Source organism: Lolium perenne, chromosome 2 (genome assembly GCF_019359855.2).
Source record: "Lolium perenne isolate Kyuss_39 chromosome 2, Kyuss_2.0, whole genome shotgun sequence".
NCBI classification, from domain to species: domain Eukaryota; kingdom Viridiplantae; phylum Streptophyta; class Magnoliopsida; order Poales; family Poaceae; genus Lolium; species Lolium perenne.
In genome coordinates this window covers 197,782,396-197,853,125 of record NC_067245.2, presented here as the reverse complement: position 1 = coordinate 197,853,125, position 70,730 = coordinate 197,782,396, and the positions used below count along the sequence as shown (strand labels likewise).

The window sequence follows — 70,730 nt, the reverse complement described above, 5'->3', positions numbered from 1 at the left end:
TCATGCATGGAAAGAGGCCATGGATACGGAGTTTCAAGCCCTTGCAACAATCACACTTGGCGCCTTGTCGCGCCACCTGCTGATCATCACATAGTCGGTTGTAGATGGGTTTTTAAGCTAAAGCAGAAACCAAACGGATCCATTGATCGGTATAAGGCTTGATTAGTCGCCAAAGGCTTCACTCAACAAGGGATCGATTACACTGACACCTTCTCTCTCGTGGTTAAACCAACCATGGTCAGGCTTATTCTATCTATCGCCGTGTCCAGGAGATAGACACTCCGTAAAGTTGATGTTCAAAATGTGTTCCTCCACGGTGATATTCAAGAGGAGGTATACATGTATCAACCATCAGGCTATGTTGATCAGAATCACCCTCATCATGTGTGTCGGCTCCAGAAATCGTTGTATGGACTTAAACAAGCACTAAGGGTGTGTTACCCAAATCTCAGTACCACGTTGCAGTCACTAGGGTTTATCCCTTCAAAGGCAGACACTTCTATCTTCATCTTCGTTGATAGAAATGTCACTATCTACATGTTAATTTATGTGGATTACATTATCATTACTGGGTCGAGTCATCAAGCAGTTAACATTCTTTTGAGTCAGTTACAAGATGGGTTTGCACTCAAGGACCTTAGTCACCTGTCTTACTTTCATGGCATTGAAGTGTCAAAGCGAAGCGATGGTATTGCTCTTACTTAGTTGAAATATGCAGCATATCTGCTTCAATGACTAGACTGAACATTTTTCACATGTTCAAAACTATCTCCACATTGATGTCTGCATCTGATATGCTGAGCAGAACAGCAGGAACGCCACTGGCTGATGAAGAGCCCTTCACCTATAGAAGTACAGTTGGAGATCTGCAGTATTTGTGTCTCACACGCCCTGACATCTCATTCGCAGTAAACAAGACTTGTCAGTTTCTTGCAACACCAACTTGTGCACACTGGTCAGCGGTAAAATGTGGTTTGCGCTATTTCAAAGGCATGATCAATGTTGGGCTCAATATACGAATGTCTGCTTCAACAGAACTCAGCGTGTACACAGATGCAGATTGGGCTGGCTGCCCAGACGATCGGCGATCTACCGGGGGGATACATTGTGTTCTATAGTCCCAACCTGGTGTCTTGGAGCTCCAGGAAGCAACCAACCGTGAGCAGATCAAGCACAGAAGCGGAGTACAAGGCAATAGCAAATGGTACCGGTGAAGCAACGTGGTTGCAGTCTGTGCTTGGAGAATTGGGGATCTTTCAGGCTCAAGCCTCAGTTCTGTGGTGTGATAATCTAGGGGCAACTTTTTTCACAGCTAATCGGATATTTCACGCCAGTATGAAGCACATTGAAATCGACTTTCACTTTATGCAAGAGAAAGTTGCAAATGGGGCTCTGAAGGTGCGCTTCGTTTCTTCATAAGACCAGCTAGCAGATATATTTACAAAGGCACTTGGGCGAGAGGTCTTTGATCGTCTAAATTACAGTCTGAATTTGGTTAGCACACGTTCGGATCGATAGGAGTTGTTAAACGAAGTTAGTTGTGACAGGAGTGGTACACGATCCTCATCTCTCTAGCTAACCGTGAGTAGATAGATCTCTAGTTTTTTGATATCTTAACCGCCTGTAACAACTTGTAACAATTTGTAACAACTTGTAATCTGTAAACCCTAGCGCTTGGCGATGTATATAAATAGAGCTATCGCCTACCCTTTGAGGTACGGCACAATCTAGCCCTCTCTCTATGTTTTGTAGTGTGGCCAGCTGGCCGATGAGCAAGAGAGCCCTCGAGGAAGCTCATAGAGGTGTGGAGGCTGCTGGTAGATACATCGCAGGAATAGTTCCCTCGGATGTTCAATTTGAGGTCCCGGAGCCCTGTAGTCGATGCCATAGTGTCAGGCTGTCAGCCAGTAGATCAATGCCAGTTTGGTTTATTTTTCTCTAGACTTGAGAGAATTCCACCTTCGTCCCATGTTTCATGTTGGTACAAGTCAATATATTTTAGCACAATTGCAACTAATAATACCTATTTATAGCATTTCCATAGCATAAAAACTAAGAGTGTTAAATCTCAAGACGTTTAAACCTTTCTTTTGATTGACTTGCTGCTGCCATAACTAATTAACTCTTGCATTGCTTCAACGCACATTTATATTTCTTCCGGACATAATGTACTATAGATAGGAAACTTATAGATCCATGAACTAGTTTTTCCACTCAATTTTCACAACTACTGGTCATGCTTCGCTGAGTTGAGGGAGGCAGCACTCACTTCTGCATGTTAAGACAGACGGGGAACCACACAATCAACTCACTATAGTTCCATGAATCAAGGGTATGACTAATTTCACAAATCCAAAGTTTTGAGATGAAAATGTAAGGATAATGGAATGAGGTAACTTAAGTGGATGAAAGTGCTACGAGTAAAAACTGTGGGTTTTCATTTGCGCTTCGGATTGGAAGTGCAAAAAGATTGTAATGGTGTATCATAGAAAAAAGATTGTGCTGCTTATTACCAAAGAGGCAGGAAGAAACATTTGGACCGTCTAACATCACAGGGTTGAAAATCGGAAAAAAAAAATATGGCTGAACCTTCTCTTCCCGTATTAACTGTTTACATTCACAATTTCCTAAGAGCATCTTCAAAAATTGCCATTAAAACTTGTCCCTGCTAGCCTTAAAGTCATCATCCACTATAGCAGTAGCCCCTTTCCCCCTTTTTGTACTCAATGACATGTGTGACACACGCGGGCGCTAGCCGCGGGATGATGGGGGGTGCCGGCGGCGGTAACGCGTCGTTGAAGGGGCATCGACGACAACAGCAACTACGTCGGCAACAACGAGGCATTGGTGGCGATAAAACGGCGACGATGAGTTTCAGATACCCGCCACATCAGTCAAAAAATGGCAGTGACTCAGAAGAGCCCCTTGTACAGGACTCTGAGAGGCTTTTAGGGGCATCGCAATTTTAGGGGCATTAGTAGGGTGTGATGTTGGAGTTGATTTTTTGTGGATCGGTCCCGAAACCGGAATACAGAAAGTGTCCCGCAGGAGATGCTCTAACACTAACATAAGTAATGAAATTGAAATACTAATTTAGGTACTCTAACTTCTGAATATAAAATTACACAAAACAATAGTGTTGTGGCATAGGTTTTCGTCGGTTTTCATCCAAACACACACAAATCCACATCGCATTTTATGAACCGGATGAGTCGGTAATTTTATACTAAGTTAGCATAATTTTTCGTACAATTTTTTTTGACACTTTTTATAGATCGAAGGGAGTACTTAGTTTGACTCATGTAAACGAGGCTCTCATCCCCCCCCCCCCCCCCGCGACCGCTCTAGACCCGCCACAGTACCTGCTCCTCCTCTCCTCCTCGCCGGGCCTCTCCTTCCTCCTCTCCGCCGGAATAGCCGGTTGGAGATGGAGAGGAGAAGGCGCCGGACTGTATATTACTAGTATTAGCTTTAGATTTGGTCCCGTTGTGGCGTTTGGTGTTGATGCCGGGAGGGAGGTGGTGGATCTGAGCAGCCAGATCTAGCACTGCAACGTCTTCTTCCTCGACCTCATGGAGCTCCGGCGGTCGGAGCCGAAGGTGTGGCGGCGGAGGGAGATGAGGATCTCCATAAATAAGGCTGGCTTTGGCGGATCTGGTGGCTGCAGATGCAACAGCAAGCTGCTTCTTCTTCCTCGTCGACGTGACGAGAGAAAGGAGTTCTTGATTGCTGCCTCTGCCTGGCCGTCGGATCTGCAGCAGGGAAGCTCGTCGGCTTCTTCTCGGAGGTTCTCCACGACGCCGTTGTCGCCGTACTCTATGGCTGAAAGGCAGCCCCTCCACTGGAGGACTATCACGGCGCCTCTATCGCCGGATTTCATGGCCGAAGGGCGGCCCCTCCATCCTCGTGCGGCGACGACAGGCCGCCCTCGAGGCAGCAGCAACCTCTGCAAGGCACTTCTGCCAGCTCGGAGGCTCTCCAGTTTCGGCGGAGTTGGCTCCCACCTCTGCGTCCCAAGTGGTTTCATCCCCGGTGGCGCAGAGGTTGACTCCGGTGAGATTTGTCGCGGTGAAGAAGGAGCTGGACCTGATCGCGTTTGTGTTTTCTTTCGAGGTCCTCAGTGTAATTTGTACGGGCCAGTTTGTAATTTCCCAGTTCTTTCAGGCCTTATCTGTAAAATGTACCTCACCGCTGATAATATGAAGCCCTAGGTACTTCGGGACCTTTTCCTTGTTCAAAAAAAAAAAGTTTGACTCATGTGAGCGACAACCGGAAAAGGTTGCACAATGCACGCGAGCAAAGACTCGGTCAGATCGGCATGGCCGTTCCAATCCAGATAAACGGCGCGCATTAATCTGTGGATTATTAAACGCTTATCGCCGTCACGTATGTCGGACGGGATCGCGGAGGAGGACGACGCTCATCCTCATCGTCAGCTTCAGCTATCTCCTCTCATTCCCTAGCTGGACGGCTGAAAGGCCATGCTTTGCATTTGATTTGCTGGCTCCCAGAATAATTAGTCAATTATTATCTGTTTGGGTACGTGCGTGCATTCGGACAAGCATCAAAACTGTTCAACGTATGGAGGTAGACTGACAGAGCACAAAGATTCGCGGACCAAATTCGGACGGCGACACGATAGAGGGAAAATGATGGAGCTCCATGCGGGATTAAATCACTACAGCTAATTGTGTAGTAGTACTGATTGATCCGTCGACATGCCATGGAGTAATTAATCTAGTGCTTGTCTTGTTAAAAACGACAAGGACTAACCGACCAAGCACGTCCACTCAAATACTTACTTTGTTCGTCCACGAATAAGAGTAATTGTATCTTATTATAAGTTAAAAAATTAAATTTTATCTATTAAAAGAAGATAGTAACAGGTATGATGTTAAATTGGTGTGGTATTGACATCATGCATTTGTTGTGACCCCAAGAAAGCTTAGCTGGTTAAAACGCTCCGTCCCGCACACTTAGGGGGCAATTAGGGTTTCTTCGTCTCCCGGTGGTGCCGTCGACGACCTGCCTCCCTTCTGTGGCCTTCGGGCCATGGAGGCGGGTAGATCTCGACCCTCGTTTTGGCGGAGAGCTCAGTTCCCTTATTTTAGGGTTTCAGTTTGGTGGGTGTTGCTTAAGTGGTGGTGGCGGTGTCTTCTTAATTCAATAAAGTTTCCTTGGCTCTAGTCCCATCCTGACGGCGACGTCGAGAAGGTTGTGCGAATGGTGTGGTTCTTGAGGCCTTCTTCTGGCTGGGGAGGGATCTTCAGATCTTCATGGAGCTTCCTCGGCGGTTATTACTTCTTCTTCGTCTTCAGGACGGGTGTGGTCTTCTTGACTCGCTCGGCGACTTCATGTCCGCAACCAACAACGTCAGGCCGACTCAGTAAGGAACGGCAGCGGCGGCACGCCGTCGACAAGGTCTGGAGGTTGAAGACGAAGGGCATCTCAAGAATTTCGTTGCAATTTTTGTTTTTGTTGAGGTGCTTTATATTGTTCGATGTTTCTCTTAATGCCAGGATTCTGTTCGCAAAAAAAATACATACCATTATTAAACTATATTTCACAACGGATAGAATGATTCTAATTTAGTTTTACAAGTGTTGTTACTTTTTTCTTACAATATTGGTTTAAATTTACTACATCTAAATACAAAATATTATAGCAAAAGAAATTAACTTGTCAAAAATAAAAGTAATAAGGTTAACTTAAAACAAAAATTAGAAGTACGAACAACGGAATGTGTAGGCTGTAAGAGCAAGTCCAACAGCTCCCCAATATTTCTCCCCCTATATCTTCCTGTAGGGGCTTCCCCTATAAAGATTCTTCCCCTAAATTTTGCTCATCTCCAACAGCTCCCCCATACTCTCTTCCCTATACCACATTCACCTATATTTTAAGAATATTTTGTACCTAACTTCACAAAGAATAGATCATCAATGGCCTAAGTAGGCACTAAGTCTATTATTACTTGTATAGGGGAGGCTTCCACCACCCCAATGTATAGGGAAGAAGGAGGGGTGGGTTGGGGATGCAGATTTATTGGGGGCATGTGTAGGGGGCCTGTTGGAGGGTGTTTTCTCCTCTTTCTCCCCTACATTTAGGATTGGGGAAGCTATAGGGTGTCTCTTGGACTTGCTCTAACACCGATGATGCTAGCCGTGGTGCTCTCGGCCATGTAGCTTTATGATAAATCGGATTGAATGTTTGTCTCAAAAAGTAGTTAAATATATTTCTTTGCTATAAGTACCTATCCAGACATACGCATTGTACATGGCCTCAGTCTGACTAACCAGCACGTGCACGTGAGTGTCTCCAGTACTCAATATGCACATGTAACCACTACCACTCTACGCATGGGGAGTACATATAACATAGGCGTGCGGCTAATTAGGTGACACGCCGGAGAGACGTAACGTTCGTAGCTACTGGCACGTCTAGCGGATATGCAAAAATGTGAAACGAACAACGGATTGATATATAACATGCATAGTCGTGCGCCGTTGGTAGCTAGCTGTACAGGAAAACGTGACGGGTCCTGCACTCCTGCTATATATCAACGATGTCATATTTTTTTGGCAAGTTGCCAGTAGCTACCGAGCAGCACGAAAGAGCCTCATATAGCTCAGATATTCGCTTTCGAGGCCCGTTGTTTTACAGAAATGAAAACCTGATTTTGATGTTTCGAAAAAATAGAAAAAATGTACTCCCCATCCGAAAATAAGGGTCCGTAGAAGTTAACTATGTATACTACGAGCGTGTAAATTTTCAATACTTCATTCATCCATAAAAAGATGTCTCAACTTTATTAAAATATGCACTATCTAGACATGTTTTAGCACGTAGATACATATATTTTTTAATAAAATTGAGACATTCTTTTATGGACAGAGTGGGTATAAAATATCTTGTATTTTAGGCTTAGCAAAGGAAAATCTAGAAGCTTCTAATTTTGCACATAGCTAGAACCGCACATTTGTCATCTTTTCCCAAGCTAGACTACAATATACTCCCATGTTTCATGAAATTTTTCTTAGATTAGTCTAAATTTAAATGCATCGGAACACTATCTAGTGTGTGGATACATCTCTCTAGGACCGGATGGGGTACTTTGTATTAAAAATGTACATACTGATTAGAATACAACATTTGCTACTTCGAGGTATTTTCTTGGATTTTTTTTAAAATTCTAAATTTTAAATTTTAAAATATGGGCTACTTGTAGCACTTGCTGCAAAGCGAGTTGCAGAGCTGACGTTCCCTCCGTTGAAGAAATCAACTAGAGTTTGCTCAAAGTTCTTTTGGGTGAAAACCCATGATTTAGCCTCGGTGGTTGGATCTAACGGTATGGACAACTTCATGTGTTGCTCCCTCCCTGAAGGCCTCGTTGTTAGAGTATATTTTCAACTACCCTCGTGTCACCATTGTTGGTTATGTTGTTCTATGCTAGTTTTTTTTATGGTTAGTTGGATTTGCACATTCCTGACATCTTAACTAATTTTTTATATCATCTTAATGCAGAAATCAAGTGTTCCTGGTATTGTCTTTATATTACTTCCTCCATCTCGAAAGGAATGTGTCTAGCACATCTTTTTCGGGGCGATTGGAGGGAGTAATATATTCTCTTTTCGTGAAAGGTTGCACTTGTATTGAAAACACTGTCTTTGTGCCAAAATATATTTCATGGAAATGCATGGCCTTATCACCGCCAGTTTAACTATCAATTTGAACTAAATAATACTGATGTTAAATTTATCCCATGATAAGTCAGTTTGGTGTTCGTAGACGTTGGCAGTTTTTCTACTAGCCATTTTTGCTTTTGAATTCAGTTTTTCTAGCCTAATCAGTTCTCCAGAACGGGGTCGCCTTATTTTAAAACGAGCCACGTTGTTGTACCAGGGAGAGATAGCTCCAAGGAGACATCCGCACATGATCGCGAAGTGAGGGCACGTACGCTGAGTAGGTTTAGGTCGGCCCTTGAATGTGTGTGTACTTGCAACGCATCCACATCTCGAAGCTTCCGGCCTACTGTCGACGCACACACATGACACCACACACAGAAACTTGCGGTGAAGGAGCCACCCGTCCCCGCCCCGGTGTGCAAGTGCGATAGTCCAACCCGCCGATCCGGCCGTGGAACCCATCTCGCTTGCTCCCTGTCCTCCCTTTCAATCGACCTAAGACTTGCGGCCATTAATAGTCTTCACCTACAATATCTTCCTCCATTTATTTACACTAATTTTACTCCCTTTGTTGCGACAGTAGATTACACGCACGTTACCTCTCACTTTTGCGAAACTTGAGGTTTAGTATCTGCTGAACAAATGTTGATGCTTTCTTGCTTCTAAACGCTACTATTCCTTTGCCCGGTTTCCTGAAGGATTTGGATCGAAAGAAATGAAATCCTTATAATATATGCCAAGGACTTTGTGTGCTCTATTTTTAGAAAAAATAGCATACACTTTAAATGCTTTCTCTATTTTTATATATAAGTCCACCACACATTTCGAGGTAAAATTTAACTAATAATTTCACCAACATAATACAAATTATACATCACCAAAACTCCAAAAGTATAATGTTGGATTAATATCCGAATAATGTTTCCAATGGTATGTTTTTGGTGTTATACAACTTATTTTTTATCGAGCAAATTGTTAGTCAAAGTTTTGGTTAGGAATACTTTGTGACCATCTATATTCAAACGGAGGGAGTAATCATTTTACTGCACATGGGGCCTAGAACATATTATGTGCTCAAACACACTTTGACTTAAATCCCTATGTTTTAGCTCCACCGATCGACCCCTCCAATCGATCGCCGCAACTCTTTGGCTTGTCCTCTCGTGTAACTCTCAGACACCAAAACACTAGCCTTTCCCTATTGTGTCATGGCGTTCCTCCTCCATCATGCTCCTTCATTGTTAATACTCATGCGACTCCCACACGCTCCTCCTCCGGTGCTCCTCCCCGCATCCAGTGGGACAAAGAGCTCGTACCATGATCCCTTAGCTGGAGCTTATGAAAAGACCCATAATATGGGGATTTATTCAAGGTCGGACGATATGGTTGCAACAGGGCTCCCCAACAAGCTAGATTTGTGGCACGTGAGTTCGACTAGGTGGAGGCTCCTAACAACAGTTAGTTAGTGAGGGGATTTCGATGTTGCATATGTTCATTTGGTATGTTACAATTTGCTTTTTTTTTCTGCAAACAATCCAACAATATGTTGCCATTACTCTCAACGTCTAATACAAATGTTGCATTCATGCGACAAACATTTGCTTCTATGACTTGATCTATATGTGTGATGATTTCTCTAGACAACTTGTTGCAAGCTATTGGGATTTGTTCCAAACATAGAAATTTAGTTACAGTGTATCTTTAAATATTATGATGATGCGAACACTAAATAATGTTGCATGGTCGATGGTTATGTTGCAATGGTTGGATGGTCCAGATCTCACATTTTAGTGAGATTGGACGGCCCCAGAGACGAATGGTCGCCAAATAACACCCTATTATAATTTTGTAGGATTCAAAAGGACATGCTACAACAATCTTGTGCATTTTATATTCCTACGTTTTAAGAATCCTACTGTCAAAGCGGCCCTATGCGAAAAAGGCAAAAAGTCGAGCTTTCATGACCAATAGATGTGGTGTGTATTTTTTATTTATTTTAGCAACACATTAATTCTAAACTCTTACCGTGTCACTTCTACCACAAACAAATAGGCAAAGTAAAAAATTGTTTAACAAATTTTTATGTTGAGTAGATTCATCATAATCTACCATGTTGTCATAATACTAAAGGAGAAGCTACTTCAGCTAGTCTGCGAGGGAGAATCAATAACATTTTTTTAGCCAATCCATGAGGGAAACATGATAACACTAAAACTTATTCGTGTAGTCACTTTCACAACATTTGTTTCATATTTAGTTCATGATTACTCATTTCTTTACATGTACATGTCGCTTCCTTAAGTAATGCAAAAACTTTATGCTCTTGGTTTACATGACCTAAAGCGAAACCTGTGCATTTTCTGGAAACATTGATCACACGAATGCACTCAACACTAACACCGATTTGAGTATTAGAGCTTCAATATTTAGAATGTCATCGCAGACATCTTGCTATCGACGAAAATGTAGTTTCCTACTAATGAAACGTGAATTGTGTCAAGCTAAGGTTTAATCTTTGTTGGGTTGAGAAAACCATCACCGTCCTAATCATCCAACAAATAATAAAAATGTTTGCTTAAGTATATGCCTAAGAGCTTGTGAGAGTATCCCATTGTTCTTCTTGTACGGTATACCTAGCCAAACTATTTTACGAAGTTGGCATACACACTTAAACTAACATTGTGTGGTGTCAACTAAAGTGGCTATACAGCCAGTACAAAATATACCAATTTGGCATATGACTCTTCTTCTCCGTCCAGAAATCATTGAGAACACCCTATTTCTTTGCCATGAGACCATTGAGGTGAGGAAAACCCAAAAATTTCAATGCAGGCCAGCAAAAGAGGTTGGAATAAGTTAACCCGATGCTGCGCACCAACAAGTCTAGATTAGCACAAATTAATGGCCTACACTGCCAAAAATACATTCTCTCTCCTCCCTTTTTAATAGCCGATCTCCCTCTCGTTCACAAACCCCCTGTATAACCCCCCCACAGCCACAGGTGGAGACAACCAGGAGCGCCCAAGAAGAGCGGCAGAAGGAATCCCGGCCTCTGTAGCAAAGAATCCATTCCACCTGTCTCTCCTCATCGAGATCTCGCAGCGGCAGGGAGCAGTGAGGTGAGCTCGAGCGGCCATGGCGTTCAGGGCGTGCCTCCCGTCCCACAAGGCCTCGCCGTCGCCCTCCGTCGCGCAGAGGAGGGCCAACAATGGGCCGCCGCCGGTCGTGGCCATGGCCTCCACAATCAACGAGTAAGCAGATCCTCCTTCGCATGCGTACAACCCGTGCTCCTTGATTCGAGTATAGTGGAAATGGTTCCGTCTGCTGTGTGATCTGGGTTGGTGGGAGGGTTTCTTGGGTTTTCTTCTGATATCTGGGTTGGTGAGTTTTGTGATCTCGAATTTTGGGTACTTGGGACGAAAGGGTAACACCTTAAATCTGATGGATCGGATCAAATCACAAGAAGAAGAAAAATGCAACCTTTTTGCGTTTGATTTCTGTGTTCTCCTTCTTTTCTTGTTGAGATCCAGGGGCTTTCCTCGGGATGCTTTGTTATCTGTGCTGGCGTTTCCGTTTAGATTCGTTCGCTGATCCAATTGATGCTTTATCCCGGCTTACGATCTGAAACGCTAGTTTGAGACCCGTACCTGATTTGGCGATCTAGTCCGTTTGCTGACGTGCACGTGCAACCAAAATCTGGTTTTTCCTCTGTGTATATTTGTTTTTTTAATGACGATAGGTTCATCTTAAATTGATTGTGCATGAATTTCTGTATTGTCAATTCGACCTACAAATTTGTTATAACCAAAATCATATCATATGTTATTAATTTGAAGAAATTACTTCTTAAAGCTTAATCAGGAACTAATATACATAAGCAGGATCGTCAATTCCAGCAGGTTGTCGAAATCCATATATAGGATCATCTAATGCAGGAAACCGTAAGCATGTTAGCTGTTGGGATCTGAACTTGTTCAAACAGTTTGATGGGGATAGACTGATAGCGAACTTCTTTTTGTGGAGGACTGATAGTGAACATTAGAAGGCCTGATCTGCAACCACCCTCTGCAGTCCTACTAATGCTACCTCACTGCCTGTGCAATTTAGTTTAAAGGGGGGAGCACAGGAACTCTACTCATGTTCTTGTGGTATCAATTTAATTTGAAAAATTACTCTCTCCACTCCTAATCATAATACCACACTGAAGATTTCATGACAGTGAAGGACAGGGGGCATCACAATATTTAGCGCCTGTGAATATAGGAAGTGTACATGGATACGAAATAAAAGTATATTTTGATACCCATTTTTGTTTGTTATCCGGATTAATGTAAGATAACATGTGCGGATATTGTGTCTTGTTCATCTAGTCAGATTAGGAGAGTGATGCTGCTCAGTCAAATTACCCACCTGGTTATCCTGGATCATAAATTGTAAAATCCTAGAAGAATTGTTGATTGATTGTTGTTTATGTGTGTATATGCAACTGTGGTTACACACTTATCCTTAATTATCGCTTCATCAGAAGATTGCCTATTTTTATATATGGGAAATTGTGCATATATGCTGTTAAACTGTCTATGCAAACATCAGAATTCCATTGTGTTTACGTGGCCACTGTAATTTGATACCAGCAATTGTTGAAATTTCCAGTATAGAGATCATGTAGCAGACCATTTAATTTGAGTTGCGTTGCATCGTTTTGTTTGCCTCCATTGAGTCAATCACCATGTCAGTTACATCCATCTGTGATGCTCCTTTTTGATTTTACTAAATACTAAATAATCATGTTGCCTTTCCTAGGGTCAAAACTGCCAAAAAGCCTTATGCTCCTCCGCGTGAGGTGCATCTCCAAGTCATGCATTCGCTACCAGCACAAAAGCAGGAGATTTTCGATTCACTTCAATCTTGGGCCAGGGACAACCTATTGAATCTCCTGAAGCCAGTTGAGAAGTCTTGGCAGCCACAGGACTTCCTACCAGACCCTTCTTCCGATGGATTTTATGATGAAGTAAAAGAACTAAGGGAGCGGGCAAAGGAAATCCCTGATGACTACTTTGTTTGCCTAGTTGGGGACATGGTTACTGAGGAAGCCCTTCCTACCTACCAAACAATGCTCAACACCCTTGATGGTGTCCGTGATGAAACGGGAGCAAGCCCAACTGCCTGGGCTGTTTGGACAAGAGCATGGACCGCTGAAGAAAACAGACATGGGGATCTCTTGAACAAGTATATGTACCTTTGTGGGCGCGTTGATATGAGGCAAATTGAGAAGACCATACAATACCTTATCGGTTCTGGAATGGTAAGAACTGTCTTTCAAGGATAATGACATTTTTTTTTCCTTTCATTGAATCATTATGTTGTTAACAAGGATAATCTTACTACCAGTGGAGAGTACTGATTTCTGTCTTTCGATGTATCATTGTGTCAGCAGTTCTCTCAAACAAAGTAACCAATAATGGCAAAACAAGCGTGTAATAGATGTGTTATTCAATTGACAAACCACCATTTACTTTTTTTATATAGATACTGCCTTAACTGTAACTAGGCTGTGAACTCAACTTATACTGTTTTAGCCATCTCGAACAGTACAATGATGCACCTAGATATCGTATTCGCTTTTGAAAGAAACACTGTTTGTCAAGTGATCCCCCTTTGGCATGTGTATGGTATTAACTATTTGTAACTATGATGTGCAATTGCTTCTGGATACTTTAGTGAGCATTGCCATGAAAATAATTTGCACTGTTATTTGTTCTTTCATCAGGACCCAGGAACTGAGAATAATCCATACATGGGTTTCCTTTACACATCATTCCAAGAGAGAGCAACATTCATATCCCATGGCAATACCGCTAGGCATGCCAAGCAGTTTGGGGACCTTAAATTGGCCCAGATATGTGGTACGATAGCAGCTGATGAGAAGCGCCATGAGACAGCTTACACCAAGATAGTCGAGAAGCTCTTTGAAATCGATCCTGACTACACGGTGCTTGCGTTTGCTGACATGATGAGGAAGAAGATCTCGATGCCTGCTCATCTCATGTACGACGGTGAGGACGACAACCTATTCGAGCACTTCAGCTCAGTTGCGCAGCGGCTTGGCGTGTACACAGCAAAAGACTATGCAGACATTCTTGAGTTCTTGGTCCAGCGGTGGAAAGTTGCAGATCTCACCGGACTATCGGGTGAAGGGAGACGGGCGCAGGACTATGTGTGCACCTTGGCAACAAGGTTCAGGCGGCTGGACGAGAGAGCGCAAGCAAGGGCTAAACAGGGGCCTGTGATTCCGTTCAGCTGGGTCCACAACCGCAAAGTGCAGCTGTAATCAGGAGAAACTCAAGGTTAACAGGACTATATATCCTATATTGTTTCGGGTCACAGGCTTTCTACAAGAGAACAATGTAGGCTTCCTAGCAGGGTAGAAGAATGTTTTATGTGCTGTCCTGTAGGTTGGATGACAGTTGGTGAGGCTGGTGAAACTGCTGTGAGATGCTCGCCATAATAGCCATGAAGGGCTCCGTTGCACTTTTGTTGTATTGAATATTTTATGTGAGTGTCGAGGTTTACAGGGCTTGTATAAGTTTCAAAGTAATAAATGGATAATTTGTATACATAGAGACGTGCTTTGGTGGTACATTATGCCTCATCCAGAAATCTAAGCATTTTTTGTGTGCTTAATGCAATAACATTAATGCTAATATTTTGCTGTTCTATGTGTTCTTGGCTGAACTGCCTTGATTTTCAATAAACGCAAGCATATGTAAATTCAACTGAACCGGTTGCCATTTGCACACAGGAAGTTCAGCTTGAAGCTAACTGTATTTTTTTTTTTGCTGGTAAAACCAGACCTTTATTAGGCAAAAAGGGTAACAACAGGTTCAGCCAACAGTTCCTGAAGACCATTAGGTCCTAACCCTAACCGAAACATCGTTCTACTCTCTGTCCTTGCCGAGTTGGCCAGGCAGCGGCTAGACCTCACTTGCCCTCGATCTACTTTTACAATATTGCACTCACAATTACTAAAACAGAGTAACTTGATCTCAGAAAAAAATGCATATATGCCGACTGGTCTTCAACCTTGTCACAGGCCACCGCCACCAGTTGAGAGCAGATCTGATTCAACAATGACTAATGACTGGAAGCTGGCTATGTTGGAGTTCCAAGCCCTCCAAGCAACATAATTCCGCTTGAAGAGCACCTTCACACGACTCCAATGACCGGCAGAAGACTATACTCCCTCGCTCGCGAACCCACATTTTCAGAACCTGGGTGCATGTGAACCCACTTTTTTAGAAGTGCGTTTGTGATGTAAAAACATGTTTTAAAAATCGGAACACAAAATGAATGCAGAGGTGATCTCAAACATGTGCCCTGGACATGAGTTTCGTGACGAAAAAACCTTTTATTTTGCCTCGGCAAAAAAGTGAAATTTTGCAGGGCTATATAGCAGTATATATGTGACGTATTTTATCTTTTTTAGATTTTGAAATAAAAAAGTGGTTTCTCCGCGAAAACTTTCTACGCACACATGAAACATGCATACGTACCCCGTTATTTTTATTTCAGAATTTTTTAACATTTGGAAAATGCATTTTGAACCTGGGGTCACGTGCACCCAGGTTCAACTAGGACTTTTCCCTCGCGCATCTCTTAAAATCATCCCAGTTCCAGCAGAACCATCTTCTGCATTCATTTTGTGTTTCGATTTTTAAAACATGTTTTCACATCACAAACGCACTTTTGAAAAATTGGGTTCACATGCACCCAGGTTCTGAAAATGTGGGTTCACATTTGGAAAATGCATTTTGAACCTGGGGTCACGTGCACCCAGGTTCAACTAGGACTTTTCCCTCGCGCATCTCTTAAAATCATCCCAGTTCCAGCAGAACCATCTTCTGCTTTATAGGATCCATCGACTAACTGTATTTGTATTTTCACAACGTCTGTCAATCGAAATAGTATACTGCATAGTACTATTCAATGGTCAGGTAGAAAGAAGCACAGACAGTTTGGCCATTACACAATCGCCTGATGCTTTCAACAATAATTCAAGCTTGTGCACGTCCTTATCACTACAATGAAGGACATCCTAGCAGTAATTCGTATGACGCACAAAGGTTGGATGGCACCAGATCTGTACAATGTAGAAGGGACTTGTGTGCCCTCAACCTGACAGGAAGCCAATCCCAGAACTCGATCCTAACCAGAAACCCTGCTGGAATTTAGATCTGACTGCATCTCTCGAAGAAGAATCTCCTCCACAGCGTCTACAAATCTTACCAGATTCCGACGAGTCTGAAGCTCTAAGCCATTGGCAAGTTCCTGCAACCAAAGACCAAGAACGCAGATTAGGTTGCTACTCAACAGTTGGTACCCAACAACCCACGCCTCTCAGAGGACTTCTAAATCTCAATCATGCTAAGTTAGGTTAACTGTGCATCATGCAGAGAAAAGTGGGTATTCTAGAAAGACTTTCAATTGGTTCAGATGGTTTTATCCAAAGGTTGCATTATTCATGTGCAGTGTGGCAATATAGATACTGGATACAAACATAGGTTTCAGGCATGTGGTAGCAATTTTTACCTTAGTCTTGCAGAGCAAATCTGAAGTTATATTCGTTGGCTGAGTCCCGGAGTTGCGGATTGAGATTAACTTCAGACCATAGGACGACAATGGCCAAGCTGCAGATATCTTGAAGAATGCATCAATTCCACCAGCCAAATGAGCTACTATTGTTTCATCTTTGTCTAAGTACTCAAAAGAATGCCTGCAAGAAAACAAACATGTTTGCTTTCAATGTTCAATAGAAAGGGACAAAACTATATATGCATATAATATTAATGCTGGTGACCTAAAATTGCTTTTGTTGCCTATGTGCATCATACGAGTCTTGGCTTCAACTGTCGATCAGTGTACATCATTACTCAGAAGTGATTGACAAATCTAAATATTCCAAATATTAATGATTAAATGTTTTTTCTGCCAGTTTGATGCTAAATTGTAGTCCCCTCACTGTATTTTTCTCAAAAAACCCAGCCAATTGTGTCGTTTTCAAATAGAAACAAAAGTAATTATTATAGAAATACAATGAAATGACACGCAAGAAGTGCAAATCATTAGTGTTTTTTTTTTCGAAATGGGGGAGCATCCCCAGCCTCTACACCAATAGATGCATAAACTCATTGAACAAGCTTAGAGACCATAGATTCCTTGCAACAACTATTTACAAAAGAGAATAGCAGCTAGAAATTTAGAAAATTATCATCACAATACTAGCAGGTGGAAAATACTGTCACCTGGAACTATTAGCATCATTCACCAACGATCGTCTTAGAATGTTGATTATAATCTGCTGTTGACATTGCCGAATGAGCCACCCCAAGGACGGGACAGAAATGGCCTCTCTACAATTGCAGATAGCACTTTTTGTAAGCAGTTGAGCACACATAGATGAAGAAAACCGATTGAAAGTAGTACACAGTACAATTCAGACAACTGTGATTGTGGAAATAACACAAAAATAAATGGCATCACCATGTGAAGCTTCTTGGTGTTCCATGTTGTTTAATACTGGTTTGTTTCATCTTTCAACAAGCGGTTTGCAAACAAAAACAAAAAAATAGAGAGGCCTTTTTACAAAGAACAATAAGACAGCTTCATATGAGAGGACAGAAGGTAAAGTATCTAATACATACCTGGAGGACTTGAGCTTCTCAATCAGTATATCTACACAAACATCAGCAGGGAAGATCTGAAAAAAAAAAGATCAGTAAAACATGATACACCATAGCTATCTTAAAATGGACTTCAAAAGGTAAAAAAATGGCAAATTGTTATTAAGAACCATTACTTGGCGCTACTAACCATCCAAATGCTGGAACCATGAATTAGTGTAAGTGCAAATTTATTGCCAATGATACATTTGAAGAGATGATGTGAAATGATAGCATAATGCAAATGTGTATCTTAATACACTAACAGCTTATGTCTCTAATAAAGGACAGTAATCACTAATGTTGTGTCCCTCTTCCTATGCATATCGTAACTATGCAAGCATATACACAAATAAGTTCCTGCTAGAAACACTTGAAGCCTAGAAAATTTGAAAAATGATATAGCTTGTCCAAGCCTTAATGTATCGTTCAGTACTTGTATTCAGCATTTTAGCTGATGACTTTCTTTGAAGTTGAAGACTGTATAGGATAAAACAAGGTGGACAGCAGCTAACATCGCACAAGCTACTGTAGCAAACACTAGCAGACCATGATGATTTTGAGTGCCTATGCAGTTTTATGACCTTACACGAGAGTACTTTATCCTTATCTCCAATGTGTCTTATATACTTTTGTCATTATTCATTCCTTGCCCCATGAGATTTTCAATCGTGAAATGCAGAAACGTCACAAAATACATCAGGCATTGCACCAAACATCTACCATAGGTAAAAATTGAAATGGTGATCAATTAGCTCACTAGAGAAAAAATCTACAAAAATGAGAAAAATATAGTCATAAGAGCACCTGCACTTTCTTCAGTTCCATGCTTCCTTCATCAAATTCTATCAGTAACTCATGGTCTGAGACAAATGAATCAACAACACAATCCAATTTTTGTCCAAAATTTACACATTCTGAGGTCAGTATAGGTGCCTTCAGAAACACTCTGAGAGAATTTCCTTTACACTCTAAGACCTTTGGTACTGATAACACAGATCGAATTTGACACATTTCTTCATCCCTGGATATGGAGAAATCGTGATGTCAGAACGAAACAGAAGTTTTTTACGCAGAACAAGCTTAAAACTAAACATCGTACAACTGCAATTAAATGCCCAGAGCAACACATTTTTGAGAAGCTGGGATGATGAAACAAGCCAACAGGTAAGCACAACTCAAGCAGTAAAAGGTCAACAAAGAAAGAAACTGAATAAATGGTAAGAAATGTATGCCTGTGGTTATTATCTTTAAACATATGAACTTAAGCAAGTAGAAAACTAGTCACAAATTGATAACTGACCGAGAATTCACAAATATTTTCAAGGTCTGGAGATAAAAAAAACTGAGCACAACAATCAGGAGATTGGTCAAGAGCTCATGTCAGAAAAGGTGAAGATGTTTACTGCAGCATGTTCACAAGCTCAGACTAAGGCATGCGTATGTAATCTACAAAGATAAAATAATCCTGTGTTGGAATAAGAATTTTTTGCAAAAGACTACATATGCTGAAACTGTGAAGGTATAGAGACTAAAAATGTAGTGGACAATACTGTGGTAGTGTGCTGTGTGCATTACATGAGCTAGCCTAAATGCATTAACAGATGATAGTAAGCCAAGCATATGACAATTCTATCCTTAATGAACACAAACAGGGAGTAAAAACTAGTTACAGCGGAACTGTTAGGAAATTCTAAAACAGATAAAATGGTGAAATTTCTTGTTTGCAAAACATTTATTTGAAATGTTTACTCCAACTGGGCATTATATAAAGACCACGCAGAATATAAATAACCTCACTCATCTCATAAATTATATTATTGTTGTTATGAAAACAACCAGGGATATTTTCTGAGTTCAGAATGACCACATCCCTCTAATCATGGTAAAGTAGTATTGACATTGATGATATTAACTATTAAGATGCTTTAAACAGATTTAAATCAATACAAAGATTTGAAGTGTAGAAGTTGGATACCATTGCATTGAAGTACTTAGTATTTGCAACAGCTGAAGGTCCATTTCACTTTTCTCTATTTCATAATCAAGTTCCAACGCCTGGGAAATTATCAAAGGTGTACATTCAACACGAATAAGAATTATAAGCGAAAGAAAACAAAGAAAAGAAAACTCAACTGAAAAATCTGTTTGGATGTGTATTAGTTTCATATGCGGTCGTGAATCGTGATTGTAGTTGTTACTACTTTCTGTGTGAGAGGTTTTGTTTCTGGAAGATATATCCTATAATATAACTATGCATAAAAGGTTAACAGTGTTACCAGCAGCATAAAGTGAAGTGATACATTTAAGAAATCTTAGATTTGTCTCCATTTGGACCACTGAAATTGTTAAGCAAATAGCAAAGGTAGCAGAATGTTTGGAATATTTAAATTCATAGAACATATTACCACACCTCATATATGTAGTCCTTCTCAACATTTGTTTGGTTGAGGCCAGAATCGGGACTTGCTTCCGAATGCTTCAAACCCTACATCAAAGAAGGTGCAATATTATAAACGTTATGAGAAATGAAAGCTGAAGAGAGTGTAAGAGGTTATTTAGTGTAGATGACGGCAAGTATATTACATAAGCATGATAACACACGTTTAAGATAGGCAAAAGAAAAGGAAAAGACTTAAAATTTTGACTTCTAGGGATTTTTATTTTGCAAACAAACTTGTTTGGAGGAGGAATTTGAATTTCATGAAGAGTCCGGCATTTAAGAACAACCTCTGAATCAATTTTATCCAGCGAAGACTCCAGTGATTCAATGTCAGCATCCAGCAGAATCGTGTCTAAAATAACAGAAGTCACATTTTGTTATTTGAAGGAACGAAGAGACAATGACCCGACTAGCAAAGTGTTGGCAATCAGCAGGAACATAAACAGGAGAAACTCAAGTGAAACAACCTTTGAACACTGTGTCTCCAATGTCACTGATCTCGGCAGATAACTTGAGGTTCTCCTCCTCTGCCAAGCTCACCTCCTTCCTCAGCCATTCCATGTACGCGGCTAGGGACACCAACCACAGCGTCATGTTAAGAACAAAGAACAACTCGGAAGCACGTCCTGAGAACTCTAAAGGTCAAAATGGAACCAGAACCATACCCAAACCGTCACTCCCCAGCGCAGCAGCGCTCGAGTCCCACGCATCGACCGCCTGCATATCCACCTACATACACAGCACCGGAAACGAAATATCAAAATGTCTCCCAGGCCGAAGTAAGAAGAAATCTAGCAGAGCACGGAAAGGGTAACCAAACCCCTCATTTGCTGTTCGCACACGCCAAGCCGAGACAACACCCACCTCGCACTCGGAGAGCAGCCCTAGTAGGGCGTCCTCCTCCGCCGCCGCGTCCACCGGATCCTCCTCCTCCCCTTCCCACAGCGCCGAGAGCTGCTCGAACCGGCTGAACGAACGAAGGTCAGGTACTCGGGTGGTGAATCGATCCAGCGGGACGGTTCATCGGAGGAGAAGGGCGGAGGGGGGCGGCGCGTACCTTCGGATGGCCGCCGCGTCGAGGGGCGCCTCGGGGTCCTCCACCTGGACCAGCGCTAGGGTTTCCGCCATGGCCATCTCCGCCTTTCTCTCTCTCTCCCGCCTAGAAGAAATTCGATTTCGAAATGGGGAAGAAATCAAACCAAGCCGAGGAGAGCCGCAACGGGTCGGCGATTTTCATTGCCATTTCCCAAACTCCCCCTCCAAACTCAGTTGAATCGCGGTTGGGTCCCAGCCCGCCAAGAAAATGACAAAAAAGACCACATATTGGGCAGAATTGGCGCGGAACTACTATCTTTGGGCTTTTCCCCACATAAATGGCACTTTTTCTGGCACGATCGCGACGCGGAGCACTGATTGCTCTTCGTTAGACGTTTAGTCAAGATTCTGATGAGTCTGGCCCACCCTATCAGGCACACTTGGCAAGGACGGACGTCGGGCGACTCACGGTTATTAGGGCTCGGTCGGGGCGTGTAGCTACCCCTTCCACCGTCACTCTTCTCTTTGTCAGTTTTTCTCCCGCGATATCAATGGCGACTAGAGGTGGCAGCACCCCGCCTGGCGAGGACTATGAAGGTCGCCGTTTCTTCCAGCAATTGTTGTTTGGCGCGGGGTTCAACATGTGGGCATGGATTTGGACTCGGATGAAGACAGCGAGTCGCTTGATCTTCCCTTCGAAGACGGAGTAGGAGGCGGCATCGCCAGAAGGTTCTTCTCAGCCAGGACCTGCTCAGCCACTACGTCTTCGATGGTGAGTAACTCTCTTGGTTCTGAAATTGGGGAAATGTAATGCTTGAATTATGTCGAATTTGTGCATGGTAGAGTCAGAATGTTTGTTGAATCTTTGCTTTACTTTGAGTTTCGGCAATATTCAGAGATGTGGGTCCTTTATATTCAACTTTATGGAGCAAAATTTGTTCAAACTTCTATGCCTCAGTGAGATATCAGGTTCCTAAATTTGTGATGGAGAAGGAAGGTTATGGGCGCTGTGATTCAATGTATTATGTAAAAGTTGAAGGGGAGGGGCTGCATGGGCTTGTATTAGTTGACAACTACTATAAGGTGGAGGAGATGATCCGGAGGCATGAGAGGTCCAAAAAAATTAGTGTTAACTGTGATGAGGGACAAAGTAAATAAGGAATTGTTGTATCTCCGGTGAAGAGCAAGAGGGCATATACATTATTTGCCAAATCCTACCCAAGCCACATATCAGTTGATGAAGAGGATGAGCATCAATGTTATAACCAGTTTCAGACTCAGAGCAGTGTGTACAGACATACATAGGAGAATGCAAGGAGAAGATGAAGATGAGGGAAATTGTTATGATGGAAGTGATAGCTTGATGTATCCATGTAGGTATGACCTAGTCTATGCAGAGGAGAAGAGAGCAAAATAAATAGATGAAATGAAGAAAATAATTTCACATAAGAAGAAAAGGATGCTTGATGATCCATTGCTACACTGTGAGGATGAGACAGGTGCGGAGGATATTTTTGATATTCCTTGTGATGACTGTGAAGATATGCCATTGAAGAGACATGGCCCAAATTTGAGATCACATTCTCAAGTAGAACTTCCTTCAATGTCAGAATGGTCTCCTTCTGATGAAGAAGAGCAGCTAGGTTTATTGCAGAGGATGATGGTGGTGGATTTGAGCCACTGCCATTAGTTCAGCCAGAAGGGATAAACATCAAACGAAAGAAGCAACTGCAGAGGGTTTGGTATGATGAAAATAGGGGAAATCCAGAGCAACAGTTCAAGCTCAAGCTCTATTTCAAGTATGTATATCAGTTTAGGCAGACACTTTGTAGACTACACATGGTCCAAATGAGAAATTTCCATTATCACATGAATTTCCCAGATAGGATCATAGTTTGGTGTCAGCTAGTGAAGAAGGAGAAGTACAAATGTCGGTTCTACATATCAGCTTCCAAGATAAAGCATGAGAAAACCTTCTGCATTAAGAAAATACATTTGGAGCACTCATTTCCAAGAGAAACTTCAATGAACATAATTAAAATAAACTGGCTTAGAAATGTCTATGTGGACAAGTTGAGGTCAGATCCTAACACACGCATCACATCTATAGTTTACAAGGCTAATTAAAAAGGACTTTGGTGTTGATATGCATAAGAGGATTGCTGACAGGGCAAACACTAGAGCCAGGGAATTGGTCTTGGGTGATCACAAGAAACAATATCACAGCTGCAAACTATCATAGATAAAAAAACCAGGGTCTAGGTGCATTGTCATCACTGTCACTGTTCCCACAAAAGAAGAGCGGTAATCAATGCAAAGAGGGCAGCAAGTATTCATTAGTGATAGAGCAAGATTTCATGGACTATTCTTTTGTGTTAATGCTTTTGGAAGGCAGAGTTTTCTTGAAATTCTTGCAGCAACTAGCAAAGATGGCAACAATAATATTTATCCAATTGCCTAGTCTATTGTTGCTAAACATGATACATCAAATTGGCAGTGGTTTCTGGAACAGTTAAAGGAAGCTCTAGGTGGAGAACAAGGGCATTTTGGGTACTACACCATAATGTCTCACAAGCAGAAGGGGCTGATAAAAGCTGTTAGCATAGTGTTTCCTAATTTTCCTCTGAGATTTTGCCTCAAGCACATTTATGCCAATTTCCAAGCTGCAGGTTTTAGAGGAGAGGATTTGAAGAAATGCATGGACAATGTAGCCTATTCTTAAACCAAGCATCAATATGACATGCCAATGGAAGAAATGAAGAAGCAATGCAAGCTAGCTTGGCAATGGCTGCACAAAATTCATGTGCACACATGTGCAAGGTGGGCCATGGACACCAATTGCAAAACTGATTTGGTGAACAAAAATTTGAGTGAAGTGCACAACACATTCTAGATGTGAGAAACAAACCGGTAGCCACAGTGCTTATGGGGATTCAGATTTGATGATAAAAGGGAAGGATGAGAAATTTCACATTGGGAAATCACATCCTTTTATGCAAAGAAGCTTGGAATGATCAAAAAATTGCAAGGCCTTGTGAACCTAAAAGAGAAGATGCTAGTCTCTCGCAAGTGGCAAGTGATGATAACACTTATGAGGTTAGCTTGGATAATAGAACTTGTTCTTACAAAAAATGGGATTCATATGGACTGCCTTGCAACCATATGATGTTAGTGCAATCTACAAAGCACAGAAGCATCGAGAGGATTTTGTATCTGACTTCTTCAAGAAAACCCATGTATTTGAACAGCTACAGACCAGTTTTCTATCTTATGCATCAGCAACATGGCCGGACCAAAACTGGCATTGAAGACATAATGCCACAAGGTTTCAAAGATCACTGGAAGGGAAGAAGGAAGGAAAAGAGGAGAAAAGGAAAATATGAAGTACCAAAACTGAAGGAATATTCTAGGGTGGACACTATAACATGCGACAACTGCAAGTCGCAAGGGCACAAGTACACTAGCTTCTCACAACCTCTGAGACTAGACCTTGCACTTGGGAAAATAACCACAAGGTAATATTAGTGAAAAGATGATATGTGAATTTCATTTGAAGGTTATTTGTCGATTTCTCTAGACAATTAGGTCCATTCCTCATGAAGCAGGTCCAAGTGTTGCATCTTCTTCTTCTAGACCAGATGCTCCAACCACATCACATTCTTCTTATAGAACAGATGCTCCAAGCACATCACCTTCTTCTTCTAGAGGAAATGCCCCAATCACAACACCTTCTTCTTCTAGACCAGATGCTCCAACCACAACACCTTCTTCCTCAGATGTTGCGGCAAGAGGTATCATGGGCTACTTTACTGCTCGGGCAAATGCATCTGCAGGCAGAGATGCAAACCAAGGTCCTCTGGATGGGAGATATAGATGAACCTGGTCATGTGATGTCGAAGATGGTCCTTTTATTTGTCTGTTGTTGAGTCTGGTTATGTGATGTTGAACCTAGTACTTTTGTATGATGTTGAACCTAGTCCTTTTGTGTGTTGTTGAACCTTTAAATTTGGAACCTGTAATGTTGAATAAGTTGTATGATGTTGAACAAGCTATGCGATGTTGAACAAAACTTGGTCCTGTTTGTTTATTTGTCAGTTTTTATATCTCTTGAATGTCTCAAAGGCCTTAAATGTCTAAGCCTAAACCCTAAGATCTCGACATCGTCTCGTCGCGATGTTGAGACCTTAAATGTGTAAACCTAAACTTAAAGGTCTCGACATTGTCTCGTCTCAATGTCGAGGCTTTAAATGTCTAAACCTAAACCTTAAAGGTCTCGACATCATCTTGTCTGGATGTAGAGACCTTAAATGTCTAAACCTAATCTAGGCATTCACTATATTATAAAAAATAGTTCAATACATCAGTTCATCACATCATTCAACATATTATAGTAAATAGTTCAACACATCAATTCAACCCAAATTATTGAGGTCTCAACAATACTAGGATATATCCAACACTACATCTTACAGATAATATTGCATGCATCCCATCAGGGCTCAACTATTCTTGAGAAAGCTATCTGATCTTCCTCATCTTTCCCCTTGTCTATTCCTTCATCTTGAGTAGATTAGCAATTATGAACTCTAGCTTTCTCTTTTCTTCCTTGAACTTGTTTGTGTCCTTCTCTACCTTAATTCTCATCACTTTGTGCATATTTGAATGGCAAGCTGCTCCAGTTCAACTCTTGCATCAAGTAGAGCTTGTTCTGCTTTTGCCTTAAGACCCAGTGTCACCTGATTCTCGTCAGGGCCGAGCCGGCAAAATCCGGGACCCTGTGCGAAATTTAAAAATGGGGCCCTATTTTACAAAAAAAATTAAAATGTTCAACAAATATGATGTACTCCGTATATGTTTTAATATCTTACACAACAATTGGAAATATTGAGAACCATACCTATTTCACTTCTGGTTGCATAATTTTTATTTGAACAACATCATTCTTTTAGTGTTCTTCGAAATAAAATCTTCGATGATATCCTCATAATTAATCTTCTCCAACATTTCACTCTCGAGTGATATTGTCGCTAAATCATTGAGTTTTTGTTGTGTCATCATAGTACCCATATACGACTTCAATAGCTTCAATTTAGAAAAGCTTCGTTCCGCTGACCACCTCTAGCATTATTGTAAGGAATAATATCTAGTGCAAGCGTGGTAGGCCGACTAATTGTCAGAAGACACTTTTGTTTTTTTATAATAAACTTGTCCATAGCCCCCTTTTGAGATTGAACTAGTTAGTGTGTACGTGCAATGCACGTATTCACAATACAACAAAACTTTTTGAATCATATACTACCCCTGTCCATGAAATGATGTCGCAGTTTATCGAAATTTATATGTATTTTTATAGATATATCCAAATTTTAATAAATATCTGACATCTTTTTATAGACATATTTTGCTTCACAAGTTCCCTTTTCTAATTGTGCTTGTTTCTATCTTTTTAAAGTGAAAATGATAACTTTGAGTATAAAGATCCCCATGTTTTCATAAATCAATTTCATCTCATGTCATCTTATTCAATGTCTATCCGAAATCATGGTGCTTTCGTTGGGAGAGAAGTACCAATACCACTGATCCTACTATAATTGCATGACCATCTATCTAATACATAAGTACTCTCCGTTTAGAATTAGTTTGCGTTTTGGGTTTAGTCAAAGTTAAACTTTATAATATTTGACTAAATATTTAGGAAAAAATATTAGCATGCATAATGTAAAAGTTATAGTATTGGAATCTTCATAAAACATATTTTTATATTATATGCATTTGGTATTATAGATGCTGATAGTCTTTTCCTATATTTTTAGTCAAATTGGATAAAATCTAATTTTTAAAAAGCCTAAACGCGAACTAAATTGAGCCAATTAATCAATAACTCGATCCGGAAATTGAACCGTGAATCCAATTGGTAGAAGTCAGGAGCAGAATTGTAGTGCTCAATCGAAGCAAGACACTTCTTCTTTTTTCCGGGTAATAAAGCAAGACACTTCAACAATACCAGGACGTCTGCATCTATAGCCATCTCAATCCAAATCCTTCAACTCACCGGCACGGACCCAGCCTTATCTGAAGCAATGCAGCGCGGCCTCTTCACACAATCTGCCATAGCCGCATAAAAAATCTCTCCCACATTGCCATTGCATGCCGCCGATGCAATCTCCGGCCGGGACAGTTCGGCTGCAGGGAAGGCGACGTTGGAGCCATGCATGTGTGGGGCTCGAGGAGGAAGGGAGCTGCTCACCGAGAGGTATCCGGCGGCTGACGGCGGTGTGGTGAGCGAGTTCGAGGCGGAGCAGAAACAATCATGCGAAGAGTGAGGAGACGATCCGAGATTAGTGGAAGATGAAAACTGGGAAAAAGTCATGAGTTATTGGTAGTAGTAAATACGGAAGGAAGTGCAATGTCATTGGAGCAAAATCGTCCGTCAGATCTGATAACATGGATGGCTGGGATCAAATGTTCCTGCCAAGTTCTTGCCTTTATAAGTAGTTGTAGATTAGAGTCCGTTTTTTTTTTCTCTTTCGCTTTTTAGCACCGGAATCATGCCCCATTGATTCTAAAACACTACATACACAAAATAAAATAACAAAGCCAAAAAAGATTAGATGCATGACCCAACATTGATGATCAGGGATCAGCCAAGAAAGCAAAATTTGAGGAAAAATCGAATTACCTCCTCTAATGGTTAGACGGAGCGGGAGTCAAAGACATGCCTGGTAAAATCGAATAGAGGTTTCTCGTCGATGACTCCGTGGCTCGGCTCGCTGTGGCTGTCTTTTCCACGATAGATCGGAACAGGGGATATCGTATGAGGCGATAGGGGAGAAGGACCGAGGAAAACTGGAGAAGAGGCGAAGCGAGGATGGTTTGCTAATCGCTAATCGTTAGCTGGCGGCTGCCTCGTGGCTTGCATCTAGCGATGTCCCTTCGTGTTGCGAGCGCAGAGTGAGTTACCAATACAAGACGTGCGGGTGCAGCGTTCAAGGCCCAAGTAAGCTTCCTTTCTATTCCCTTTTCTATTTTTTTCCTATACATAATATATGGGTTTATATAGAAATTTGGGGCCCCCAAATTTCTGGGGCCCTGTGCTAGGTGCACGCTCGGCACATCTGGCCGCCCGGGCCTGTTCTCGTCCACAACTCTCTTAAGTTCATCTTGAGCATTCCTAAAATCCAAGTGTAGCTTATCTTCCTCATATGGCAATTGAAAGTTCTTCTCCATGTTCTCAAGACTTGTCCATACATATCCCAAAATTCTACAGTTGCATTCTGCATTGTTGGTGGCCATTCTAGATCTACCCATTTCACAATCACAACGTTCTGCTTCCTATAGATGTCATAAATACATTGACATGCTACTTCCTACATATTACATATTCACACCTATATATTGAACAATCCAAAAGAATAACATAACTCAAATAAATGCACACAACTTCACCGCACATCCTAGAAACCTCCTTTCTATGCACCATCCTCCAAAAGCTACATATTTTTCGGCTACAGATCGATGCTTACAAAAATTAGTCATATATGACATTGAGCTCCGCACCGTGTGGGGCAGACTCGTCAGAATCTTGCTGAAACACCTAGCAAAGAGCTCCGCACCGTGATCCTGCCAAAAAGTGGCATTTATGTGTCAAAAAAATCCAAATATGATAGTTTCGCGTCAAATGAGAACTGAGGTCCAGCTCAGTGGCAAGGCAAGGCGAGTGCGCAGCCAGCCCACCCGGGTTCGAATCCCATCCGTAGCGAGAAATCGCTGGAGGGCGAACTAAACGGGTTATCATCCGTAGCGAGAAATCGCTGGAGAGTCTCATCCTATCTAACAACGTATAGCCAAGGGAGGGATCATTCTCCCGTTGGTCAACGGGTTTTTTATAGTTTCGCGTCAAATTAATCGCAAATGTGATGGGGTTTCTTGGTTATTTTCTCCGCCTCGGGGACCCGCCCGTGCTTATCGTAGGCTGTGAACTCTGGTGGTGGTGGCTGCTCCGCGCCGCAAGTCCGCGCGCTTCTCTCCAGAGCCAAGCTTTGCCTTTTATCCGGCCGCGCCGCGCTATCCCCCAATCTCCATCTCCATCTCGGCGTACCTCCCATCCCACGCGCGCGCCTCGCTCTGGCTGCTCAGGTTCGCTTCCCTCTCGATTCTGCCGCATTCCCTGATTACGCAATCCCTTCCGCTCTGGGTTCCTGTGTGATTGCTGGCATACTGAAATTTTTTACTCTGAAGAAATGCAGATTGCGGCGCAGATGATGCTACGGCAGTGCGTGAGCCGCGCCTTCCCGACCGAGGGCTCTCCCGGCATCAATCTCCACGCCGCCAGCTCTAGAGGCACGGCCACCAGCGGCAGCCGCAGCTTCCACCGGTGCTGCGTGAGGGCTAGCCTATGGAGGACCGATCACCTCCTCCAAATGAAAAGCTCTCAGTCCGAGGTGAGTCCTCATTTCGCCCATTTCTTGGTAACAATCTCGCTTCACTTCTTGTTAGTTCTACTACTACTGCTAAGACAGACAGTCATGATTTTTTTTCCAGATTAAGGTACACGCGGTACCGGACGTTTTCAGTAGCATCAAGAGCTGGAGCAAACTGCAGCTGGTCACGGTGTCAGGGCTCGCGGCGTGCGTGGTTCTCCTAGTCCCTTCTGCTGGCGCCACCGATGCGCTCAAGACATGCACTTGCTTGCTCAAAGAATGCAGGTCACTCTTTATTCTGTTCAAGTTAAACCCAAGTCCTTGTTTGCATATTGGGCATTGACAATACGGTTTATTCTTGTTTCATAATAATACAAAGCACATTCGGCTGTATGCGTGTAGTACAATTAGTAGGCTATATGCAGATTTTGTTATGTTTCATGTGTTACTTGCCTTAATCAAATGGTACTAATTTCAGGATAGAGCTGGCCAAATGTATAGCCAACCCAGCATGTGCAGCAAACGTGGCATGCTTAAACACATGCAACAATCGACCTGACGAGACCGAATGTCAGGTAATTCACTTGTCCAGAAACACTGACTCAGCTCTATGTCTCCGGACAAATAAAATAACACTGCCTTCTGCCTTGTCACCACCATAGATCAAATGCGCGGATCTGTTCGGGAACAGCGTGGTCGATGAGTTCAACGAGTGCGCTGTTTCGCGCAAAAAGTGCGTCCCGCAAAAGTCTGATGTTGGCGAGTTCCCGGTCCCTGATCCGTCTGCCCTCGTCAAGAGCTTCAACATCGCAGATTTTACTGGCAAGTGGTACATTTCAAGTGGCCTGAATCCAACGTTCGATGCATTCGATTGCCAGCTTCATGAGTTTCATGTCGAGGGAGACAGACTTGTTGCAAATTTGGCATGGAGGATTCAGACCCCCGACACCGGCTTCTTCACCAGGGGAGCCGTGCAGCGCTTCGTGCAGGATCCCGCACAACCAGCAATACTCTATAACCATGACAACGAGTACCTGCACTACCAAGATGACTGGTATGTCCCTCTCTACAAACTGAAATTCTGACCATTGTTATAGTACTTCAGTTTATCAGCTTAACATTTGTTTTTCAAACTGAAATCAGCTGAACATTTTCTGAACTGTAGGTACATCCTCTCATCGAAAATAGAGAACAAGGAAGATGACTACATATTTGTATACTACCGTGGAAGAAACGACGCATGGGATGGATATGGTGGTGCGGTTATATACACAAGAAGCAAAGTGGTGCCTGAGACAATTGTGCCTGAGCTAGAAAGGGCCGCGAAAAGCGTAGGGCGTGACTTCTCCACGTTCATCAGGACAGACAACACGTGTGGTCCTGAGCCTGCTCTCGCGGATAGGATCGAGAAGACTGTCGAGAAAGGGGAGAAAATCATCGTTGACGAGGTAAAGGAGCTCGAGGGGGAGCTCGAGGGCGAGGTCCTGGAACTGGAGAAGGAGGAGGAGACACTGGTTAAGAGGCTAGCAGATGGCATCATGGAGGTCAAACAGGACGTAATGAACTTCTTTCAGGGTTTGAGCAAGGAGGAGATGGAAATTTTGGACAAGCTGAACTTGGAGGCAACCGAGGTTGAGGAGCTCTTCAGCCGTTCCCTGCCGATAAGGAAGCTAAGATAGCTAGTCCTAGCAGCCACTTCAGCCTATGCAAGGGGGATTTGCAGAACAGGGTGCATGCCATCCAGCGATGATCAATGTAGATTCTAATTGCATATACGATACCTACAGTAACAGGTTGTTCAACAGACACCAAAATTTTGAATCTCATAATGTTTTACACATAGGTACATGCTCCCAGACTAGCTTATGTGTAAAGCATCCGTAAGTATGTAATCTGTGTGTCCAATGAAGGTACAGAATTTTATACAACTGTTCCTAATATACCATGAGTACCTGCTTTCTGGGGATAGTTCAATTCTGTTATTCTCCTTTTCTTTTTTCATGGCAATTTGAGTTCTTAATTAATGTAAAATGAAAACCAGACTAGATTCATCAACAATCTCATAAAACTTTTCGCAAAAAGAGTCTCTTTAGGGAAGTTGATGGTAAATTTAGCAACTTAAAAATTACTCTGCACTAGCTCGATTGAAAACAGTAGTAAAAGGTCAAACTTTTTTTTTTGCCTTCTATGCTCTTTCAAACAAAGCCGAAATGAATTTTTCACCCAGTGTTGTATACATCTGGCGAGGGAACAAAAACACATGAAATTAGATTGGGCACTTAAATACAATCTGCAAAAAAAAAGCACCCGATTTTAGTGTAACCACAAGAATATACTCGGCTCCCAGGAAAAGTGCTGCTCCATACTTCTCAATTCACAATTCCACATATCTCAGTTGCATCACATATATGTTTCACATAAGAAAAGAACATAAATCATAGAACAATGCAATTATAGGTACATACTCACACCAACAGAATAACTAAGAAGCATTGGGAAGAAAACATGAGAGAGTTTCATGACAAATTCTTCACAAGAATGACAATTTGTTCCACAAGTAACCCAGGAAGTTCTTCAGAAATCTCTGTGATCATATCCCCATTTTATCAAAGTATACAGCAAGGGCATGTCTGGAGAAAAAGAGAGAAATGTCAGTTAACGATTAAAATGTCTTTCGAATATCACATGAAATAGAAACAGATAATGGTAGTTGCTCTGAGCATATGTTCAGTATAAAGATATAGACACCAATATTTGCATTTATGCAAAAAGAAGTGATTTAATAATGAAATCACTAACAGCATTGTATCCAAACTGCAAAGTTTGAGATCTACCCATAAGGCCATAACCAATACAAATAAAGCAGATTACACATGGTATTGCTGTTTTTTACTACTGTAACAAATATGCATATTGAATATGATTAAATGGTTAAGAATTTGGTTGTACCTTATGTACTGAAGTTATCAACCACACTATATTCATTACACTAACTTTTCACAAGGGTGCATTAAAAGACCACTATGAATCATCATTGCAATACTTACTTTTATTAGTACTTACAATTAAAATGGTAGGATGGTTAGAATTGAAATTAAGATTAAACACTTCAAATTAAGTCAGTATAGAACCACGTCTATTTGAAATTATAAATTACTCATTATTTACAGTCAGAGTAAGCAGTGGCTGAACTACACATAGCTACACCACTGAGAGTCAGGTTCATATCACATGACTGGACAGTTTTGCGGTACGTTGTCAATTTATTCAGGTTTTTATTTGCACATTTGTAATCAGTTTAATTCCACTGGCTGTGCTGCAGTAAATAACTAGTCTAACACGTATTACATGAACCACAAAACTGATTGGTTGCTATCTTGCTGACGGACACAGGACTCGATTACCAGATTGCTTACTTTTATTTGGTTTTTCATGGCTATAATAGATGACAGTAAAGCTACCAATTCCCTTATGAAAATGCATGGTATTTCCAAGTTGCAGGGTGGTATGCAGTCCAAATTTTGAAGTCAGACAAAGGTAAGTAAATCAATGCTAGTAGAAGCCATAAACAGTTTACTTAGGAGTTGCTTTTACTACCTGTTCAACCTTATTGTCCTGTCTGCGGTTACCAGATGACTGCTGCCTGGAAGACGAGTCAGGCGACAATTTATCATCCCTCACCCTGTTGAAGATACCCGTATACTTTTCACCTGATGTCGCATCACCCGCATCCCATTCACCAAATGGTGGAACAGCCACTTCCTCTTCAGCCTGGATTCAGAAATGCAAAAGCAATAGCTCATTACTCCACAAGCACATGTACACACATACATTTTGAAGACCAATAAGAAACCAAGGATTAGAATGTACTACGTTGTAGCCTTGGTTACTCGGCCTCATTCTGCTCCTTCCAGGAGTATGCTGGCCATGAGCATCTGACGAAGCCCTCCTTTCTGGAGTCTGCATTCCAGTTGCCCTGGGCTTCGGCCTTGATGGACTGTTTGAATGCATTGGTGAAGCAGATCCAGCAGCATTTCTGTATGGGCTTCTTGGTGCGCTACCGTCACCCAATTGCTCCCGCTGAGGATTTGTTTGTCTTACTGGAACAGCCTCGCGGTGATGGGGATCGTTTGCAGGCCTTCTTCCATGTTGTGGAGTCCTTGGACCCTGTTCTCGAGGATCAGGTGTATATGCTGATGGATTCAAAGGTGACTTGTGAGGAGGTTCGGGTTGACGTCCTGGCTCATTTGGATTGGCATAAACGCCTGTTTTCTTGCTCTTCCGCGCACCCTCAAACTTCTGTGTGTACGGGACTTCTTCAGTACTGTTCTCCCAGTCTCCAAATGCAGGAATGCGTGGTTTCTGTTTAACGACATAAAAAATTACACCTTGGAAATATCAGTACAACTATGTTCTAGGGTTCATAAAGAAATATAATCCATCGGTAATCAGGAATTATCATTTTCATAATAAATAGGAAACTATGCTGATGATTTCCCCTAGACGAAACTATGATGACAACTTAGTATGTATAGTCAGGACTCAGGAGATTCTTAATTCTAGAGTAACTGAAACTGAAAAATCCTACAAATGTAATTGCTGGAGTATTTCAGCTATGATGTCTAGCTGATAGATATTAATACAAAAGAAGAACTATATCTTACATGATGCGTGCTAATATTAAGTTTGCACTGTAAGCTAGTTGGTGACTCACATTTTTATATGTCAAATTAATCTGGATCAAGGCAATAAATACAATTCTAATATTTGTGTTAACTAGTTCAAGAGGATTTGTATCCTATTTGGAACAGTATGTGCTGTCCTCAATCTTAGAAACATTATCTTCTAGAACATAAAGTACGCCTAGCATACATAACATGAACAAATTACAACAAAAAGACAATCAGGCAGGTTACCCAGTTAAATACACTGCTCATTCATCAATGTATATATATCTACAGTTTCTGGACAGAAATGCCTCAGATTAAACTTGCACAAACATTTTCTAGACATGAAAAAATTGCTCCGACCTGAAAAGAGTATCTTTCTAACTAACAGTGCCCGAGCTAGGAAGGGCCACGAAATGAGAAGTTTCTCTACCTGATTAATTAGCTAACGTAAGAGAGAGAAATGATACATATATCCTCCATCAACTGAAAATGCATCATGCTTCACCAAGACAACAAAAACTAAAGATTTTTCTCGCACTAGGAACGTGACTTAGCATAAGAGAAAGTACAGATAAATCACTCACCGCCGCCATTTGCCTCTTAGAAAAGGCTAGGATGCCTCCTTTCTTCAAATTTCTTCAGAAAACAGACCAGAATCCTCCAGGAGGAATTACAGGAAGTGCCAACTTTTCTTTCACTAAACCTTCCTCAGAAAGACAATTCAGCACGAGCCTCACTGCTCCTTTCTCCTAACCACCTAACGAAATCTAGATCAAGTTCACAACAAAGGTTGACCGAAAGATATCCCCTTCCGGTTCAAAGAGACCGAGTCCCAGGAATGATTCAAACTCTAAATTTATGGTATCTTTTGCAAAGAAGCTATCCAATCCAGCAAAAAAGAAGGGATGGACTGAAGGCAGCTCCCTGGCAAAATTTCCCCAATCAAACAAAAAAATCGATTCTTCCCCAGAAGTCAAGAACCAGAGGGGGAGAAATTTTGCCGCACGGTTCTTCAGAGAAACACCCAAATTCTGTCCACACAAGGTGCCGCCAACCACCGTTCCAACTACTAGAACTGAGCAAACATCAACGAATCTAACCACCAACCCTCCCAAGAAGCAACCAGATTTCTTCAAGAATTTTGGTCAGTCAAAGGTGGATCCTTTCACGGTAACCCTGAGAGGGGACGCCACCAGCTCCTCAAGGTGGACTCCTTGGCACAAATCTCTCCAAGAACACAAACTCTACTAGTTAATCCTCTCGTGCCGCTCAAAATCCCCTCAAGAAAGATCACCTAGAGAGAGGAAATGAAGGTGGCTCTTTTGACCTCACAGCCTGAAGCGTGTTTGTGTGTGATATATACGCATACGCAGGAAGGAGGGAGGAATTCAGAGTGGGGAGACGAGGTTGGGGAGAAGCGAATGGAGGGAAGAAGACAAAGCCGTTGACGACGAAGCGCCACTGTGTGCTTCCGATTTAAATATTTTCTTGGCTAAAATATGGTACGGAGATATTAATGTGTCGCATCCATCAGTTTGGCCTTATCCTTTTTTAGGTTAAAAATTAGATATTATACCCCTTAAAGGTTACAGTTTGGAGTGATTATTTGGGGCCCTAGCAATCTGTCGGCTGATCTAGGGGAGAATCATCCGTCACCTTGGTCGTCCTATCCAACTAAATTGTGAATCTGCACGTGAAAAAAAAGTGATGAATCTGGAGTGCCCGGTCATTGCAACATAATTCTGACGAAAGCAATGATATTATGTGTAGCTTGCAAAAAAAATCGTCATCTCTAAAAGTTGTGAAAAATATTCCAACATTTCAAGCACATCTTTGTAGCAAAATAAAATAATATATGTAACAATCCTCATTTGGTTAGGTAAAACATTGGGAATGTGTACAACCGTTTGCAACAAGAAAACCCAACACATCCTATGTATATGCCCAATGCACACAACATCAGAGAAACACATTCACAACATTGGAGAAATCTCGTCCAAGCACACACCCAAAATTCACTCAAACATGTCAGCATTAGAATGCAACAAATGACATGTGTGTTTCAAGCATATCGAAACTTTGTACGCAATGTCAAAATCCCGATTCCACTAACCTCTATCAGCAATGGAGGCTTGAAAACTTCTCGGTAGCCATGAATCCGGCATGCCAAAGGATTATTGTATCCAAATCTAGCGCCTCGTGGATCAATCCATTCACAGATGTTATGTTCTCCGGTCGGCTCTGTGTGGGGAGCTTCAGAGTTCGTGCTCTATCAAGCTCGAACATGGCGAGCTCACCGTCATTTACTCCGAGGTGGCTAGCTTGTCGGCACGGAGGAATGGCATCTGATGGAGGAGAAGCGACTATGTCAAACTACCGGAACAACAACAACAAACACGTTTAGCAGGACGCGAGGTGGGGGGCATCGATCGTCATAGGTGCAACGGAAGTGCAAAGGAGCGGGGTCGGAAGGTACGAGCACGGGTCGGCGGTGGGGCATTGTACTGCCTAGAGTGAAGCCAAGCAGAGACCTGTGTGTTGTTACTTGCATTGGACTTGCCTAGAATGAAGTCGGCTACTGCATCAGCCAACATATTGTAAGCATTTTCCATTTTCTAAAGTCTATAAACCGTGTATTAACATGTCTCGACCTTACATGAACACATTTTATAGCCCGGGAATGTTGCTTGCTGCTTCATGTCGCCCTCAACGATGGCTCGCTCAGGTTTCTCCGGGAAATGCTCGCGGCACGAGGACACCAAGGGCAACTGTCCCGGCAATGGTGGTGGTGGCCTCCTCCTCCACCGGAGGTGGTCGATCGGGTGGTCTCACCGACGAGTTTAGGTGACGTGCCAACTGGTGAAAACCGCGCCTAGACTACGATCTGGGCGGACAATGGCGGCATAATTTGGCGTCATTAACTTGCCGAAGGCTTTGTCTTTGCTTGTCTCGTTATTTCACTTGGGAGCGGCGGATCCAACAGGTTCCCAGTGGGATGCGTGGGGGCTACTGGCTCGGTTTCAATAAAGGAGGCAGACCTAGGGTCCCTCTCAAGCCAAGACGAAGATCTGATTGACGCATGTCTTCATTGATCTGGACGAAGTGTCGTGTTCTGGAAGGCTCCGTCGGCGAACTCCATTAGGCGACTCATGCCTGGAGATTGTGAAAGATCGAGATGTCGCCTAGAGGGGGGGGGTGAATAGGCAATTACAAACTCTTGCGGATTTGTCTTGTAAGAATGCGGAATTAAACTATCGTTTAGTTTACAAGCACAAACCCTAAATATGCTAAGCTCAACTAAGTGTAACAATAGCAACTAGAGCTAAGCAAGATAGGCACAAGATATATGTAGCACAAGTGATAGCAAGATATATGTACTTCAAGCACGATGGCTATCACAAGGAAAGAGAGCTCGGGTATAGAAATAACCGAGGCACGCGGAGACGAGGATGTATTCCCGTGTTCCCTTGCTTTGCAACAAGGTACGTCACGTTTGGAGGAGTGGAGGTCCCACGAAGGATTCCCCGCGCCACGAAGGCTCACCCTATTCTCCGAACCACACCCACGAAGGATAATGGCCCTTTCCTTATGGTTAGCTTTTCCTCCGCTCCGGAGATGGCAAGCTCCACAACCACTTCACAAGCTCCACGAAGGAGAAGCCCGGGCCCCTTCACAATCTTCCACGAAGAGATCACCGGGACACCAACCAAGCCAACTAGGAGGTCACCCTCCAAGAGTAACAAGCTCACGGTCTCTCACTCGAACAAATCGTCGTGGAGAGCTCAACACTATGCAATGATGCAAAGCAAGAACACCGGAGGTGTTCAAGTCCTTCACACTCAAATCCCACCAAAGCAACGAATGCTAGGATGAGATTGGAGAGGAAGAACAAGGGGAAAAGTCAACCAAAGACTCCAAGATCTAGATCCCAAGAGATTCCCTCACTTAGAGAAGAAATGGTTTGGTGGAAGTGTAGATCTAGATCTCCTCTCTCAAATCCTCAAATATGAGCAAGAATCATGGGGGGGAACAAGAGAGAGAGCAACTTCTTCAAATGCAACAATGGAGGTGAGAGAAAGGGAAGAAGTCTCTTGCTCAAGGTGGAAGAAGAGCTATTTATAGCATGGGAGCAAAGAAAACTGTTGGGGGAAAAAGACAGAAAAAACGGGCAGAAAAACGGCCCAGCCGGCCACCAGGCCGGCCGACCGGAGCAGCAGCCGGCCAGGCCGGTCAGCAGCCCGGTCGGACCGGTTCCCAGGCCGGATGGGGCGGGTGGGCCGCGTGGAGGGGAAAAGCCCAGCCGGGCCAGCTGGCTGCTCCCAACGCGCGTGGGCCGCGCGTGCTTGTGCGGCAGATAGGTGTGGGCCGCGCGGGGAGCAGGGGGCGCCGGCCATGGTGTGGGCCGCGGGGAAGGCAGCCCAGGCGGAGCGGCGCCCGGTGGGCCGCGCGGCGAAGTGAAGCCCGGCCGGCGGGAGGCCGGTCCGGCCGGGGCAGCGGCAGGGCGGGCCGGTCACGGACCGGGCCAGCCACCGGACGTGGGCCAAAGACCCCTGGAGGCGGCCCGGATGGCACCAGCGCCGGACCCGGTCGCGGACCGGGTGGGCCGGTTGCTGGGCCGGTCGGCCGGCCGGCACCCTCCCCTTTTTCTCTTTTTCTTTTTATACTTTTCTCCTCTTTCCTTTTTCTTTAATAACTATTGCTCCCGAACTCCGATTCGCATGAAACCAATTTTGTTGGAAAGATAACGATGAATAGAACCCCAACAAAAACTGGAAATATGGAGACTCCTCTCAGAACATTTTAGATGATTTTAGAGAGGGAGTATCCCACCGTCAAGAACCGGTGAAGACGTCCAAACTCGAAAACGCAATAGAAGATGCATGCGGATTCCGTTTTCGATGAACTTGGACTTGTTGTAAAGCTAGCAACAAGCTCAAGAACCTCACATAGACAAACACCAAGAAGCAATAAGGATATGCAAAGTATGCAAAGGATTGAGCTCCCTAAGATGATGTGATCAAGTTACCCAACCGAAAGCCCCTCTTAATAGTGCGGCTATGTATCCTATAATCCGGTCTCCCATCAACCACCTTGAGACCGGTAAAAGAAAAAACCTAGCAAAGTCATACCTTTGCCTTGCGCATCCCGCTTGATCTTGATGATAGCTCTTCAAGCTCCATACAAGCCGGTATGCCTCAACTTGATCATCGTTGCTTCGTGAAGACTCACAAATGCTCCCCCATACACCATGATGGGAAAGCTCCATAGATGTACATCTTCACATGTCCATTATCACCAACGGACGGCAAGCTTCAAGCATGTGATCCACTTGAGATGCTCATCTTGAACTTGCCCAAATCAACTTTGTATCTTCTCATACTCACTTAAGATAGAGCATGGCTAATATTGAGTTCCACATAAGAACTCCATCTTCATTTCTTCTTCTTGATCATGTCACATATGTATCTTTAAAACAATGATCTTGATGCCAATACACAAGGTGTATCTTTATCTTCATGGCATCCATACTTGAATCCAACACATGGAATACAAGTAGTACCTATGGAATATTCCTTCATATAAACTCAATGAAAACATTAGTCCATAGGGGTTGTCATTAATTACCAAAACCACACATAGGGGCAATGTACCCTTACAGATTGTCGTATCGGATGGGATTTGGTCGCCCACAACCATGTTTTCCTGACCGTTTGGTTTCATAGGGAGCAATGCAATGCTCTGTAGTCTGTTGTCATCGTAGAACATGTCTTTAGTTCCATGGTGATGTCAGTAGTTGAAAGGGCGAGATGTCGCCTAGAGGGGGGGGGTGATTAGGCGTTTTCGAAACTATTGTGGATTTAGCTTGTAAGAATGCGGAATTAAACTAACGTGTATTTTACAAGCACAAAACCTAAACATGCTAGGCTCAACTATGTGCAACAACAACAACTCAAGCTAAGCAAGATAGGCACAAGATATATGTAACACAAGTGATAGCAAGATATAAGTACATCAAGCACGATGGCTATCACAAGGAAAGTAAACTCGGGTATAGAGATAACCGAGGCACGCGGAGAGGAAGATGTATTCCCGTGTTCCCCCACACAAGGTGAGGTACGTCACGTTGGAGAGATGAGGGCTACCACGAAGGTCTCCCGAACGCCATGAGGGATCACCTTCTTCTCCAAGCCAATACCACGAAGGACAAAGGCCTTTCCCTTATGGATAGATTTTCCTCCACTCTGGAGATGGCAAGCTGCACAACCGCTTCACAAGCTCCACGAAGGAGAAGCTCGGGCCTCTTCACAATCTTCCACGAAGAGGTCAGCAGAGCACCAACCGCCAAGTCAACTAGAAGGTCACCCCTCCAAGAGTAACAAGCTCACGGTCTCTCACTCGAACTAATCGTATTGGAGAGCTCAACACTATGCAAGGATGCAGAGCAAGAACACCAAGAAAAGTGCTCAAATCCTTCTCTCTCAAATCCCACCAAAGCAAAAAATACTATGGAGGAACTAGAGAGGAAGAACAATTGTGGAGGTCAACCAATGACTCCAAGATCTAGATCCAGTGAGTTCCCCTCACTTAGAGGTGGAATGGATTGGTGGAGGTTGTAGATCTAGATCTCCTCTTTCAAAGCTCTCAAAAAAGATCCAAGAATCATAGAAGGGATGGGAGAGGAAGCAAGCTCAAGAAGGTCAACAATGGTAGGAGAAAGTAAGTTCATGAACCTAGAAAACCTTTGGGGAAGAAACCCCTTTTATAGCCCCTCAAAATATGACCGTTTGGGGCAAAAAAAACCAGCAACTAGTCTGTCTGCCAAAAAAGTTCGGCAGCACCGGTTTCTACGCCGGAAGCAAAAAAGTGAAACCAGCAAGGAAACTGGCACACCAGTTCCCATGCCGGAATGGCCTGTCGGTTCCCACGTCAGAATCATTGCGGCTTGCTGGAATCATTCTGGTTTTGCCGGAATGATGTACTGGTACGCCATTCGGCATATACCGGAACTAATCCGACACGCTGGAATGATTTTGGCGGGGCCGGTTTCTATGCCGGAATTCTATACATAATAGAAAATGATGATAACTTTTGCATCCGGACTCCAATTTAGCAAACATGGGCTTTTTGATAAGCTAAGAACAAGCTCTATATAATAGAGGATATAAGAACCCAGAAAGATCTAGAGGTAAAATATCAAATAAGGAGAGGTATAAAACCTCCCTAAAAGAAGAACCGGTGCAACCTCCAAACTCGAAAACGCAAAGGAAGATGCATACGGATTCTATTTCCGATGAACTTGGGCTTGTTGAAAATCTAGCAACAAGCTCAAGAACCTCACACAGAGAAACACCAAGAAGCAACAAGAATATGGATACAAAGGATTGGACTTCCTAAGACGATGTGATCAAGTTACCCAACCGAAAGCCCCTCTTGATAGTGCGGCTATCCTAACCCGGTCTCTCAACAACCACCTTGAGACCGGTAAAAGGAAAACGTAGCAAGGACATACCTTTGCCTTGCACATCTCGCTTGATCTTGATGATGACGCTTCAAGCTCTACTCAAGACGAAATGTCTCGCTTGATCGTTGTTGCTTCGTGAAGACTCAAAATTGCTCCACCATACACCATTATGGGGTAGCTCCATTGAGGCACATCTTCACATATCCATTATCACCAAATGGACAACAAGCTTCAAGTATGATATCTTCGATATGCTCATCTTGAACTTGCCCTTCTCAACCTTGATGATATCCAAGCTTGATGCCATAATCCCATGGGCTATATGAGATCATACTCTTGATGCATGCCCATGGCAAGATATCTAATCCACATAGACAACACAAATGCACATATATAGTGGGTTAGCTCATGAAGCATAATTGACAAGGCTTACCGCCCACAAGATCACATGATCCAAAGTGGTACAATCTTTATGTTTCATGTGTTGACCAACTTAAATTCAATTCTTCACTATTAGTCTTGGTCAACCTTGTATCTCTTCATGATCTTCATTTCTTATTCTTGATCATATCATATTCTTCTCTTCAAATCGTTGATCTTGATGCCAATACCAAAGGTATATCATTATATTCATGGCATCCACACTTGAATCCAACACATGGAATACAATCAATACCTATGGAACATTCCTTCATATAAACACAATGAAAACATTAGTCCATAGATGATTGTTATTAATTACCAAAAAACACACTTTAGGTGCAATGTACCCTTACAGTAGTGGAGGATGACATGGAAGCCGAGATCTGTGAGTAAGGGTGGTTCAAGTCCTAGTACAGACGAGGGATTGGCTTGGTGAATTTTGACTTGGATCAGCGACATCGGCAAGTGGGGGAGAAAGCACAGAAGAAGCTGAGAGTCTAAGTTTAACGGTAAAAGCTCAAGGTCTGGACTTAATTGGTTGTGTCTGGCAATGATCTTATTGAAGGCGTTGTTTTTGAGAGAGCGGACCTTCTCCAGGGTGAAAACCAATGATCTATGATTAGGGCGACAACTACGCTTGTGCATTGTTTCCTTCTTGGAGGCATCGCTTTTGGAGAAGATAAATTTATGGTGTTGTCTTGGTGGTGTTTGGTCAGCTGTAACAAGGAATATATTATTGTAGCGGGAATTTTTTTGTAATTCTTCTTTCTATTTTGGTTGTGTGCATATGTGCTGCCATTAGGGCACGGTTGTTGCAGAGGTTGGATGTAACCTTTATCGAAGAAAAAAAAAACCAAAACTCCCGAAGATTTCCATGGTCTCCCCTGTCTCCCAAGTATTTTGGAGACATGATAAATTTGTTGAATTTTTAGATAAAAGGCTCAAAAAGCCCGACTTTAAATTAACAAAACCCAACACTATTCAATTGTGTTGAATAGTTCTATTTTAAAAAAAAAAACTTATGTACTTGATATTTGTTTGAACCCTGGGCAGAAAATCATTCTCGTGCGACAAAGAAATTTGGAGACTAACTTTATTTGAAGGGAAAGTTGCATTAATATGAAGAAGTATGGCATATATAAATAAATCAACAAACAAATTATTATTTTTTCTTTTGACTGGAAAATTTCAGCATATGCCATTTTCTTTTCTTAGCAAGCCCAACACTATTTAATTGTGTTGAATAGTTCTATTTTTTTTTGTAAAACTTATGTACTTGATATTTTCTTGAACGCTGGGCAGAAAATCATTCTCGGGCGACCGAGAAATTTGGAGATTAACTTTACATGAAGAAAGCTGCGGTAATATAAACAAGTATGGCCTATATAAATAAATCAACAAACAAATGATTAATTTTACACTTTTACTATAAAATTTCAGCATATGCAATTTTCATTTCTTGCAGGGAGGCATACGTAGTAATGCAACGTCTATGCTTAATGCATGCACTAGTTATTACTAGGTTAATAATCATCTCTAGTGACTTGTGACATAAGGCTGACAGCATCGCATGACGAAGTTTCGCTTACCTGTCTCACAAAGCGGTTTTCTCCGGGTTGATTTGCTCAAATAAAAAATAGATTTCCATGACCGATTTTTGTGTAAAATATGGTGGTGCTGAGCGGAAGTCTCCATGGACAACCCTCCAAAATCTGTTCCGCACCTTGACAAGCATGGGAAAACTTCAACATCTCATGAGCTGGTGGGAAAATTATTAATTTCCTGACAAAGCAGCTGCCCTCAGTTTTGTAACTTTGTAGGAAGTCAACCACGCACGTAGAAGAAATTGGGATCCAGAGCCAACATTTTTTTTAAAAGAGGGACAATAATAGTATTAACAGTGATGATGAACTGTTTAAATCTCTTAAAATAGTGACCATAACAGTGCTGCAGAAAAGTGTCACCGTTTCGTCCTGGGCTCCCGCGAGTCCCAGGGCGAAACCCTAGTCCGTCGCCGCCGCCAGCCCCGTCCTCCTCTCCCCCGCCTCGCCGCTGCCAGGAGGCGCCACCGGGCGAAGCTCGATCGGCGTCGGCGGCGGCGGGGCAATTTCTCTCCTCCTCGCGGTGATGGCGGCGCGGGCGGCATCGGTGCGGGAAGGAGCGGCGCTGGGCAGGGGGCGTGGCGGCCCGACCGTTCGACGGCGGCGCGGCGGCTCTGCGGGATGTGCGTGCTCGGGGCGGCGGCGGCTTCCGCGGAAGCATCTGCCACGGCGGGCGGCGCGAGGTCGGCCCGATGTGGTCCGATGGAGGCGGGCGGCGCGACGCGAGGGTGGGCGTCCACGGCGCATGGCGGTCGGGCGGCGGCGCAACGTCCTGTGAGTGGAGCCGGACGGGCAGCGCGGCCAGGGCGGCCGCCTCACGCGCGGGCCGGGGCAGGGGCCCGGCCGAGCCCACCAAATCCCCAGATCTGATACCACATGCAGCCATGGGGCTGCAGGTGCTGCTCTGGCCACTTCCAGGTCCGTGGTGGTGCTGCTAGCCGACGAGCGCTCATGGAGGCGGATCCCTTGCTATGTGGTCCTCCGGGCTCCCTCGGATCTGCGGAGGGCGGTGTTTGGACGCCGGGGCGGCGGCCCTGGACGGTGTGTGGCGACGTCGACCGGAAGGCGGGTGGCGTTCGCTGGTGCTGGCCGTGTGGACGGTGAGGAGTCGGCGGATGGCTGGGTGCGGCGTAGTCGTGCTCCGGCGCGTTCTTCGTCTATCCGTTGGCGTCTCCACTTTCCGGTCCCTCTGCGCCAGATACGGCATGGGTCCTCGGACTGCCCGTTCTGCGTCCGTGCGAGTTCGGTGGGGAGCTGCCGGGGGAAACTCTTGGCTGGCCCGGTGCCAGCCACATCGGCAGCGACGATTCTATCGCCGTTCTCCTTCTTGAAGGGCTGATGAGGTAACCCTCCCCCTATTCCTCTTCTTCCCGGGTAAAAACTCAGGCTACGGCCGGGCGACGATGGCGCAATGCGTCGTTCTCCTCCTTGGAGGCGCCGCTTTGGGTCGAGGGGACAGAGGGCTATCGGTGTGGTGACAATGACGGTGGTGCGGTTTGGGTGTGTCTTTGGTGAGGCCTATGGCGGCAGTCAGCAAGTTCAAGGCTTTTTTGCGCGCTCAACCACCTCTATGTTCTGTGTTGGCCGATGAGATGGGAAGGGTCCCTCCTTCGGCGGCAGCAAGGCGAGGCGGTCTTCGAGCCGGATCTTCATATCTTTGACGTTGGTGCTTCCCCTCTTCGCTTGGCATGTCTCTTTCCGTCCGCGGCAGTTCTCCGTAGCTTGTTCTTGTGGGCTCTTTGGTGGCCCTGCCGAGTGGAATTCTCTGTAGTTCCTCTAGGGCTTTGCCTCTTTCTTTTACCTTGTTCAAGTTTGTGTAATCAACACCATTGTATCCTAGCCGGTTGATGACTTTATTAATTTAAAGCTGGGCTCTTGAGTCTTATGTTTAAAAACCATAACAGTGCTGATGAATTTGGGGGCAGACTGTTTAAATCTCTTCAAGCTATGTGCCGCGAGGATAAGGAGAAATATAAGTCCATTGTGATGGCTAAGCTACAACAACCTTGGCAGAAACTTCACATCCTTAGCACCTCAGACGAATTAAAACACCAAGCAGGCAGATCAATCAAGGAGAAGAAGATCGAGGACAGATGGAGGTGGCCAAAGTTCTATAGCTACTCAAGTAATGTACCACGTCAAGTGTAGTTTTAGTCTATAATTATTTGGAGTAGCCTATGACTATGACTACTACAAAATGGAGTTGGTGGAAAGTGTGGAAGAAGACGATGAAGAAGATGAACACTACACTGTCCGCTACTGCAAAAATATCTAGTTAAGAATGATGTTGCAATCATGCAGGCACAATATCTTTTGTGCCACGCCGTAGTGTTCCGGAGCTAGCAGCCGCCATGGTAGGTATGGCTTAAACAAAGTGGCAGTGCAGATCTCGAATAATAATTCAAGGAATAAGAAATGTCAAACGAGATATTGTTGTATGGCCAGCTCTCGTGCCGCTCTATGCTCACAACCAACCACTTAAATTCGGGAGCACGACGGTTTGTGCTATTCTATTTTTCAGATGCATGCATGTTGCACGGATCATGACATGCAAATAAATGCATAGTACATGATACGCAGAGATGTGGTTACATATCATTTTCTCTTACATTGTAGTCGACTGCGAGCGCTGTAATTCAGCCTGGAAGTAGTGTGATTCTTCTTCCCGTGTATCGGTGTATCCACGGCCTCGTCCGAGCAGAGGTAGTGAGACCTTCTCGGGGAGAGTACCTATTGCAAGGCGGGAATGAGGTCCTTAATGGCTTTTTTCGGCGGCGCTTATACATGGTTGAGGAGTAGAAATGTAAGTGGAGAAGGGGGCATCACTTTCCTCGTGTGACTTTACTAGATCTTAGGCGTAGGATGAATGGATATAAGTAGATCACAAATATTTTTGTCATTATTCTTGGCCACTTTTTAATACTAAGTATGAGATATCTTGGCAGTGCTAGCATATTAAATTGCAAGCATCAATCAATTCACCCCAAAAGTTTAAACTGGTGTGGAAAGGCATTTCAAGTTGCGCGACAATCAAGTTTCAAGTCGTTGATCACAAGGGCCGGGAAGCTCTGTGGTGGACTCTCATTGCTATAACATTGGAGAAGAATATGGCAAGAGGTGAGAAAAGATGTGGAATTTTGGGTCAAAAAGGTTTGCTTGCTAATAAGTTGGCCAATGTTAGCAACAAAAATGATTTAGAGTGGACAAACACGAAAAAATAGCTATCAGCAGATGTTAGGCCAAAAGTTTGGCCATGTGCAAAGAATCGGTATAGTACATTTTAGACACGATCCAAATATATCCATTTGTCAGAAAGTTGTGACAAGAGGAAAGAGGCGTCGTAGAATATAAAGTACTACTTGAACTTAGATTGCTATGGATCTGACAAAGAAGAGCTGAGAAAGTATCGAAATGAGTAAAGCACGCTCGGTGTCCTCCAACCTGCGTGTGCCCACACCACATACTAGGCACATAAAGGCCTGGTCAAAGTCAACTCGCCAGCAGGGCATCCACAGTTCCACACATGCTACCTGGCCTAACCGTGACCGTTCAATCAAACTTAGTGCAAGTGTGCAACGGGGATTAATCTTCTTCAAGTTAGCAGACATCTGTCTTCCCGTACTGGTAGTATTGATTATTATTCATATACTGTGCAGGTTTGGAAGATTCCATAGTGTGTATGCGTGCATTTCTCTCGGTCTCACAGGACTAAATGGCCATGGAGAAAGGGACCGGCAGAGATGGGTTACAAGTCGAGCCCAACGACGTACCCTTCTTTCCTTTTCACAAGGGTTTTCCAATCTTCTCGAGTCTGGACTCGGACCAGATTGGTGTATGTTGAGTCGCTGACCATATATAGAAGCTTCAGGCGACCACGCATGTCAGTATCTAAACACTCACCCAAGTCAGCTGCGCCCCGTTTTGATCTTGATTTATATATCCCGCCAACCAAGTAGGTCTACAGGTATAAACAAATTAGCAAGATCAGTCGACAGACAGCACTGAGAAACCCGTCGCAATATTAGTAGAGATGAACGTGTACTATTTCTTTTGAGAGGGCGAACCCCCCTACTCACCCTTGTAACTCTACTGTCTACAGATGGTAACAGAGCTTTACTTCTCCAAAATTTGGCAAGACAATACAAGTTAAATGCACTCTATACCTTCTCAATAGGAAGGGTTCTATTTTGTCAACAGCAACTCTTTTCTGAGTGCCGAGTACAAACAGATGGTGCTTCGCAACAGAAGTCTACACTACTGCAGCCTCTGCAAATTCTTTATGTCTGATTCTACATCCACCGGGTATTTCAGCATAGCCTTCAGTTTAGCTGCGGCCTCGTCAAGGTGATCGATTTCCAGGTATCTTTCACTTGGGGACGCAAACAAAACTTCATTCACGTCTTCTTCGAGTTGCAGTGAGTACAGGTGCTCAAAGACCTAGAGGGGAAAATTGTTAGATCTAATACTTGCACTTGGACCTATGCAGTTACAAACATAAGCTTGTCCCAGGCCTGTCTTACCACTTTCAATCGCGAAATGACCATTTCCCTAACTGCTGATGATCGCGCAACTAAATTGATGATGAGGAGTCCCCCAGCTGAAAGGAACTTCTTTGCTGACATGAGGAAAGCATCTTCGACAAAGCTGACATGAGGGCAAGACAGCCCAGAACTGTAACCAGGGACTTCAAATCAAATTCTATAGACATGAAAAGGCTTGGCAAAAGAACACCAACAACAACAACAAAATGGTCGAACGACGTGGAAAAGTTGAGACTGCACCTTAGATCAGATGAATCTACATCAATAATAAGAATCCTAACTGCATTGCTGTCTCTTCTGTTTGGTACAGAATGGGCTGAAGTACCATGGTCTGCAACTGCTTTCTCTTCGATGAATTTGATTCCATCCCCCAAATGCACCTATTGCAAGGAAAGGGGGCAATGTAATGAAGCTCAATGCTATAAATAGCAAACTGTTTTAATATACATAAAAAAACAAGTCATCAGAAACCAACACTGAACACAACATTAAGAAAGATGGGGCAAGGCTTAGTAACTGAATGAGAGATCTGAATTCTGAACTAACCTCAGTATTGCTGATTACTGCAGGCTTAGTAGGTACTTCCTCTATTCCTAAATATAAGACGTATTGGCAGTTTAATTTGAGCTGCCAAAACATCTTATATTTAGGAACGGAGGGAGTACTACTTAGTATACTAGTAAAGCTCCTAAGCATGGATTCCTAAGAAGTACTCCTTAGTCTAAGAAGCTCCTAAGCCCCAACAACATCAAAACCTTTTTCCCAAGCAAGTTCGGGTATGCTAGATATGAAACCCAACGGAAACAAAAGGAAACCAAAACAAGGAGAGAGCAAAAAAGAACACGTAAACTAAGATTCCGGTACATGGATCGCCATGCGGTCCAAAAAGTAACATCTAGTTATTTTTGCATACTATATAAGTTACCTTCAATTGCTCATCCATTGAAAAGCCAAAATATTTCTTTGCATACTATATAAGTTACCTTCAATTGCTCATCCATTGAAAAGCCAAAATATTTCTTTGCATACTATATAAGTTACCTTCAATTGCTCATCCATTGAAAAGCCAAAATATTTCTTTGCTACCTCCTCCATCATAGGGTCCAACTCAACAACCTGTAAATTTTGAGAAACATGATCACCCAATTTAATCGGGCAAACAAGAACAGGATATGTTCGTTTACCTCAATATCTAGAAAAGGGAGACATCCACGAAGAAACATTGGCAAACTCCCTGCTCCAAGACCTACAATAGTGGTGCTAACCTACAAAACAAAATGCAGGATATTAGTATCAGAATTGAAATTTGTGTTGTAACGAAAAAATAATAACTGAGGCTAGTACGGAGGTCCAGACATTCAACAGATTAGTTCTAAATACAAAACCAACTCTAGAACTTCAGGTTTTTACTCTTTAAAATATGCATAATAACATCTTATTACTTACTTTTTCTCCAGATGACGCAGCAGCAGTAAGAGCAGATGCAGCTAAAGAAAGCCCACAGATGATACTACTGTGATAAGAGCTACCAAGATAGCTATGGTCGATCCTCAGACTGTTCTTGGATCCTACATATTATAAAAAAGCCAACCAATGGGTTTACAAGTTACAGAAGATATATACAAAGTAAAGGCATAACTAACATTGATTGTGCTATTGCAACAGAGAGGCTAGACCAAGCACATTAATAGGCGTACAAATATGAAAATTCAGGTAACAACAGTTACCGATCCAGGGTTTCAAAACAAGGCAGAATATCATAGATGGTATGAAATACGGGCAGTTGCAGCAGAAACCAGTTTTGCCTATGCAGATTGATTTCTATAAACTAAATGTAAGGTTTGAATATAGATGGGTTCCCACCCAAAGTTACTATTCACTCTTTTAAATAAAAAATCAAACACTTAAATGTTTCCAAGTCAACATTTGTCCTCCAGGTAACCTCTGGAAAAAGTGGATAATTGCTGCAATTCCTGTTACTATGAGGACCATGAAACCTTATCCAACAGCAAAAATAGAGCACAGGAGAACTGGTCATATTCAACTAACATTCCAAAGGAGGGAAAGGACAGGTACATCACCTAATGATTACATGTAAGTTAAGAATAGCGTGTAGAATCAACAAGCATTACAAGAGGAAATGAGCAAAGTTATACAGAATCTGCATCTTTTTGAAAGGTTTAGAATGACCTGGTATAATGTCTTAGCTATCAGGAAGTCTAGATGCAGGGAAGATCAACAGACAGAATTAGTATCAGAATTAGAACTTCAAATTTAAAGAGTGATTGCATGTCAAAAGGTACACGCAAGTAACTGGATAAATATTCCCAGATTAAACATACACTCATACAGTACAAAAATAATTCCAGCAATTAGTAAGAATTCAGACTGCAATTCATATCCCAGATTAGGCATGGAATGTTCAATGTTCCCCATGAAACCTAAACGCAAAAACAAGGTTATCAACAAATAGAAAAGGCTCAAACCAAGCCAATGAAAGGCATGGATTATTCGTACCAACAAGGAAAGCAAACAACCACACCATAACAGAAATATTGCAATTTAAATAAGAATATACCACTGAGACCCTTTTTCTGGTTCTTCTTTTTTGATGCTGTAGATGAATTTTTGCTCTTATTGTCTGTCTCCTCGCTGGTGGACTCACTGATTAACAATGCTTCAGATTGCACTAAGCCAGAACTTCGTTTGAAAATAAGTCGCCGGAACATTTTTTCAGACGAACAGCTTTGGTCTCCATCAACATTTTCGTACACAACATCTTCAACAACCATTGGACCTGTTATTTCTGACGTTACCTTCAAAATGCAACACAAGGAGGTCAGCTGAGGAGGTATTTAATTTGTGCAACTCAACAGTGATCAGACATCAGAACAAATCAGTGAACCATGTGGTTTTGACAAATTCAAATAAAAACATATACATGTATTAGTCCACAAGTAGTACCATCATGTTCAGACCTGTGCTGCTAGGGGTTGGTTGAAGTGACCTCAGTTGGCCAGTTATAGTTGCACCCCTATTTCTATCCAGAAAGTCAAACACATGCCAAACTCTCTCCTAAGCCAGTAAGCTACACCACTAGGGGCCAGGAACGGACATTCACACCAAATCCAAAACTGAATCAAGCCATCTACCAATTGATAAAGTTCAAACATCAAGCTTTGTGATTCATTGCACAAGGAAGGGTCAAGATATATTCTATAGGAAAAATCATTAGGTAGATCCTCCTGAGCAACTACACAAGTTCTCAAATAGCTGACAGTTAATTTAATCAACCCAAGGTGATAATAATCTCATCCTCAGGTACTTTTCCCGAGCCAGTGCCCTAGAAGGATCAGTTAGATTAACATCACCCGAAAGGTTGAACAATTAAGCACTATTAAAAGTTCTTAGGGCGATTAAGATACCCTTTACAGAAGGGAGCATGCAAATTTTTAACTTTTTTGGGGACATAGGCAAAAGAGTAATCATAAACCTTGGTTTTGGGATTAGTTATCTTGCAATTAGCTTGAAGGGAATGTAACAGAGTAGGGGAGAGGGAAACCAGGCTGACTAAATCATCCTTTTTGGTTGCATATGACACTTTTACTGTACTCATCCTCATACGGAGGGTGGGATAATAGAAACCAGCCATACAATACAGGTAATTTTCCCATCAATTCATCCTATTGAATCCTTGGTATAAGTACGAAAAATATTTGTCTCCATGCATCTCAGTTCCTTCGAGCCCTGTCATACACAGCTTCTCTCCAAGCAGTATTTACAAGAATGTGAGCTAAAATGACTAGCGATAGCCCAGCATAGGAGATACACTAATCATCATCAGTAAACTGCAAACCGAAGTGATCTAGAGAGAACATGGCAAGCAGATGACTCGAGAAGAAACTAAGGAATTCATCAAGCTATAACTGAACGAGATGTAATTAACTAGAAGTCCAACACTAACGCTAGGACTAACAAGCTTTGGAATGACAGGAAGCTAATATGGTCCTGGAAGAGACCACTGAGTTCGATGACAGCGCCATTGCCGCCTTCATTGACAAGTTTAAGACCCCTTTGTCGCCTCACTCCATCACGATGTTCAGCTCCCTTGTGAAGAATATGGAGAAGGTGAAAAATCCCAAGGGCGACAAGGTCGGCGCCAAGAAGAAGGCAATTGAGATTACATGACGGATGCAGTTCATGCAACCTTTGTGTGGAATTGTCAAAAATGTGGCAGATTGTCATTGACAGGTTGTTTGATGTTGTTGTGTTGTTGTTTTAGGCTTCGGGGGTAGTCCGCATGTCGAAGGTACTCAAGTTCGTATGGTTTTCGATTCGGTTTTCCTCATAAACTGGATCATTTCCCTTTCTTCTTAAATGAATAGCCAGAGCTCCTGGCGTTTGCTCAAAAAAAAAATGGTCCTGGAATCCTGATTCAACACAAATTAGTATATCTTATCATTACATAGCTTGGAACATTTGCTCAAGTGAGATACTTCAAACTTCAAGATCAAAACACTACAGGGAATTCTGTGCTTGCATCAATTTAATGGACAACTGCAATCATGCCAAGATATTTACTATGTGCATTGAGAACCTATACAGGCAAAGGCTGCAGTTAAACAGGTGATAGATGAATTGAAGTGGTTTTGACTGTTATAACTTAGCAGTACGGAACTTGATGCAGGAGAACACTAGAATAGTACGAAAGTGTAACCAAACATCATTTAGTAAGAACCCTCAAGGCCCCAGTGCGTTATCAAAAGAAGAAGCCTAAATTTTAGACCCTGAATGTCTAATTGGTATGGTTTCCCCAACTGCATAATGAGGTATCTGAGACCCTGAAATTTAAAGACCGAATTATTTCGAAAGTTAAGGCGGTTTTGAGGCATAAGCCTCGACATGGAACAAACGTGGCTAACAACATATATTTTTGTATGCTTCCACATTTCATGTAATCCAAAAGATTTATCTAAGCTTGCAAAAGAATTTTGAACTAGAATAGAAGTTCTTGCAACTTTTGATCGAACAAAATAGAACCAAAAAATACAGATTTATGACAAAACAACATAGCTTTTTTAAAGTTTCTGAAGATTTTATTTAAAAACCAAATATAATTTAGCGTCCCTTAAATATTAATTTCTGAACACTGAAAATCTGAACTAACATTTATTTTCTAGGACTAAATCGAATGTGGAACCATATTAATAAGCCACATTGTCAGCCATCTGTGTACCACTTCGGTTAAACATGATCATCGTGCGTCACATCAACAAAACCATTCTCAAAACTGGGTTAGGTTCAAAGTGTTCCGGCTATGAAAGTTGATGATCACCACGATGACATTTCTCAAGAGTACCCGGGCCTGTCGGCCAAGGCTATATACTCGTTGAATAGCATGTGTGCGGTCCAGAACATCTAAGAGCATCGCAGACCTGTTATTGCCTCAACCTTCCGTCGCCTAAACGGTGATAGTCCCTCTAAGAAGCTAACTGCAGAGGGATGGCTCCGCATAGCTAGTTAGCAGGCTGAGGTCTCGTTCGTTAACGGAATTAACCAGACAAATCGCTCTACCAACTAAGAACAGTCATTCACTACCACCCATAGAATCAAGAAAGAGCTCTCAGTCTGTCAATCCTTGCTATGTCTGGACCTGGTAAGTTTCCCCGTGTTGAGTCAAATTAAGCCGCAGGCTCCACGCCTGGTGGTGCCCTTCAGTCAATTCCTTTAACACATGGTCCTATAGTTTTATGTTCAACTAGGACCTCGTTTTTCAAGATCAAAATTGATCCTTTTCCACATAAATTAAGCTTATTTAATTAGCGTTTGCCCTAAGGGAAAACAACAAACATCAATTTCCACTAGAATAGGTCTAGAAAAAAAACCTCGTGCAGAATATCTCTTTGTTTCACGCCATCACTAGCCATCATGAACCTGCAACATGAAACATCAAAGTAAAAAAAAGGTTTTAAATAAATAGTAGAACAAAGCCAAGTGATAAAAGTAAACAAGTTCAGTAGTGCTCAATGAAGTATGAACAATGGGATGTTCAGATATCATATATCATATGACAGTGAAGTAGTCTGTAGATGAACACCGTTGCTTGCACGTATTACTATCAAATGTAAGAAAATTACCCAGCTCTTTCCAGACATAACAATGCATATAGCCATAATGCAGCTTTTCATGAAATTTGAGGTCCCCTTCCATGACAAAAGCAACATTAATTGAGAGACTGCGCCATAAAGTGAAACACATTCTACTGTACTACGTAAGGATTGCACCATGTACACTGAAAACTATATATAACCAGTTGCCAAAATCCACCTATACGATAAATGTTAAATAACAGAACAGGGACTATCACATCATTCCCTCCATGTTACCTTTTTTCAAAAGGCACAAATAGTCCCTCCATGTTACTTGTTCACTGTAATCCAGAGTTCCAGACCTGTTACCATAGCTTAGTAGTTTATTTTTGTTAAGTTTTGTATAATGTACCCTTAGAATCAGATCAGTTTCATATTGATTTGACTATTACTAGCATATAATGCATCATGAAACTACATGGTTCCTTTGTACTATTTTAAGCGAGTACTTATTTATATGGTAATAGGTTAGTTACTTCTTCAATATTTGTGACTTCTAGCTTTAAAGGAAGTTCACAAAAAAAGTCACACCCTATTAATTATCAACATGGGTAATAGTTTAGTTACTTCTTCAGTATTTGTGACTTCTAGCTTTAAAGAAAGTTCAAAAAAATGTCACACACTATTAATTATCAATATGCTGAACACATCTATAGACTATAGTAACTAATAGTGTCCATGCACTTGGCAATTTGAACAAAAGATATTACAAATCATCAAATTATGCAATAACATATAGATACAAAATTTTGTCTCATTTTATTGGGAAGATATGCAGGCTCTTACAATTTAACAGAAAGCAACAATAACTCATCAAATTAGACATTAAAATATAGCTAGGAAGTTTTGGGTTCCTTTTATTGGGAAGATATGTAGGCACTTACAGTTTAACAGGAAGTTAGTTGATGTATGGGAAATAAAAAATGGAAAATTATTAAAAAAACAGAAATGTGTATTATGTATTCCAATACAGAAATATACTTAGCACCACAATACAAAAACATCTCAGAACTAATGAAATGCTAATTTGTGAGCAGTAAACAAATATGACATTAATTTACTCTATGGTTGCTACAATATAATAACTTGAGCAAAAGGGTGTAAGGTGATTAAAGGATCTAGCTAGTGCAGGTTGTAGTAAACAAAATAAAGCAGGAGATATAATAATGACAATGATAATAATTACTACCTCCGACCCAAGGAATAAGGCGCACGCGTATTTCAAGACGAACTTTGACCGTAAAAATTGAGCAACAAAATTTTGATTATATTATATGTAGTTAGTATCGTTGGATTCGTATTGAAAAGCACTTTCTAATGATGCTAATTTCATACAAACAATATTTATATATTTGAAGCAATTCTTGGTCAAACAAAAAACACGTAAAACGAGGGCGCCTTATTCTTTGAATCGGAGGGAGTATAATAATTATAACAATGATATTACATTCCTAAATAGGCTAACTAGCAGAATATACACATCAACTTATTTAGCGTCAGCGGAATATTGTTTAAAAGGGAGTAGCATTGATTTTTTCCTGGCCAGTGACCATACAATCTTTTGCCCCAATACATAATTGCAAAGTTTGGCTTAGTTATTTGATGTCTGAACATCATAAATGCCAACTTGTAGAAGAAAATGCTGATGAAATTTCAAAGGAAAGCATTGACACCTACGGGATAGGGTCTGTGTCTTCAGGATATTCAGGTTCTAGATCCTTAACAAGAGGAGATAAATCCTTCTGAGAATTGGCAAAAATATTAATGTTAAGGTATAACATATGATGAAATATGAGCCTTTGGCAACCGCAGTGTTCTAATTTGTGAAAAATCACCTTGATAACATCCATGTCAGCACTTGCATGTCTGCTATCCAAGAATACCTGGCATATCATAAATATAAACCACAAGAGTGATGTAGCATAATCCTAGATAACAAAATGTTTGCATTCATAAAATTTGTACCATGATAAGACGAGCAGCCTTTGCACTTTCAACTACCACCCACTGCCCTTCCTCTGACGCAAATAACCATTCCTGAGCTCGTGCCTGAAAGAATGTATGTTCGTTAGCAATTTTGGATGGACCGAAGAACCCATTTGGTTGTATTTTCTACATTGTTAGGTACAATACTGAAAGGACTGATGAATATGCAATGGAAGCTACTGTGCAGTCTGTGATTAAGCAAAGTCTAATTGGCCAGATTAGTTGACCCACAAGCTACTCCCACAGACAAAAAAATCATTTAGTTGCAGCTTAAAAACTGTGACAGCCATAAATCAGAGATAAATAACTAGTGGCAAACTGTACTAAAAACCTTAGCAGGATTAAATCTAGGGTAACATAAAATTTACTATTTGAAATAGGATTCATGGCAGCATATTTATAGGTTTCAGTACTGGTAAGGAAACTAAACCATACTTAAAAAAGCATTGCTTGGTTGGTATATCTGTCGACTACCGGACTTCAACCAAATTGTTTCCTTTTACCTTAAGATGGAAATTTCGTAATTCCAAATTACATGAAAAATTACATTAGTATTAATAAGGTCCTAATAATGCATGTGCTGGTCTCATATAATTGCAAGGTCAATCAACCAAGTCAAGTCTGTATTAGTCATTTCCTTCCAATCCTGATTGGTAATTGCTTAACAACTTGTTAAGCAATAATTCCTCATGTTACGCGATAAATTATAAGACTTGGATCAAGAACGGGTCATAGAGATCACACAAAATCCCCTAGCCAATTTATTCAAGTGTGTCTTGGTTTCGAAGTAATCTCAGGTGATAATCAGATAACGTATTGTAGTATTCCACTTGTTTATTGCAAAAGAAAGGAAATAATTGGCTAGGGGTTTCAGTTTAAACGCGACAGTAAACATACTGAAAGGCACAGGTGTAAATTGACAATATGTAGCATACCTTAGGCACAATGAAAACTCCACAATGGTATGCAAATACACCAGTTTGATTCTTAGCATCCATGAAAACAGCCTTGTAGCAATAAAGTGAACTTCCCTGCTCACCAAGAATCAACTGCCTCCTTCGTCCTGGAACAATGACCTTCAAATTTCCAATAGCTCCTAGCTGAAGATCTCGCAATGAGAAAAGTACATCAACACCAGAAGTGTGCGACTCCCGGATTTTGTTCTCATTTTGCAGAGCATGAATTACAGCATTTGCCTGTAAAGCCAACATAGAGTACAAGAGTAACTGTAAGAGTCCCGACAGAAACTTAATTATTTACATTTCATAATGCTTATCAGAAGAACATAATAGTACCTGTTTCATGTTACAGTATTTAGCATTCTGATCCAGTCGCGATTCTATTGTGTGGACAACACCCATCTTCCCTTTTACCATGACCAACATGAAGGTCTGGAAGGCAGACTTACTGGAGCGTTCACTGGCTATAGCCTGAATACTCAAATCCCATCCAAACCTGAACTCAGGCAAAAGTAGGTCTACAAGAGAGAAAGTAGAAAAGAGCGTAACTAAAGTTTCAATATTAACTGTTAATTACATAAAATAATTTCCTAGAAAATAGCCTATCTGTTCTATGATTGGTGTTCTAGAATTTTAGGAACTCCATAAAATCTGATTATCTGAACGCAAATATCTGCAGAAGTATCAATATTTGACACAGGTACACCGCTAGTACATCACGAGATTTTCTGTTAAAGATACTTTCATAATCGCTTGACCTTTTATTTGTACTATTTATAGTTTAAAACTCAATGGTCATATTTGTACCAAGTCAGTATAATCTCTCATGGAAGAACAGGAGAAATAAAAGAGCTGTAACTTAAAATTTGGACCTATCTTAAATTCTAAAACAGAAGCATGCACATGCATATGTAAAGTTTAAATAAGAAGTTAATAAGAGTTCACCTAAAACATGGGATTCTGCTAAAGTAAAGCACACAAACTTTCCCCCTGACTTCAAAACCCTCTTGGCCTGCGAAAGGTGCTTGCTTAGTCAGACTTGACATGAAGAAAATAGAATTTCCATCAAGTCTACTAAATTTCTACTGGTAAATGGGGGGATCTAAACTTTAAAATTCATGATCGAAAAACCTCATTTAGATATTTCATTCCCAGCTCCGTGCCAACTTCTGGTTCCATAAGAGCATCCAATCCTCCCTTATCAAGTATGAAATCAAATGACCCAGCTGGAAACTGTCAATTTGGGGCGTCAGTTGATTTCCACAAGAATGTATAACAGGTCGCTAAACAAATACAGTCCACAAGGTGTTAAAATTCAGAAGCCCACAAAAAACCTTGCAGAATGGTGAAGGGCAAATGAGAGGCATAAAACAATAGAAATTTTGAAAGTGTGTAAACGGAAACAGTCAGTGACCCAAACATTGTCCATCAGATGAATGAAACGGATACTTTCCAACCGTCCATCCGACCGAAGGCGTTTGGAGCGGATAAGGTTCAGGAAAATGTGTATCCACTACAATCTGTATCCGATTCCACTCTGAAACATAGGGTAGAATAGGATATGGGATATGATACAGAATTTTAACACCCAGATTCGACTATCCGGACTTTTCGACAATACAGTCCACATAATATTATATAGGACATCCGAGTCAAAACTACAATGCTCAGGCAATATATCGAAAACCACCTGCATTTCGGCGTTTTAGAAGTTTCCTATTGCGAGCTTATGCATTTATGTGTAGCTCATGTTGTAGTTGCATACAAATATTTATCCTGAAAAGTTTTCAGAAGGTTAATTCACTGTGTATTGCCTTGGAACCTAGGTAATACTTATGTGTTACAACTACTATTCCATGATCACTTCATGTCTTCATCTATCAGTGACTGCACATCAACTGAAAATCATATAACTATGTGTTAAGCCTATGTATTGAACTGCTAATGTAGTTGCATTTTGGAAGTACTGTATCTTTCATTGATCTCTTCTTTCACGCTATATCCTGTTAAATATTTGTAACTGGGGATGTCTGTATTCAGCTCTCTCCATATTCGTGACCGTTATTATACGTGTCTGTATTCGTATCCAATGCTTTCTGCATCTGACTCCAGTTCGGAGAAAAAGTATAGTTAGGATATGGAATGACCAATATCCGTCTGTATCTGCCAATTTCACCCCTACATTCAGAATCTCAATAAATACATATTTTAATTTTCTTTTAGTTTGATCTACCATGTTGCAGAAATTGCGAACAAAAACTATAAGTATCTCCTGGAAGCTAGGTATAGAGTACCAACACATTAATTCAGTTGTAAGACTATGCACTGACAACAGACAGACACCACTCCATGGAACCCAGACCAACTTGCTCTGTAGGCAGGAGTTGAAATTCCAGTCAGGGTGCCAATGTCCATAAAAAATTAGAGGTGTACCTATTTTTCATTCAGTGAACCAGTGGCTAATATCATCATCCGTTACAGCATCAAGTAATCGAGCATTGCATACTTTGATAGTAGCTTCAAAAAACACAATCAATGTTCAAAGTTCAAACATCACAATTCTGAACCTGCCTGTAATCGAAGTGAGCGCAGATGTTTCAGCTAGAGCAGACCCTCATTTCAACTAGAGCGGACCACCACCAATCCAGCACCAATCCTAAATTAGCACGATTCTCGGCCGCAATCCACGACGCGGGGGACCCATACCTGCATTTTGGTCATGTCCATGACGCGCCAGCGCATCTCGGGGCGCGCGCGGGCGTGGCGGCGGAGCATGTCGGCGACGATGACGCGGGAGAAGTCGATGTTGGTGATGCGGCGGAAGCCCAGGTCGTAGAGCTCCTCCGAGAGCACGGAGCTGCCGCAGCCCGGGACGAGGATGTCCGCCCCCTCCGCCCCGAGGAGGAGCGAGCGGAGCGGGGCCTTGATCTGCGCCCACTCCGCGTACCACTCGAAGCTGTCGCCGCCGCCGCGGAGCGCGAAGAACTTGTCCCAGTTCTCCCGCGACGTGAAGTCGTCTAGCGCGCCGAGGAGCGCCGGCGTGGTGGCCGCCATGGGATGTAGATGGATGCGCGAGGCTCAACCTCAAACCCTAGCCGAGTGTAGTAGTAGGGGTAGGGGTTTGAGATGGTCGGAGTCGGAGAATGGAGAGGGACGATTGTCCAGAGTCGAGAGTGCGACCTAAATCCAGTGTGGGCCCGTCATTTCCCCATCGTCCGAGAGCACAGTAGTAGAGCATCCAAAAAAATGTTTTATTTCCTCCATCTCATACTGTAATTGATTGTATCTATATATATTAACAAAATGTATCAACATTATATCTAAATCTAAGAGAAGCGCCTCGGTCGCTCCCCGCGGGCGACCTGGGCGCTAACCATTGCCGTCGGGAGCAGCTCCGCCTCCACTCTCCTCCCCCGCCGCCGCCGGTAAGCGTCGCCGGGCAAAGCCCGCGCGGCGTGGGTGGCGGCGGGATCTCCCTTCCCAGCTCCAGAGGCGGGTTGTGCGGGGCAACTTCGTCGCCCGGAGGAGCGGGCCGGTGCCAGGCTTTGGCGCAGGGCGGCGTGGAGCTCCCGCTGCTGCATCGTGGACGGTCGCGCTCAGCGAGCGTCGGTGCGGTTGGGGCCGGCGGCGCTCAAGCGAGCGTCGTGGTGGCTCGGTCGCGCTCAAGCGAGCGGCGGCCTCAGATCGGGTGCCGGGGAGCAGCCTTGGGATGCGGCGGATGCGTCCGGCGGTGGTTGAGCGCGGCTCTGGTTCTGCGCGTAGACGCGCAAGCGCGCTGGCGCCCAGGGGTCCTCATCCCTGGCACGGTGGAGGCGTCGGGGTCGCTGCGGGCGGCCGATCTGGGCCTTTGCGGGCCCATGGCGCGGCTCCTCGATGGCGCCGCGGCTAGGACCAGATCTTTGACGGCTCCCGTCCCGATCTGGTGCTCCAGCAGTTGTTTGAAGCGGAGTGTGGTCCTGGTTTTGGCTGCTGCGTCGGGTGTGGGCGTCTGGTGGTCGGCGGCAAGGTCACATGCTATGTTGCCTGCGCTCCTTCAACCCGAGCTTCAAGAGAGCTCGATGGCGGAGATGGCATGTCAGGCGAAAGCCTTGCACCTATCCTGAGTAGGTGCCGATGACGACGGTGCCCACGAGAGCTGTACTCCTTCTTGAAGGCGTCTTCGTGAGCTACATCTCATGCTGTCGCGGGTGTCTGGTGTTCTCCTTGTTAAAACCTGAGCTCCCCGTGAGCGGGCGACAGCGACATCTATGTCGCTACCTTCTTGAAGGCACCGCCTTTGGAGGCCTCGACACTTGTGATGTGGTAGGTTTGCATCAACTAGGCATGGTTGCCTTGCGGCCGAAGATGGTGGACGCCGGGGCAGTGGCTCCGGACGGTGGATGGTGCGTCGAGGCGGCAGCCTCGAACGGCCTTGCAACTACAGGCACATGGAGTGTGGTTGTGGTTTAACAAGGCAAGGGTGGCGTGCTCGTGCTACGTGGGTAGCGAGTCCGTCGGCCTGGTCGGCTCGATCGGATGGTCGGCCTGGCTGGCATATCGGGGCGGCGGCCCCGGATCTTTTGGCGCGACGTTCGTGGTCTGCGGATGGCCGTCTAGTGTAGCCTGGGCTACGAGGCGTCTAGTCTGTGCGGCGTTGCGGCTCGTAACCGAGCAGGGGAAGCCGGAGTGGCGGCTCCGGGCACGAATGTGTTTGTTTGTGCAATGGTGGCTTTGTGTCGTGTGGGCGACGAGGCTCTGTTGTTTGTGCGGTTTTTTACCCTTTTTTCCTCAAAAATGGGGTCATTTTGTATGGTTTTTGTTCCCGGTTTTCCTCATAAACTGGGTCAACCGGTCGTCTTGACCTTCTCCTCTATTGCGATGAATATAACAAAAAAAATCTAAATCTACGATAAAAAAACTATGGAATGGAACGAGTAGGTCATAAAAAATACTACATATGCTTAAGGGTACCATGGAAAAAGAATTCTTTTTTGAGGTACATAATTGCATACTATTTTTTATAAAAGGATAAAATTTTGTTACAAGAAAGGACATCGAGCGTTGCGAACAACGGGTGTCACAGAACACCACCCACCCGCACATTCACTCACACTGATTACTCTCGCAAAAGCTAATCATTAGACTTTCAATGTATCATTCATAGGATTCATGGTTGCCATTTCCAGACCATGCAAACACACATGACAAACTTGCCTAGAATACACACATCCCACCAACTCCGACATCAAGAGTATGAGTGACGAGGGGTGAACTCGACAATGCCCATATTATGGACTTGGTTTTTGGGAAGAAGGCGGCGAGGAGAATCCAAGAGCGAGATTGGCACATGACGTACCCAAGTTCACGGCCCCGCGGTGGAGGATCGCTACATCCTGCAGAATCCAGTATATGATCATAGTTGTGTTACAGGGAGCCGCCGCAGGCGGAGGGAGCCTGACACAGAAGGGCTCGCCAGCAGCGCAGGAGCGTGACTACGTTCTCCATGATTTATGCACTGCCCTCTTACGTAGCAAATGGAATCTGCAAAACTGTTGCTTGTCATCTCATCTACTTCAACCTCGGCCGACGATCAGATTGGACATACATAACTCCCTCAGCCTGCGGCGGCTCGCTGTAACACAACTATGATCGTATACTAGATCTCTAGGAGGATGTAGCGATCCTTCACCGCGGGATGTGAAACTGGTACGTTGATGTCTACACACGCTTCTATTCCTGTAGACAGTGTTGGGCCTTCAACAGCAGAGGTTTGTAGAACAGTAGCAAGTTTTCCTTAAGTAAATCACCCAAGGTTTATCGAACTCAGGGAGGTAGAGGTCAAAGATATCCCTCTCAAGCAACCATGCATTTAAGATACAAGAAGTCTCTTGTGTCCCCAACACACCTAATACACTTGTCAGATGTATAGGTGCACTAGTTCGGCGAAGAGATAGTGAAATACAAGTAATATGGATGATTGTAAGTAGTAATTGCAATCTGAAATAAAAATGGCAGCAAGCGAACATGTAGCAGAACTTGTTGAAAACGGTGTTTCAATACTTAGAAACAAGGCATAGGGATCATACTTTCACTAGTGGACACTCTCAAAAATGATCACATAACTGAATAAATAAATGCTACTCTTAAGCACTCTCTTGTTGGATAACAAACATCATTCATTATGTAGGGCTACAAAAGCACACCTCAAGCCGGAGTAAACAAGCTCCACAACGTCCGGAGTTCATATTAAATTAACCTCTAGAGTGCATAATAGACCGTTGCAATTTAGACCGAGTACTAACATAGCGTACACACTGTCACCAATAGCTATGAAAGGGGGGAATAGATCACATCAATACTATCATAGTAATAGTTAACTTCATAATCTACAAGAGATTACAATCATAACCTACGCCAAGTACTACATGATGCACACATTGTCAACTTTACATCATGGAGGAGGAATAGACTACTTTAATAACATCACTAGAGTAACACATAGATTAATAGTGATACAAAGCTCATGATCACATAAAGATCACACCATGGGAGAGAGAGATGAACCACATAGCTACCGGTAGAGCCCTTAGCCTCGGGGGAGAACTACTCCCTCCTCATCATGGGAGTCAGCAACGGCGATGAAGATGGTGGTGGTGTCGATGGAGATGACTCCGGGGGCAATTCCCCGTCCCGGCGGCATGCCGGAACAGAGATTCTATCCCCCGAAACTTGTCTTCGCGATGGCGGCGGTGATACGTCCAAAACGTATCTACTTTCCCGAACACTTTTGCTATTGTTTTGCCTCTAATTTATGTATTTTGGATGCAACTAACACGGACTAACGCTGTTTTCAGCAGAACTGCTCTGGTGTCTCGTTTTTGTGCAGAAATCCAACTTTCGGGAAAATCCTCGGAATTTATGCAGAAGGCCCTATTTTCCCAGAATAATGACGGAGCCAGAAGGACAATTAAGGTGGAGGCCCGAGGGCCCCACACCATAGGGCGGCGCGGCCCAGGGGGGCCCGCGCGGCCCTGTGGTGTGGCCCCCTCGGCCGGCCCCCGACGCCCTCCTTCGGACTACTTATCGGCCTCGACCTAAAAACGCACGGAGAGAAGTCGAAGTCGTCAGAAACCCTCCAGAACGCCGCCACATCGCGAAACTCCGTCGTGGGAGCCAGAAGTCTCCGTTCTGGCACTCCGCCGGGACGGGGAATTGGAGGAGATCATCACCGCCATCACCGCCAACGCCTCTACATCAACCAGCCATGTTTCCCCCATCCATGTGTGAGTAATTCCCCCGCTGTAGGCCGAAGGGGATGGTAGGGATTGGATGAGATTGGTCATGTAATAGCATAAGATTGTTAGGGCATAGTGCCTAGTGTCCGTTATTGGTACTTTGATGATATTGTTGCAACTTGTTATGCTTAATGCTTGTCACTAGGGCCCGAGTGCCATGATCTCAGATCTGAACATGTTATTGTTTCATCATGATATTCATTGTTTATGGTCTTACCTATAAGTTGTATACACATGTCGCTGTCCGGAACCGATGGCCCCGAAGTGACAGAAATCGGGACAACCGGAGGGAATGGTAGTGATGTGAGGATCACATGTGTTCACGGAGTGTTAATGCTTTGCTCCGGTACTTTATTAAAAGGAGTACCTTAATATCCAGTAGTTTCCCTTGAGGCCCGGCTGCCACCGGCTGGTAGGACAAAAGATGTTGTGCAAGTTTCTCATTGCGAGCACGCACGACTATATATGGAACACATGCCTATTGATTGCTTTGTACTTGGACACCGTTTTATTATTATCTGCAAATGCCCTGCTATGATTGTTACATGAGTTTCTCTCATCCATGCAACGCCCGTCATCCGTCCCCGTGCCTACAGTATTTTAATCCTGCTGTTTACTAAAATCACTCTGCTTGTCTCTGTTACTCTGCTGTTATTTCACTATCGCATCGCTATAAAGCATTACCTCTTGATAAACTCTTGCGAGCAAGTCTGTTTCCAGTGCAATCGAATTGACAACTCCGTTGTTAAGGCTTCCAAGTGTTCTTTGTCTCCCCTTGTGTCGAATCAATAAATTGGGTTTTACTTCCCTCGAAGACTATTGCGATCCCCTATACTTGTGGGTCATCAAGACTATTTTAAGGCGCCGTTGCCGGGGAGCATAGCTTTATTTGGAAGTTCACTTGGATTATTATTGTTCGCTGCAAATTCTCCATCATGGGTAAACCTCGCGATACTAAGATTGCCATATTACCATCCACTACAAGAAAAGGTACAATTCTGAATACCTCCGCTACACTTGATTCACCATCTGTGATTGATAAACTTGTTTCACCGCCACATGCTTCGCATGCGGGTACATCTGCTGAATCTGAACACTCTCATAATATTGATAATGTTTCTGCTGTGCTTGATGATAGTGGTTCATTGGGATCTTTTCTAGATGCTACAATTGCTAGGTCTAGACAAATTGAAAATCTTGAAACTCCTAATGCTACTACACCCGTTAGTTCACCCGAACTTGGTTATTTTAGTGATGATCTGAGGAAGATTATGTGGAGCTTAATGATGATTTTATTGAAAAATGCAATGCTACTACTGATGCAAGAAAAATTAAAAAGTTGCTTGCGAACATGCCGTTAGATATAAAGCTGTCTCTGATCCTAAGTTTGCCACATCTCCTATAAACATTAGGGATAAAGATTATGATTTTTCTCTTGATCTATCTCATATAGCTATTGTTGAGAAAACACCCTTTTGTGGTACTGAAAAAGAAAGTGCTGTTGAACACATGACTGAGTTATCTACTCTGAGTAGCTTGTTTTCTGATGATGTTAAGATGCGTACTTACTTTGTTGCTAAAATATTTCCATTCTCATTAAAGGATGACGCTAAAACTTGGTATAATAATTTGCCACCAAACTCTATTAAAAGTCCGAAAGAATTGCTTGATGTTTTCTTCCGCAAATACTTTCCTGCTAGTGCTCAACATGTTGCTTTGCAGAGAATTTATAATTTTAATCAGGAAGATGAAGAGAAATTGCCTGAGGCTTGGTCGAGATTTTGCTCTCTTATTAGAGCTCGGCTTTGAGCATGATTTGGAAAAGCATGATTTACTTGATATATTTTATAGTGGACTAACCATTGAGTCTAGGGCATACCTGGATAGTTGTCTTGGTTGTGTTTTCAGGAAAGAACTCAGGGCAATATTTGAAGAATTATTGGCTAAAATAAGCAGGAATCATGATGAATGGACTACGCTGAACCGACTCCAACTCCAATATTGAAGAAGCGGGGTTTAATTAAATTGAATGATGAAGATATGAGGGAAGCCAAGAAGTCTCTCAAGGAGAAAGGTATTAAATCAAGATGTGAAGAATCTACCTCCTATTGAAGATATATGTGAGATAATTCCCCCTTCGTCTATGATTGAGGTAAACTCCCTTCAACGCTTTACTAGGGAAGATATTCCGTATTCGAAACCTCCTGCACAATGCTTAGATGAGTTTGATAATTATATTGTTAAGCAAGAAAATTTTAATATGAGAGTAGAGAATCATTTAATGGAAAATTCTCAAGCTATTAGTGAATTGCATGATATTGTGGAGAGAACCTCCAATGATGTTAAGATGCTTGTTAAACATTTTCAAATGATTCAAACTCAAATTGATCAACTCACTAAAGTGCAAAATTACTTGTTACGGAATAATTCTAAAGAGAAACATGCTTATGAAGTAACAACTAGAGGTGGTGTTTCTACCCAGGATCCTCTATATCCTGAAGGGCATCCCAAAAGAATTGAACAAGATTCTCAACGCATTGAACCTAGTGCTCATTCTAGGAAGAAAAAGAAGAAGAAACATAAAAATGTTGTAGAATCCTCTGAACCTCGTTAATGATCCTAATAGTATTTCTATTTCGATGCTTGAAGCGAAAGTGGTAATGAACATGATAATGATAATGATAATGATAAGAATGATACTCTGATAAAGAAGAGGTTGAAGAAGAACACGAAAAGCATGCTAAAAATAAAAAGTACACTAAAGAAGACTTTATTGCTGAGAAACATGGTAATGAAAGAGAACCTTGGGTGCAAAAGCAAATGCCTTTTCCTGCTAAGAAACTAAAATCAAAGGAAGAAGAACACTATAATAAATTTTGCGATTGGATGAAACCTTTATTCTTGCAAATCCCTTTGACTGATGCTATTAAATTGCCTCCTTATTCAAAGTATATGAAAGATATTGTTACTAACAAAAGGAAAATCCCCAATGAGGAAATTTCCACTATGCTTGCTAATTACTCTTTCAATGGCAAAATTCCAAAGAAGTTGGGCGACCCAGGTATACCTACTATTCCTTGTTCTATCAAGAATAATTATGTTAAAACTGCTCTATGTGATTTGGGAGCCGGTGTTAGTGTTATGCCTTTTTCTCTTTATAAGAGACTTTACTTAGATAAGTTGATACCTACTGATATATCTTTGCAAATGGCTGATAAATCTACTGCTATTCCTGTTGGTATATGTGAGAATGTTCTGTTCAAGTTACTACTAACTGCTTGATATTAACTGATTTTGTTGTGTTGGAAATGCCTGAAGATGATAATATGTCTATTATTCTTGGGAGACCTTTTCTTAACACCGCAGGGGCTGTTATTGATTGCAACAAAGGAAAGGTTACTTTCAATGTTGATGATAGGGAGCATACCGTTTATTTTCCCAAGAGGATTGAGAAAGCGTGTGGAGTTAATACTATTTCTAATGTGAGAACTATCAAAGTGGGAACTATTGATTGTCCTATATATGAGCCTAAAGAAGAATATCAAACTCTCGTGATTGGATCCATATCAATACAATTCAAGGTAACATGATTGATTTGAGGTTTATTTCTTCTTATGCTATGAAAAAGTTATTTGGTGACAAGACTTGATCAACCTTGTTAACGGATACTTTTCATATGCATAGAGGAGGTAAACAACATCTCTTTCTTCCTCCATTTGCTCTAGTTGCTGTAGCACTTTTAATTTGCAAAGTTCTTTAGTTATTTGAAGATTTCAAAATTTTTCCTGGCCAGTATTAATAAACTAAATACCCAGAAATGTGCGTTTTTCAAAGTTTTCAAAAATTCACAAAAATTATACCGTTGGTCCTATTTTTCGACGAGGCACCTGGGAGCACCAGAGGATGACCTGTGTGGCACCAGAGGGCGCCAGACCACAGGCCGACGCGGCCAAGGAGGTGGCCGCGCCACCATGTAGTGTGGGCCCCACTCTGCCCCACTTTGCCATCTCTTCCTCCCAGACTCTTCTCTCTCCCGAAAAAATCGACACCAAGTTCCTCTCACTCGCGTTTTTGCTCCAGAGCTCCAGATTTCTCGATCTCTTTGCTCAGCCCAGATTTCTGTCTGAAATTTGGCACATTTGCTCTTCGGTATGTGACTCCTCCACCCATCCAAGTAGAATTTCGTTTGGTTGAGTATATCTTGAATATTTTGCTGCTGTAGGTAACATGTTTAGTGAGCTTGCATGCTTGTTCTAAGTGGTAGAAACTAGTTTTGATGCATGATTAGTACTCTAGCAAGTTCCTTTGGTAGTTTCCCTCAATTATATGTCACCAAACCAAATTTTTATGTCATTTGTTGAAAATTTCAGAGAAGCTATGAAGAAGTTTAGCTTTGGAGAGTTGTTCAAGAAGGGGACAACTAGCACCGGGAGGCCTTCTAGGGCCGCCACTCGGATTAGGCAATCATACAATGAAGACATCCTCGCGCCTAGCTTCGCGCCTGAAGAGGACAACGGTCCTCCTAATGCTTCTACTTTTCCATGTTATGATTTTCTAAGGAATGCAGGGATACTGGAGGATTTCTTAACCCTTATCAACAGGGCAGGGTTAACCACTTATATGGGCGATGAAAGGGAGCAATACTACTTGCTCACCAAAATCTTCGTCGAGAGTTTCCAGTTCAACAACAAACACTATGAGCCAACGGTTGCATTCAGAATCTATGGTAATACTGTGACTATGCCATTGAAGGATTTTTGTTGTGCCTTGGATATTGCCCCTGTAGGTACAGCAAGTAGGATTGATGACAACCCCCGGGACTTGCTGGAGCTCTACCGCGGGATCACCGACGATGATTGTCGCACCATTCAGCGGGGCAAGATAAGGAACATTCAACTCCCCGCCATTAAGTATTTTGCATACTACATTGCTACTAGCATTCTTGGTAGGGAGAACACTAGTAATATCTCTAGCTACCATCTTGCTTTCCTGAATATTGCACTTACTGGTCAAACCTCCTATCACCTTGGTGCTCTTATTGCTCGCCGCCTGACTACCAGGGGGCCTATTTTTGGAGGAACCATCGCACTGCGTGTTTTAACTTTTCTTAATCTTCCTATTGATCCTAATGATGTGCCATTGGCCCCTAGGAGACTCGATATTACTGCTATGAAGAGTCATCATTTTGTTACTACTGACTCTACTTTAGATAGTATGGTGTATAGAATGTTGTTTTCTGACGGGGAGGAGAAGGAAATCCCTCTTCCCCAACCTGGTTTGTTGAGTATTGACAGGCAGTCATGGTCGTGCACTAAGGAGGAGGTGGATGAACATTTGAAGATAAAAGACTTCCACCAGCAACATGACTCCGAGGACGTCGGGACCTCCTACGACCACACCGTCACATATCCGGGTGCTTCTTCTAGCACATACCCGGAATACGACCCATCTTCATATTACGGAGACACTACTTCATGGGATCGATGGGATTGAACTCCACTTAGGCCAAAAGCCTAAGCTTGGGGGGAGGTATACCGGCATCACTCATTCTTTGCATATTATGGTTGCTGGATACTTGTACATACTTGTTTTGTTCGTTTGAGTGGTTTTCTAATGAGAGGAAGATGATATTTGGGGAAATGGTGCCTGAAAACAGATTCTGGAACGTTACTGTAAAAATCGTCAAAAATAGCCAGAGCGTCATTTTGAGCTACAAATTTTTGTGCAGGTTCCCCAGGTTGTTATCTAACTTTCATTAGTTGAACACTTTTCGATCTGAGCAACGTAAGATTTTTGTTAAAATCGATTTCTGTACTGCTGTCAGGTTTTGGCAGATTTCCGCCATCTCGCTTTTCTGTGTTTCTTTTAGTTTGCTATTTCTTGATTTCGCTTTGTTTCCTTCCCAAAACACGAAAAGACCAAAAATATTTCTGTTGTTTCTCTTCACCATTTGTTTGCTTTGGTTTCTTGCATTTGTTTCGCTTTATTTGCTATTGCTAGTTTGCTATAAGAAAACCCAAAAAGATTTTACTTTGTTTGTTTGTTCCCTCTTGTTCTTATTTGCAATTCGAAAACACCAAAAATATTTGCTGTTCTTCTCTGGTTTGTAAAGTTCTTTATGAGTTCAATGGTATTCGGTGGCTGGAGCGTGGTTTTCATTTCATATTATCCAAGCTACACAAGTGAAAAGGCAATAATGACGATCTACGACAATCTGATTGTGGTGAGAGGCTGGTATGAACTCTATTTGCTTTCATTTTTGTACATATACTAATCCATGTGAGCATGCTTAGTTGGTTCATGTGAGGTATATGTTATTTGAGAAAGTCTAGTAGTTCATGATCTCTCATGTTTAGCTCCAATTTA

At 42.6% G+C, this 70,730-nt stretch overlaps 5 protein-coding genes across 7 annotated transcripts; 2 read left to right on the top strand and 3 right to left on the bottom strand.

Moving 5' to 3' along the window:
- The first annotated feature begins 10,527 nt into the window (after positions 1–10,527).
- LOC127334336 (stearoyl-[acyl-carrier-protein] 9-desaturase 5, chloroplastic) lies at positions 10,528–14,299 on the top strand. The gene is made up of 3 exons (XM_051360767.1): positions 10,528–10,933; positions 12,486–12,987; positions 13,453–14,299. The coding sequence occupies exons 1-3, from the start codon at positions 10,818–10,820 to the stop codon at positions 14,011–14,013; spliced, it is 1,179 nt and encodes a 392-aa protein (XP_051216727.1). The 5' UTR covers positions 10,528–10,817; the 3' UTR covers positions 14,014–14,299.
- Positions 14,300–15,632: 1,333 nt separating this feature from the next.
- Positions 15,633–21,049, bottom strand: LOC127334334 (uncharacterized). Its single transcript, XM_051360766.2, has 12 exons — positions 20,902–21,049; positions 20,709–20,811; positions 20,510–20,573; positions 20,312–20,413; positions 20,132–20,196; positions 19,815–19,889; positions 19,380–19,459; positions 18,209–18,425; positions 17,384–17,439; positions 16,985–17,092; positions 16,272–16,455; positions 15,633–16,010 (listed from the first exon to the last, which is right to left on the bottom strand). The coding sequence occupies exons 1-12, from the start codon at positions 20,976–20,978 to the stop codon at positions 15,888–15,890; spliced, it is 1,254 nt and encodes a 417-aa protein (XP_051216726.1). The 5' UTR covers positions 20,979–21,049; the 3' UTR covers positions 15,633–15,887.
- A 7,944-nt stretch (positions 21,050–28,993) lies between these two features.
- On the top strand, positions 28,994–31,273 carry LOC127334333 (violaxanthin de-epoxidase, chloroplastic). 2 transcript variants are annotated; one of them, XM_071826408.1, is made up of 6 exons: positions 28,994–29,015; positions 29,126–29,320; positions 29,421–29,584; positions 29,778–29,874; positions 29,962–30,353; positions 30,465–31,273. In XM_071826408.1, the coding sequence occupies exons 2-6, from the start codon at positions 29,138–29,140 to the stop codon at positions 30,976–30,978; spliced, it is 1,350 nt and encodes a 449-aa protein (XP_071682509.1). In that variant the 5' UTR covers positions 28,994–29,015; positions 29,126–29,137; the 3' UTR covers positions 30,979–31,273. The 2 variants fall into 2 exon arrangements, with proteins under 2 accessions (XP_071682509.1, XP_051216725.1); XM_051360765.2 differs by lacking the exon at positions 28,994–29,015 and having other exon boundaries at positions 29,118–29,320.
- A 371-nt stretch (positions 31,274–31,644) lies between these two features.
- LOC127334332 (RPM1-interacting protein 4) lies at positions 31,645–35,424 on the bottom strand. Its single transcript, XM_051360764.2, has 4 exons — positions 34,554–35,424; positions 33,173–33,661; positions 32,897–33,070; positions 31,645–31,929 (listed from the first exon to the last, which is right to left on the bottom strand). The coding sequence occupies exons 1-4, from the start codon at positions 34,560–34,562 to the stop codon at positions 31,906–31,908; spliced, it is 696 nt and encodes a 231-aa protein (XP_051216724.1). The 5' UTR covers positions 34,563–35,424; the 3' UTR covers positions 31,645–31,905.
- A 12,125-nt stretch (positions 35,425–47,549) lies between these two features.
- Positions 47,550–60,220, bottom strand: LOC127334331 (uncharacterized). Of its 2 annotated transcripts, XM_051360763.2 has the most exons (16): positions 59,797–60,217; positions 58,222–58,323; positions 58,036–58,102; positions 57,427–57,608; positions 57,067–57,327; positions 56,111–56,194; positions 55,981–56,028; positions 55,823–55,887; positions 53,882–53,930; positions 50,575–50,812; positions 49,443–49,564; positions 49,181–49,261; positions 49,038–49,112; positions 48,237–48,376; positions 47,976–48,126; positions 47,550–47,892 (listed from the first exon to the last, which is right to left on the bottom strand). In XM_051360763.2, the coding sequence occupies exons 1-16, from the start codon at positions 60,142–60,144 to the stop codon at positions 47,710–47,712; spliced, it is 2,196 nt and encodes a 731-aa protein (XP_051216723.1). In that variant the 5' UTR covers positions 60,145–60,217; the 3' UTR covers positions 47,550–47,709. The 2 variants fall into 2 exon arrangements, 1 of the variants encoding a protein (XP_051216723.1); XR_007872120.2 differs by lacking the exons at positions 47,550–47,892; positions 47,976–48,126 and having other exon boundaries at positions 48,238–48,376; positions 48,922–49,112; positions 59,797–60,220.
- Positions 60,221–70,730: the final 10,510 nt, after the last annotated feature.

Excerpts from the sequence above, each read along its gene's own strand:
- LOC127334336 (XM_051360767.1), top strand. The coding sequence starts at position 10,818 with ATGGCGTTCAGGGCGTGCCTCCCGTCCCACAAGGCCTCGCCGTCGCCC. Across the intron at positions 10,934-12,485 it reads ATGGCCTCCACAATCAACGA|GGTCAAAACTGCCAAAAAGC; the intron begins GTAAGCAGATCC and ends TGCCTTTCCTAG. Across the intron at positions 12,988-13,452 it reads ACCTTATCGGTTCTGGAATG|GACCCAGGAACTGAGAATAA; the intron begins GTAAGAACTGTC and ends TTCTTTCATCAG.
- LOC127334334 (XM_051360766.2), bottom strand. The coding sequence starts at position 20,978 with ATGGCCATGGCGGAAACCCTAGCGCTGGTCCAGGTGGAGGACCCCGAG. Across the intron at positions 20,812-20,901 it reads GACGCGGCGGCCATCCGAAG|CCGGTTCGAGCAGCTCTCGG; the intron begins GTACGCGCCGCC and ends TCGTTCGTTCAG. Across the intron at positions 16,456-16,984 it reads AATGATGCTAATAGTTCCAG|GCATTCTTTTGAGTACTTAG; the intron begins GTGACAGTATTT and ends GTTTTCTTGCAG.
- LOC127334333 (XM_051360765.2), top strand. The coding sequence starts at position 29,120 with ATGCAGATTGCGGCGCAGATGATGCTACGGCAGTGCGTGAGCCGCGCC. Across the intron at positions 29,875-29,961 it reads CTGACGAGACCGAATGTCAG|ATCAAATGCGCGGATCTGTT; the intron begins GTAATTCACTTG and ends TCACCACCATAG. Across the intron at positions 30,354-30,464 it reads CTGCACTACCAAGATGACTG|GTACATCCTCTCATCGAAAA; the intron begins GTATGTCCCTCT and ends TCTGAACTGTAG.
- LOC127334332 (XM_051360764.2), bottom strand. Across the intron at positions 33,071-33,172 it reads CGAGTAACCAAGGCTACAAC|GCTGAAGAGGAAGTGGCTGT; the intron begins GTAGTACATTCT and ends TTCTGAATCCAG. Across the intron at positions 31,930-32,896 it reads AGGACAATAAGGTTGAACAG|ACATGCCCTTGCTGTATACT; the intron begins GTAGTAAAAGCA and ends CTTTTTCTCCAG.
- LOC127334331 (XM_051360763.2), bottom strand. The coding sequence starts at position 60,144 with ATGGCGGCCACCACGCCGGCGCTCCTCGGCGCGCTAGACGACTTCACG. Across the intron at positions 53,931-55,822 it reads GAAGACACAGACCCTATCCC|GTTCATGATGGCTAGTGATG; the intron begins GTAGGTGTCAAT and ends TTCATGTTGCAG. Across the intron at positions 50,813-53,881 it reads AAAGAGATATTCTGCACGAG|GTAACGTCAGAAATAACAGG; the intron begins GTTTTTTTTCTA and ends TGCATTTTGAAG.